This window comes from Chiloscyllium plagiosum, unplaced genomic scaffold (assembly GCF_037043375.1).
Source record: "Chiloscyllium plagiosum isolate Xiang-an unplaced genomic scaffold, Cpla_swu_hap1 HiC_scaffold_5, whole genome shotgun sequence".
In the NCBI taxonomy this organism is placed as follows: domain Eukaryota; kingdom Metazoa; phylum Chordata; class Chondrichthyes; order Orectolobiformes; family Hemiscylliidae; genus Chiloscyllium; species Chiloscyllium plagiosum.
In genome coordinates, this window is record NW_028270143.1 from 99077849 (window position 1) to 99134738 (window position 56890).

At 44.2% G+C, this 56890-nt stretch overlaps 1 protein-coding gene across 1 annotated transcript; it reads left to right on the plus strand.

Moving 5' to 3' along the window:
• The first annotated feature begins 4034 nt into the window (after window positions 1-4034).
• gjd4 (gap junction protein delta 4) lies at window positions 4035-21588 on the plus strand. Its single transcript, XM_043691047.2, has 2 exons — window positions 4035-4165; window positions 15245-21588. Exons 1-2 carry the CDS (start codon window positions 4102-4104, stop codon window positions 16489-16491), a joined length of 1311 nt encoding a protein of 436 aa, XP_043546982.2. The 5' UTR covers window positions 4035-4101; the 3' UTR covers window positions 16492-21588.
• Window positions 21589-56890: the final 35302 nt, after the last annotated feature.

A 56890-nucleotide genomic window follows, 5' to 3' on the forward strand; every position in this document is an offset into this window, starting at 1 on the left:
TATAGAGTCATAGAGTCATAGAGATGTACAGCACGGAAACAGACTCTTCGGTCCAACTTGTCCATGCTGACCAGATATTTAATCTAGATAACCTAATCTAGTCTCACCTGCCAGCACCTGGCCCACATCCCTCTAATATAAAAACAGATTACTGCGGATGCTGGAGTCTGAAACCAAAAGAGAAAATGCTGGAAAATCTTAGCAGGTCTGGCAGCATGTGTAAGGAAAGAAAAGAGCTGACATTTTGAGTCAAACTGACCCTTTGTCAAAGCTGAGCTTTGGTTTCACATCCCTTCCTATTCATATACCCATCCAGATGCCTTTCAAATGATGTAATTGTACCATCACTTCCTCTGGCAGCTCATTCCATACACACACACCACCCTCTGTGTAAAAAATTGCCCCTTAGGTCCCTTTTATATCTTTCCCCTCTCCCCCTAAACATATGCCGTCTCGTGCTGAACTCCCCCACACCAGGGAAAAGACTTTGTCTATTTACTCTATCCATGCCCCTCATGATTTAGTAAACCTCTAAGAGATCACCCCGCAGCCTTTGACGTTCCAGGGAAAACAGCCCCAGCCTATTCAGCCTCTCCCTATAGCTCAAATCCTCCAACCCTGGCAACATCCTTGTAAATCTTTTCTGAATCCTTTCAAGTTTCACAACATCCTTCCGAAAGGAAGGAGACCAGAATTGCACACAATATTCCAAAGGTGGCCTAACCAATGTCCTATACAGCCGCAACATGACCTCCCAACTCTTATACTCAATGCTGTGATCAATAAAAGAAAGCATACTAAATGCCTTCTTCACTGTCCTAACTACCTGCGACTCTACTTTCAAGGAGATGTGAACCTGCACTCCAAAGTCTCTTTGTTCAGCAACACTCCCCAGGACCTTACCATTAAGTGTATAAGTCCTGATAAAATTGCTTTCCCAAAATGCAGCACCTCGCACTTATTTGAATTAAACTCCATCTGCCCATTGGCCCATCTAGTCAAGATCATGTTGTAATCTGAGCTCACCTTCTTCGCTGTCCACTACACCTCCAATTTTGGTGTCATCTGCAAATGTACTAACTATACCTCCTATGTTTAGATCCAAATCATTTATATAAATGATGAAAAGTAGTGGACCGAGCACCGATCCTTGTGGCACTTCACTGGTCACAGGTTTCCAGTCTGAAAAACAACTCTCCTTCACCACCCTCTGTCATCCACCTTTGAGCCAGTTCTGTATCCAAATGACCAGTTCTAGAAAGTGTAAAAATAGATAAGTCCCTGGGCTGGGTGCAATTTATCCTGGGATTCTCTGGGAAGCCAGGGAGGAGATTGTTGAGCTTTTGGCTTTGATCTTTATATTGCCTTTGTCTACAGTAATAGTGTCAGAAGATTGAAGGATACTAAATGTTGTTCCCCTATTCAAGAAGGGGAATAGAGCCAACCTTGGAAATTTTAGACCTGTGAGCCTTACTTCGGTTGTGGGTAAAGTGTTGGAAAGGGTTATAAGTGATAGGATTTAGAATCACCGAGAAAGGAATACTTTGATTAGGGATAGTCAACACGGTTTTGTGAAGGGTAGGTCGTGCCTCACAAACCTTATTGAATTCTTTGAGATGGTGTCCAAACAGGTCGATGAGGATAAAGCAGTTGATGTGGTGTATATGGATTTTAATAAGGCGTTTGCCATGTTAGGCTATTGCACATAGAGACATAGGATTGAGGGTGATTTAGTGGTTTGAATCAGTAATTGGCTAGCTGAAAGAAGACTGAGGGTAATGGTTAATGGGAAATATTCATCCTGGAGTTCAGTTACACGTGGATCTGTTTTGGGTCCACTGTTGTTTGTCATTTATATAAATGACCTGGATGAGGGCATAGAAGGACAGGTTTGTAAATTTGCGGATGACACTAAGGTTGGTAGAGTTGTGGATAGTGACGAAGAATGTTGTCAGTTACAGGGAGACATAGATGAGATGCAGAGCTGGGCTGAGAGGTAGCAAATGGAATTTAATGTGGAAAAGTGTGAGGTGATTCACTTTGGAAGGAGTGACAGGAACGCAGTGTATTGGGCTGATGGTAAGATCCTTGGTAATGTAGATGAGCAGAGAGATCTTGGTGTCCAGGTACATAGATCCTTGAATGTTGCCACCCAGGCTGATAGGGTTGTTAAGAAGGCATACAGTGTGTTAGCTTTTATTGGTAGAGGGATTGAGTTTCGGAACCTGAGATCATGCTGCAGCTGTACAAAACTCTGGTGTAGCCAAATTTGGAGTATTGCATATAGTTCTGGTCACTGCATTATAGGAAGGATGTGGAAGCTTTGGAAAGAGTTCAGAGGGGATTTACTAGGATGTTGCCTGGTCTGGAGGGAAAGTCTTACAAGGAAAGGCTGAGGAACTTGAAACTGTTTTCATTCAAGAGAAGAAGGTTGAGAGATGACTTGAGACATATAAAATAATCAGAGGATTAGGTAGGTTGGACAGTGAGAGCCTTTTTCCTCAGATGGCGATGGCTAGCACGAGGGGACATAGATTTAAATTGAGGAATGATAGATATAGGACAGATGTCAGAGGTAGTTTCTTTACTCAGAGAGTAGTACGGGCATGGAATGCATTGCCTTCAACAGTAATAGACTCACCAATTTTAAGGGCATTTAAATGGTCATTGGTTAGGCATATGGACGAGACTGGAATAGTGTAGGTTCGATGGGCTTCAGATTGGTTTCACAGGTCAGTGCAACATTGAGGGCTTAAGGGCCTGTACTGCACTGTAATATTGGAGCAGGATTACTTCTGGTTCTGATTTGAATGTTTGTCTGTATCCATGAGAAGCAATCGGAATGTTAGAATTCCTGGACCAAAATAAAAGGCCAAAACAAAAGGCCAAAAGGCCAAACAAAATGCATTGATAATGGACTTGTTGACTGATTGCTGCTATCAATCTCCGACAATTAGTCTACAACAGCCACAACCATTAGGTGAGGATAATTTACAGTATCAGAAAGCTTGGGGATTGGTCCACAATCACCTTCTTTTCCTAAGTAAGCTACACTGACCCACAGGCAGAGGTGGGTACTGCAGATGCTGGAGATTAGAGTCAAGATTAGAGTGGCGATGGGAAAGCACAGCAGGTCAGGCAGCATCCGAGGAGCAGGAAAAATTGACGTTTCGGGCAAAAGCCCTTCATCAGGAAACCTGATCAGGAATTCCTGATGAAGGGCTTTTGCCTGAAACGTCGATTTTCCTCCTCCTCAGATGCTGCCTGGCCTGCTGTGCTTTTCCAGCACCATTCTAATCTACACTGACCCATATGTGATGTTTTAAATCCACTGCATTCCAAAATACTGCTTTGTGGAACATATAAGGGTAGCCTCTAGCCTGAAGTATAATTGGCCTTGGTCGCAAAGAAATCGGGTGGTCAGACCTTTTGGGACCACTTCCAGAGACATCACTGTTAGTAGACCCCAGTTGGTAAACAAAGACAAGTTCCATAGCTAATTAAGCCTGCCCTCTTTATTCATAAATTTCACCCTCTACCTTCGATACTTATTTAAATAAATCAAACAAGACTTCACTCCACTGGATTCTGCTCCTTCTGAAACGGTGGGAGCTAAGATCATTCCTGACTATGCGACGGTCAAAGGGAACACCCTAGTGATTCGACCTAACTTCGCAGCTTCTATTATTTTCCCGAAATGGCTTGCACCAAAATATCTGGGATCTGTCAGGATGCTGGAATGCCTTTGGTCGGTAAGAATAGCCCTCAGTGGGAGTGATGCACGGAGACTCTATTGTCTGTGCAGTTGTCACGGGGGGAGAGAGTTGATGAACAGTCACAGCCAGCGAGGTGAGAGCCTCTGAAGTGAACAGCTAACTTTCCGGAGACCCGCATCAGGGACAACAACTGTGTAATCTTTACATTTCATGCTGAGGGAATCATTTCAATAATAACAACTTTTAATTGCTTAATTATTATGCTAATATTCAGAGTCCTACCTTTATTATAATCTACTTTTTCTTTCAGCGTTTTGACATTATTTTGACTGGAAAGATTATTTTGACTGGTCTTCGTCTTGGAGGCGCCTCTGCTTCTTTTGAGATGGGGAGGTTGAACAGTCTGAATTTAGTGACTCTCGCCCTCAACTACAACCTTACAATAATCGGTGAGTGAGATATATGAGTGAATGCTAGAAAATTGATGAAACTGTCTCCTGTCTTACAATCATGTGTTGTGACTGTTGAACGTACAGATAAAACATTCCTGAGACAATCCCTCCAATAATTTCAAATATAGCTTGGTGGTCATCGCACCTTCACGTTTATTATGTTGAAAGTACAACAAAGTGTTCTATGTACGAATAAAGAACAGTCGAAAGTCCGTTTAGCAGTACAATGTATTCAGCTGTTGGAACTAATTATGTAGAAAGTATACAACTCTTAGGCAAGTGCTAGCATTTTATAATAAATATATGCAGTACCTGTACAAACTTTTGAATTTTGTGTCCCTTTTTCTGAATATATTTTACTACTCTCCACCTCCCAAAATTTTCCATGTCTCTGGTTTGGCAATTCCTCTTTAGTGCAAAATTCAAAAGTTTGAGCTGAAAATGTATCCAAAGTTGTGCCATGTTGAAATTAAAATGTACTTGAATATTTTACCAAACTCAAAATAAACAACTTAATCTAAAATGGACATCAATCTGTGTGAACAACTGAAGTCCAGGAAAACACCTATTCCTTCCTGTAGTGTGAACATTTAAGTTTGGACTTATTTAGCCATTATTCATGCAGAGGAAATTTGGAAACCTTTAGCTGGTGCAGCTTTCCAATTTTTGATGTGGTTTCTGCTAATGCCAGAAAAATCCATTCAAAAGGAACAGAAAACCAAGTCTCAGTCAGTACATGCAAAAAAAACCCACCCAAAATGCAATTAAAAGAGCAGAAAGATGAATATTTCTATCTAAACCTGAAGTGTTGATTATAATGTTGAGACAATCCCTCCTCTAACTGAGAATAAAGCATAGTTGGAAGATGGGAAACATTTGAGATTTGAGCTATGACCCGTTTTATTTATGAGATTTCATTGGACAAAAGGTTTAATGGACAATCACCAAAGATCAATGAGACTTTAATCTGAGAGCATAATGAATATTTTTCAGGCTGGAAGAAGATTTGTAATGGGTCGTATTGGGACCCTTTATTTTCCAAATTTATATTAATGGTTTAGAACTTGGAGTCCAGGAGAAAATTTCAAAGTTTGAAGATGGTACAAATCTGAACACACAGCAAACTGTGAGGAGCTCAGAAATTCAAAAGGCCATTGACAAATTGATGGAGTGGGCAGATAAGTGGCAAAAGAAGATCAGTGTGGATACATGTGAGGTTATGCATTTTGATAGAAAATTACGCAAAGACATTTTAAAATACACTTTTGCTCCAAAGGTATTAGTCGAAATGGTGTGCAGGAGCAGAAGGGTGTCAGAATTATGTGCATAAGTCATAAGGCAGGGCAGGTGGAGAGAATGGTTCATAAAGCATTCAGATTCCTCGGCTTTTTTTGGTAGGGACATAGGTACAAGCACAAGGAGGTGATGCTGAACTGTACAAGACAATAGATAGACCTCAGCTGCCATATTGTGAACAGTTCTGGGGGTCATGTTTTGAAGAGATGTGAACTCAATAGACAGAAGGCAAGAGAGTTTTATCAGAATGGATCCGGGGTCAAGAACCTCAGTATGAAGATAGATTGGTGAATCTGTGACTGTTTTCCTTGGAGGGAAAAAGACGAGGAGGAAATTTGATCAAAGTTTTCAAATTATCAGAGGCCTGGACAGAATCAACAAACTGTTCCCACTTGTAAACAGATTAAGAAGGAGAAGGTACAGATTTAAAGTGATTTTCAATCCAAGTAAATGTGATGTGAAAAGAAACTTATTCACGCAACAAGCGATTCGGGTCTGGAATGCATGGTGGAGGCTGGTTCAATCAAAGTATTTAAAGGTGCATTAGTTTATTATTTAAAATAGAAATATTGTGCAGGGTTATAGAGAAAAGATGAGAGAATAATACATAACTGTGATTCTCATTCAGAGAGTTTGTGTCGACATAATGTGCCAAATAGCTTTCTGATTCTATTGTAGTTGTGAAGGTAACTCAAATATGCCCAAAATTCTCTGACATTTTAACCAATTGATTTGTTTCTGATCGGATTGAGTATCTCTGTGTGCAAGTGGAAAAGAAATTCTGGGACCCCCTCTGTCTTTTTATGTTCCTCTTCTCTATCTCCAGCTTTCATACTCACTGGTTGCTTCTGTATATCTGTGTTATCTCACTCCACTCAATCACATGCATATTTAAAGTTGAATAAAGTATGAAGTAGTGTTACTCATGCCTCTGCCACCTACTATCTCAACATAACTTGTGTGTCATGGAACCTAATGGAAATTTATAACCCCTGAGCCAATTATTTTTTACCCTCAGGATGTGAACAGAGAGAGAGTCATTGTCATAGAGTCATAGAGATGTACAGCATGGGACCAGACCCTTCGGTCCAACCCGTCCATGCCGACCAGATATCCCAACCCAATCTAGTCCCACCTGCCAGCACCCGACCCATATCCCTCCAAACCCTTCCTATTCATATACCCATCCAAATGCCCCTTAAATGTTGCAATTGTACTAGCCTCCACCACTTTCTCTGGCAGCTTATTCCATACCTGTACCACCCTCTACATGAAAAAGTTGCCCCTTAGGTCCCTTTTATATCTTTCCCCTCTCACCCTAAACCTATGCCCTCTAGTTTTGGACTCCCCAATCCCAGGGAAAAGACTTTGCCTATTTACCCTATCCATGGCCCTCATAATTTTGTAAACCTCTAGAGAGACACATCGAGAAGCACCAATAGGAAGCAGGATGTGTGATATTAGCGTGTCTGCAGTAAAATTAAAGCATATAGGATTGGGGCTAATGTATTGAGAGGGATAGATAAATGGTTAGCTGACAGGAAATAAAGCATAGGAATAAATGAGTCTTTTTCTGAATGGCAGGCAGTGATTAGTGGGGTATCACATTAGATGAAATAGAGTCACAGGTAGACAGGATGGTGAATAAGGTTTGGTATGCTTGCTTTTATTGTGCAGTGCTTCGAGTATTAGGAGGTCATGTTGTCGCTGTACTGGACATTAGTTTGGCCACTTTTGGGGTATGTATTCAATTCTGTTCTCCCTGCTATAGGAAAGATCTGTGAAACTTGAAAGGGTACACAAAGGTTTACAAGGATTTTGCCAGGTTTGGAGGGTTTGAGCGGTAGGGAGAGTCTGAAAGGCTGGGGCTATTTTTCCTGGAGTGTCAGAGGCTGAGGGGTGACCTTTATAGAAGTTTATGAAATCATGGGGTCATGGATAGAGTGAATAATCAAGGTATTTTCCCCAGGGTAGCGAAGTCCAAAACTAGAGGGCATAGGTTTAAGTGAGAGGGGAAAGATTTAAAAGGGACATAAGGGGTAATTTTTTTCAGAGGGTGGTGTGTGCATTGAATGAGCTGCCAGAGGAAGTGATGGAGTTTGGTTCAATTATAACATTTAAAAGGCACCTGGATGGGTACATGATTAGGAAGGGTTTTGAGGAATGTGGGCCAAATGCTGGCAAATGGGACTAAATTAAATTAGGATAGCTGGCCGGTATGGACGAGTTGGACCAATGGGTCTATTTCTGTGCTGTACATCTCTATGACTCTATGAAGGAACTAAATGTAATATTTCAAAATTTGCAGATGACACAAAGCTGGATGTGAGGGTGAGCTGTGAGGACAATGCAGAGATGTTGCAGTGTGATTTAGATAGGTTGAACGGGTGGACAAATACATAACAGATGCAGATTAATGTGGATAAATGTGAGGTTATGCACAGGTGCAACAAGCAATAAAGAAGGCAAACTGTACGTTGGCCTTTACAGCAAGAGGATTTGAATCCAGAAATAAGGACGGCTTGCTGCAAATATACAAGGCACTGGTGAAGCCACATCTGGAATATTTTGCGCAGTTTTGGTCTCATTATCTGAGGGAGAATGGTTTTGCTATAGGATGAGTGCAATGAAGGTTTACCAAGTTGATTCCTGGGATGGCACAACTGATGTTATGAGGAGAGATTGAGTCAGTTAGGTTGTATTCACTGGAGTTCAAAAATATGAGTGGGGATCTCATACAAACCTAATTCTAATAAGACTAAACACATTAGATGCAGGAAGGATGTACCTGGTGGTCACAACCAGGGGTCATAGTTTAAGGACAAAGAGGAAACAATTTAGGGCTGAGATGAGGAGAAATTTCTTCACCCAGACAGTGGTGAACCTGTGGAATTCACTCACAGAAAGTGGCTGCAGACAAATCATTATGTGTTTTCAAGAAGGAGATAGATAAAGTTCTTTTGTTTAAAGAAATCCAGGGATATGGGTAGATGATGGGATTAGGGTATTGAGCTCAATGATCAGTCATGCTCATATTGAATGGTGGAGCAGGCTTGAGAGTTTGAATAGCCTACTCTTCTTCCTATCTTCTGTGTTACTATCTAACAGATCCCTCCTATCGTAAATTCAGTTAGAACAAAATCTTCCTCCTCAAAATAAATACTTTTTCTGAACAAAATAAAACTGTCCTTACTTCATTTCATATTAGTCTGAGCCTGAACCCAAGCTGTCATTCCATGTCCATGTCCATATACATGTCCATATCCATGACCATATCCATGTCCATATCTATGCCCATGTCTATATCCATGTCCATATCCACATCCATGACCATATCCATGTTCAGTGGACCAGACTGTATCCTTTTACTGATGCCCAAAGCCTCAGTGCAAACATTCACAAAGTCCAAATCTCTAATCCCAATTTGAGATGGTTTTATTGAAGGAGAAGATTACAATAACACTGGGAGTGGTATAAAGATGGGAATGCTGTCATACGTCGGTGCACACTTGGACCATTTAAAGTTTGGACATTTCAGAAATCTCATGAAAACCACAATAATTACATATTTGGCTCTAATTCAGCCATGAAAGTTTGGCTAAATCACCTTTTTCGAAGTTAATGCTGGCCCTTGGAAGCAATATCAATAGCAAAAATAAGATTCTATTTTATAGCTAGCTTGACTTCACACTAAGATAAGATACCCACTCTTATTTAAAAGTAATCCTATTTAGTTGCCAGCTTGTACAGTTGATATAGTCCTGCAAATACCAACCCTAAGCGATCTCTCCTAGAACTGATAATTCCATTTAACCTCCCCAGTCTTTCCCAAAAGCTGCTGTCATCAGCTCAACTTGTGAGAAAGCAAGGTTCACACCCAAAATGTCAAGTTGGAATTGCAATACCATGGAAAGAAGCAAATTACATCTTCTTTCAAGAAAAGACCTTGACAGTGTTGACTGGAACAAAAAGTTGGTGGGAAAAACATTAACTAAATGGGTTACCTTCAAAGAGTAAATGATTTTGGTCCAGTCAAATGGGAATTGTTAAACAAACAAATCTAGTGCTCCCAGGATGACAAAAGAGATAGACATTAAGAAGAGAAAGTCTGCTTCTGACAGGTGTCAGGTAGAAAATGAAACAGAGAATCAAGAAGAATATAGAAATATTTCAGAGGTGAAATTGTAAATAAGAGAAGCAAAGAGAAACAATGATAAAAGACTGGCAACCAACATGAAGGGCTGTGTGGAAGGTTTCTATAGGCATATAAATAGTTGAAGAGTGGTTAAAGGACTGATTATGAATCAAAAAGGGGATTTAAATTTGGAGTCAGGGGACGAGCTTAGATGTTAAATTAATACATTGCATCTGTCCTTACCAAAGAAGGAGATGCTACCTAGGTGACAGAGGAGAGATCTCAGTCACTACAAGGGCTCAAAATTTGATCAGGCAGAAGTGTTGGATAGACCTTTGGTACTTAAAGTTGACAAGGCACCAAGACCAGTTGAGATTAATCCAAGCATTTTGAAGGAAGTGAAGGCATAAAGTATAGGGGCACTGGCCATCATCACTCAGTCTTCCTTGGACTTGCCAGAACACTGAAAAATAGCAAATATTCTGGCCTTGTTTGAGAAGATAGTCCAGGCAATTATAGAACAGTTGGCGAAAGTTCAGTGGTGGGGAAGTTTCGAGCGATTATTTTTCAGATTAGAATTATGAGTCAAATGGAAAAAGGTGTGTTGATTAGGAAACATCAGCTTGGATTTTTAATGGGGAAATCATGTTTAATTAACTTGCTGGAATTTTTTTGAAGGGGAATCAGAAAGGCTTGATGAAGGTAATGCTGCTTATGTCTTATGCATGGACTTTCAGAAGGTATTTGATGTAGTGCCACACAGCAGTGAGGAAAGTTATAGGACATGGAATAAAAGAGTCAGTGATAATGTGAATACAACATTGACTGAGTGATAGGAAACAGACAATAAAGATTGAAGGAGATTTTTCAGGTTGAAGGAAGGTTTGCAGTGGTGTTCCCAAGATGATGGTATTAGGATCCTCTTTTTTATATATATATTTTAATTTTGTTGATTTTGATGTATAGGGAAAAATTTCAAAGTTTGCAGATGATGCAAACCTCAGTTATGAGGATAGAGTGAAGGATTTGGAACCACTCTCCTCAGAGAAATGAAATCAGAAGAGAGTTTTAAAAGTCATGAGTGGGCTGGATAGAGGAGACAGGGAGAAATTGTTCTCAATTGTAAAAGGGACAAGAATGAGAGGCCATAAATTTGTAGTGATTTGTATAAATTGTAAGGGTGATATAAGAAAAAAAACATTTGCACATAGTGAGTAGTTAGAGTGTGGAATGCACTGTTCTGAAAGTGTGGTGGAGGCAGAAGTATTTGAGGCATTCAAAAAGGCATTGAGTGGTTATGTGGATCAAAATAATGTGCAAGGATATGGAGAGAATACAGGAGATTGGCATAATGTAATGATGCTCATTTGTAGGGCCAATGCAGACACAATGGGCTGAATGGCCTTCTTGTGCATCATAAGATTTCTGTGATTCTGTGGTAAAGGAATTGCTGATGGCACATTGAAGTGTTACTTAGAACTGAGAGAGCCCAGATGAGATTCAGTTTGTACCATAGGTAGGAGTTGCAACATAGCTTCTTCTGTGGAAGCCATAGCAAAGTTTGAGGAAATGACAGCAAGCATGGCTGTAATATTGTACTCATAATGGCTGATCTGGGAGTACTGTCTGCAAAATCAGGTGTGAGAAAGCTCTTTTCAAAATTTTGCAACATTCAACAGATAATCCAACATCGGAAATTATGCAAAAACAAGAAGAACACTAATCATGTGCGCTTCTTCACTATTCCCACTTTCTCCCCAAACTATTTGGTCCTTCTAGCCCTCGGAACTATAACTAACTCCTTCTTGAAAGCATTCAATATCTTGACATCATTCTGTAGCATCCAAGGTCCATTTAGCTGCATTGTAGAGACGTAGGGAATGAGCCAGTTCTCCATCCCGTCCAGCAATTGTAGAATGAAGACAGATTTGGGCTTGGGAATGCATTGAAAATTTAGTAGCTACTGTGCCCAATAATCCACATCTACAGGAAACAGGGAATACTTGAAACCTCTGGATGTGCAGAAAGCCTTTGAGCTTGGTACTCACCATGTGATATCAGAACAATCCAGCTTTATTTATAAGAATGCAGTTTAACTGAAGGGTTGCTAGGAGTAGGTATGTATTGTAAAGACTTTCTTGATATCTGGGAGTACTTATGTGTAATAGTCACAAAAATAAGTGGGAGTAGTAGAGTACCACAGTATATAGAAGGAACATTCTTAACAGCTGAATAAACATCTGAAGCACCAAAATAAGGGAACTCACACAAAACCTAAATGTCAAGCTATGGAATAGACAGAGGAACTTTGGCCTCCACAAGCATAGAAACATAGAAGGTAGGAACAGGAGTTGGCCATTCGACCCCTCGAGCCTGCTCCCCCGTTCAGTATGATCATGGCTGATCGTCGAGCTCAAGGCCCTGAACCTGCTCTTCCCCCATGTCTCTTGATCCCTTTCGCTGCAAGAGCCATATCTACCTTTCTCTTGAAAACACTGAATGATTTGTCCTCAGCCACATTCTATGATCGTGGTTTCCACAGGCTCTCCACTCTCAAGCTTGCTTGGTTTACTTTCTCAGATGCACTTTGATAGTTTGTAACCTACTTAAATACATTCCCAAATAGTGTTTGGGAACCTTGATATTACATTCTCTTCACAATGGACAGGGTAGACTCTGGAGCTGGGTGGAGGGCATGCGGTTTATAAGGTGAATGTGTGGAATGTGACCACGACCCACTGTGCACTCACCTTTGCCCTTTCTGTGCTGTCAGAAGACCATTGAGTCAGACAACATGATTGTGTGTGAGGAAACGGTGTTTGAATGAGTTGAACTTTCAGCCCAGACTTTACCCTGCCATGGACAGGGGGAAGGGCACTTGTTAACATACTTATAAAAGGCTTTTTTAAAATAAAAGGTAAGTGACTTTTTCATTATTCCATGTGGATCCAGGGGAGCGGCAGCTTCCTTCCTCTCACCATGAGACTCACCAGATTTACAAGGAACCCCATGGTCTCTCTGAATCTCCCCCAGGTCCCCCAGTTGCAAACTTTCTCACACTGAATTTCAGCGAAACCTCTCCCACAACTGACAGGCACCAACCCAAAGATTTATAGCTTCTGTTGTCTGCTGCTTGTATTGCCTTCTACTCTCCAGCCAGCTTCTTATTTGATCAGCTATAGTGCATAGCAGGAGAATGGAGCTATGAGATGTCTTGGTGTCAGGACCTCTGTGTCTCCAGGCTTGCTGGGTTCTTAGGTTGTTTCTTACCTCACTTCGTTCTGTGCCATCTCCACCTCCCCATAAACATTCTGACCCCTTACCTCACGTGACCCGAATATAAAATGTTGCACTTGCTTTTAAAATATTTGAACATTTGCCGCTGAAAATTGATCAGAGGTTTTTTGGGCCGGATCTTTTTTCAATTCCAAGCCAACTTTCTGACAAAACAGAGAACAAAAATGGCTCATTACCTGCAAGCATTTGGGAAAAGTCTGAGTTTGCAAAAGGCACTATTTAATTGCAAGTTCTTTCTTGTAATAAGCCATAAATCCGAAGCTGTTTTATTTTCCAATGCCGCACCAGATGTGGTTGCCGAGTTTTTGTGTGCCTCCAAATCAAGAATAGTGAGCATTTCACTGAGAACGTATTGAATTTTAACTCATTGAAGGAAGGTATTCAGCCCATTGTGCTTGTGCTAGCTCTTTGAAACAGCTATCCAAATGGCATCTATCAACTTATAACCCACTTAGAGTCATAGAGTCATAGAGATATATAGCATGGAAACAGACCCTTCGGTCCAACTCATCCATACCGACCAGATATCCCAACCCAATCTTGTCCCACCTGCCAGCACCCGGCCCATATCCCTCCAAACCCTTCCTATTCATATACCCTTCCAAATGCCTTTTAAATGTTGCAATTGTACCAGCTTCCACCCATCCTCTGGCAGCTCATTCCATACACATACCACCCCCTGTGTGAAAAAGTTGCCCCTTAGGTCTCTTTTATATCTTGCCCCTCTCACCCTAAACCTATGCCCTCTAGTTCTGGACTCCCCAACCCCAGGGAAAAGACTTTGCCTATTTATCCTATCCATGCCCCTCATAATTTTGTAAACCTCTATAAGGTCACCCCACAGCCTCGGACGCTCCAGGGAAAACAGCCCCAGCCTGTTCAGCCTCTCCCTGTAGCTCAGATCCTCCAACCCTGGCAACATCCTTGTAAATTTTTTTCTGAACCCTTTCAAGTTTCACAACATCTTTCCGATAGGAAGGAGACCAGAATTGCATGCAATATTTCAACAGTGGCCTAACCAATGTCCTGTACAGCCACAACATGACCTTCCAACTCCTGTACTCAATACTCTGACCAATAAAGGAAAGCATACCAAACGCCTTCTTCACTATCCTATCTACCTGCAACTCCACTTTCAAGGAGCTATGAACCTGCACTCCAAGGTCCCTTTGTTCAGCAACACTCCCTAGGACCTTACCATTAAGTGTATAAGTCCTGCTAAGATTTGCTTTCCCAAAATGCAGCACCTCGCACTTATCTGAATTAAACTCCATCTGTCACTTCACAGCCCATTGGCCCATCTGGTCAAGATCCTGTTGTAATCTGAGGTAACCCTCTTCGCTGTTCACTATACCTCCAATTTTGGTGTCATCAGTAAACTTACTAACTGTACCTCTTATGCTCGCATCCAAATCATTTATATAAATGACAAAAAGTATAGGGCCCAGCACCGATCCTTGTGGTACTCCACTGGTCACAGGCCTCCAGTCTGAAAAACAACCCTCACCACCACCCTCTGTCTTCTACCTTTGAGCCAGTTCTGTATCCAAATGGTTAGTTCTCCCTGTATTCCATGAGATCTAACCTTGCTAATCAGTCTCCCATGGGGAACCTTGTCGAACGCCTTACTGAAGTCCATATAGATCACATCTACTGCTCTGCCCTCATCAATCTTCTTTGTTACTTCATCAAAAAACTCAATCAAGTTTGTGAGACATGATTTCCCACACACAAAGCCATGTTGACTATCCCGAATCAGTCCTTGCCTTTCCAAATACATGTACACCCTGTCCCTCAGGATTCCCTCCAACAACTTGCCCACCACCGAGGTCAGGCTCACTGGTCTATAGTTCCCTGGCTTGTCCTTACCACCCTTCTTAAACAGTGGCACCACGTTAGCCAACCTCCAGTCTTCCGGCACCTCACCTATGACTATCGATGATACAAATATCTCTGTAAGAAGCCCAGCAATCACTTCTCTAGCTTCCCAGAGAGTTCTAAGGTACACCTGATTAGGTCCTGGGGATTTATCCTCCTTTAACCGTTTCAAGACATCCAGCACTTCCTCCTCTGTAATCTGGACATTTTGCAAGATGTCACCATCTATTTCCCTACAGTCTATATCTTCCAGATCCTTTTCCACATTAAATACTGATGCAAAATATTCATTGTTTTACAAAGAATAACTTGCCTACATATTATAATCAATGTGGTTTCAAGTCTGTGATCTCGAGATGCTTTTTATTCCTATTGTGATGACTGTTTCCCTAAAATGTTTGTTTTGATTTTAAAATGATGAATATGTGTACGGTACTCTACATGTAATACTTGCTGTGTGCTTCTTTCAGGGAAGATCTGGATAACAGTGATGATAGTATTCAGGCTACTGGTGGTCATTGGTGTTGGCTATCCTCTGTACCAGGATGAACAAACAAAATTCACTTGTGACACCATGCAGCCAGGATGCTCCAATGTATGCTACGATGCTTTCTTTCCTGTATCCCACTGCAGATTTTGGTTTGTACAGGCCATCGTGCTCTGCTTGCCTGTAGCTTTTTTCATCCTACATGTGGCCCACAGAATGCCAATGCAAAATGCAAAAGCGAGTTCCCTCCAGTGCCTGCAGAATCCGGCTGAAACTTCGTCCATCAGAAAAGAGCCTGTGAGAAGTGCTTCCACGACTAGGAAAAGCCAGGAGTTAAATCTCCATTTGATGGACATCCCCGATGAAGCCAAGGCTGTAAATGAAGACCTCAGAATAAGGCAAAGAACTCTTAATTTCTGCGAGGCATATGTGCTTCAGTTACTTTTGAGGACTTTATTGGAGGCAGGATTTGGTGTTGGCCAATATTATTTGTTTGGATTTTTAGTCCCAAATAGGTTTGTCTGCTCCAGTTATCCATGTGCCAACAGAGTGACCTGTTATCCCTCCCGACCCACTGAGAAGACATTGCTGGTTAATTTTATGTTTGGGGCCACTGCACTCTCCTTTCTCCTGAACTTTGTGGATCTGATTTATGTAATTAAGCAGGCTGTCAAGCAAAATAAGAAGAATAAGTTGCAGATGAAACACTTTTATCAAGCAGAGTCCTATCATGACATCCCAAGTGAACCCCGTGAGCTTCCTGAGCACAGTGTAGTCCAAGAGCATGAAATGCATGTGACAGAAAGGCGAGAGAGTGGGGCAAGTGCAGGCAGTGAAGCAAAATCTTGCAAGTCAGGGCAGGAGGAAGGCACTTGTGTGCACTCAGGGGTGCTGTCAGAGGATGTGGCTCTCTCTAACACCAACAGCAACAACACACATCTCACCGTGCTCATGTCCAGCCCTGCTTCTATGAGAGAACCCCCTGACAGGAAGTTGGCCCTCTTTGAGAAGGTGCAGGGGACCTCTCCTCCTGCCTTCAGCAGCTGCGCAGCCCGCCTGCCAGGTCAGCAAGGCTCCAGATTACGGCAGCACACACTACTGAAACCCACCCAAGCTCCACCGAGCAACAGTCAGCTGATAGATGAGTACAGGCTTGTTCATATGCGGGTCACAGACAGCCAGTCGAATTGCAGCATAGGCAGTAGGAGAAAGAAATCTGAGTGGGTTTAGCAGCAGCAAACCAAAAATAAAATCCTGAGCATGCCTCAAAGAGCAACCACCCTTTGCTGAAATACTTTATGCATTTGAAAAAACCTTAAAAGTACTGTGATCAGTAGTGTGCAGTGTCAGATATAAGAATGGGAATGTTTTAACTTATTTGTTACTAAATGTGTATCAGGCTTGGGAGACAGTAGGTGGCACTGTTTCCCTCCATTTTGAGAAGTGTATCGGACTGCAGTAACAGCCTTTTGATAGAAGTGATTGGTTGAATGGTAACCTGCTAAGCACATTCTAATCCAGACATCCTGAATGGTTGTGAAGAGTGGATTTGAATACCAATGTAAAGCCACCATTTTAATTATGATACTCAACATTTTGTATGTCCCATTAGTGAATCTGATAAGTTCAAAGTTTAATATCAAACTCTATCATGCCCAAATAATGGCACTTAGGACCCACAGTTGTGAAGCCTCTCTCTCTCTCAGAGCCTATAGAAAAGTCCAAGATGCATCCAACCAAAGGCTGACAACCTGTTCTATGGACAGTGCTATAAGTGTGACAGATGTATCAGAGGCTCTACTTTGGAAGGGAGTGTGAGCAAAGCCATTCTTCTAGAAAGACACCAAAGGCCTTCCTGTGTGACAGACACCCTATGCTTCCAAAGGGACTCTTTAATGGTTAAATTGATGTCATCAATCTTATTATCCCTTTTAATAGTAAGATGAGGGGAACTGGCCATGTAGTTGTACAAGCCACGAGCTCCACAAAGACTTTTTAAGGAGCGTAAAGGATGGAAGTCCGCATCTATCCTGCGAATACGTCCAGACAGGATTCTGTGATAAATGGTAGAAGAAACAATGCTGGTTAAAATTCAAGTACAATCTTCTTCTATTTCCTATTCCAGACCCAGTTTCTGACCACCATACATCAGCAAATCCCAGCATAGGTTTCCATTTACAGTTACTAAACATTCCTGCCTTGCAGACGATCCTTATGTTCTTGTTTCTGTCTCACATAGTTTTCCCTTCATTGAGTTCAAGAAACTCAGAAGCTGACCTTTCTTGTGAATTTGTGACAATCCTGTCCTAAGTTTGTTGGTCACTTTGTTAGGTATGATTTTCTTTCCCTGTCATGAGTTACAACAGAATCAGTTGCTGGTGACCAACCTTTTCTGTATTGTTTATTTTTCAATTGTGACTTTTCAGTGCTGACTGTGGGAATTATACTATGTGAGGTACTAGACTTTTAACAAGTGATTCACTAGTCACATTGACTGACTGAACTTCATGACTGTGCACTGAGGTCTGTCCCACATCTTGCTGGTCCTCACCTTCTGAGCCATTTTCCTATTGTCTTGTTTGGATCTTTCTGTCTGACCTGCTGGTACTAGTCTTCATGCACATCAGAAATGGTGATCTGATCCAGATATCACAGTAGCCAAAACTCATTGGCTCTCCTCACTTAAGTTGGTACAGCTCCCTAATTTGCAGTCCTAAGGTGTGGCCCTAGTGTGTACAACCAGTTACTTGGAATCATAAGTGAGAGATGGAGAACTGTGGGATGTTGGTCTTCCCTTGCACTTACTTGACGTGAGTGTGTGACTTGGCAGAAGAATCGAGGGAACAAGTTCTCACAAACACTCCCACATTCTCATGGCATGGTGGCTCAGTGGTTAGCACTGCTGCCGCACAGCACCAGGGTCCCAGGTTCGATTCCAGACTCAGGTGACTGTCTGTGTTGAGTTTGCATATTCTCCCTGTGTCTGTGTGGGTTTCCTCCGGGTGCTCTGGTTTCCTCCCACAGTCCAAAGACGTGCAGGTCAGGTGAATTGGCCATGCTAAATTACCCATAGTGTTCAGTGCATTAGTCAGAGGGAAATGGGTGTGTGTGGGTTACTCTTCGGAGGGTCGGTGTGGACTTGTTGGGCCGAAGGGCATGTTTCCACACTGTAGGGAATCTAATCAAAATTCCATACATTTAAATTGCGATGAAATGTTTGGAATAATCTAACAGAAAGAGTAAGCAAGGAAGTAAAAACAGAAATTATGGATATACTCAGTTACTCAGGTATCCATTTTCGGTCTGAACGACAGATTTAACTTGATAACCTTTAGAGTAAAAATTATGAAGGGAAATTCAAAATATAGTGAGACATTAGGCTCATGATCTTTCCTTGCCTTTGATATTTTCTCTCATTCTTGTCACAACTTTAAGTTTTAAAAGGAGATTCTGATAGTGAGGCATCTTCTTTAATTTAGATTATGTAAAGCCTTTTGAGAAATGAATCATTTTTGTTTGGGTACTGCAAAATTAAGATGAAAAAGGCGAATGTTCAATCATAGTTGAATTCTAAAATATTAGATATGACCCTTCTCCATCTGCAATGAAAGCATTATATGTAGCATTATTCATTTCATGAAAGTCCATGATATGATGCTTGGCCCATGGTGCCAGTGAGGGAGGATGTAGAGGGAAAGCCCCATTGGTTTGCTGCTAGGTAGGTGAAATCAAACTGTGCTCCTGTTCCCGATGTTGTGAATTCTACTGGAAAATGCTGATGTGTGGTTGGTCATCAGATGGGGATAAAAGGGATAGAGTAAGGAAATGGGAGTACTCTTAGCTATCATGTGCCCCCGGTCCACTTTATTGCATTACATGAGATACTCAACTGTTGAGTTTCAAACCTGAAGAATAGACACTTAGGCAAGTAGGCTGCTTTTCACATAAGTTAGTTTTTTTTCAGTAGACAATAGAGAAGTGATTTAAAAAGAACAGTTAGAAAAAGAAGTGTATTTATTTGTGAAATATCAAGGAATGCATACTCAAATATTTTATTTGAGTTAATGTAACTGACGTTGCCACAAGTCTGGATCCATTTTATAGGTGCTAAATAAACATACATACAACATCAGAGCAGGATAGTGTAGACTTTTGAAATTTACTTGCTGCATATTGTATTACACAGATTGCCTGCCTGCTTTCTGAAAAGGTGGCTGTTGCAATATTTAAAATTTTGATTTCTAACAGCTCTGTGGGATTTAAGATTGCAAGGCCATGAGAAAGCTAAGAATAGAATGGCATTGGCTCATTGTGCCTACTTTTTGCACAGGATGGCCAATGTAGGCTTCTGTTCCTTATGCTCTAAGTAGAAGGTCAGATATGATGCTGTTGAATTCCAGAGCATGTCCAAAGGGCCTGATGATCTACTCCTGCTCTTATTTCTTAGGTCAGGACTTGGGCAATGTCAGATACCCTTCAGATAGAGATAACTTGCCTACTTTTGCATGGAGCTACATTCGATCTTTTGGCAAAGTCTGTAGAGTTTTGTTATTCACTCTTACTGCACCCTTCTTTCTATCTCCTTTCTGCTGCTGTTCTAGTATTTTTTATTGCCATCCCAAAGGTCTCTTTTAAATTCACCACTGCCCTCTTCAAGCAGTTTTTACATCCTGTCTCTTTGCAAATCTTATATCAGCTTGAGAGTTAACAAAAGAAAAGATTTGAAAAAATGCCACAGAACTCAAGTTAAAACATATTAAAATATTTCCTCTGTTCTTCTTGGTCAGATGCTTAGTGTATTCTTTTTCAGTACCCTAAATAACAATAGTACTGAAGCATTTCAATAGTAATTCACTAGTACAGATGGCTCTGGAGTATCCTGAAATAGATTAGGTTTTGCATAACCAAAATGGCTTTTACAGCACACTCTGTTATCTGGATACGCCTAAGGTAAACTGTATCCTATTTCCAACCAACCCTAGCAACCCATTCTGTCCAAAAATTCCACATTAATACTGTCTAATCTCCAAAAGCAATTGATTAAAAAGTCATGAAAGGCTCATTATAAAATAGAGTCAGAGTTTTCAGGAGTGACATTAAGAAACTGTAATAAACATAGGAAATGGTAGAAGTTCAGAATTCTCTTCCTCAAGCAGGAATTGATACTAAATCAATTGTTCATTTTAAAATCTGGGATTAGTAAATACTTGTTAACCAAAGGAAATAAGAGATATGGGGCAAAGGTGGGGACATGGGGTTAGGTCACAGATAAGTAAAAATCTCAATGACTGGTGAAATATTCTCAAGGGGCTAAATAGCCTTGTCTTGTTCTTGTATTCATAGAATGTCTTATTCACCCCCACACTTCAACTATTTAACTTTGACTTGCTGACCTCCATAGGCAACTCCCTTCTTCCGCAAACCCAGCTACACAGGAACCATCAAACCCCATGGACCATTAGATCATCTTAATTTGCATTGATTCATGTAATTTTCTGTCTCATTTTCAACTTAATGCTTATGTAGTTTTTTTTGAAGAAATTAACAATTTTGATAGAAGCCTGTTTTACATATTCACTGTTCTGCCTACAAAACAGTAACTTTACAAAAGTTATTAACTGACTGCGATGTACTTTGGGACATTTGATAATATGTTGTTTAAAAATAAGCCTTTGTGCATGAGGCTTTTTAATTCTAAACCTGTTTCCTAAAGTTAAGTTGTCACGATCTGAGCTGATGGTGCTCACTAGCATTTCAACATTCTTGATTGTGCGCCTCCTTTATTTTCCTCCCAACACGAATGTAATTTTATGATTCTTAGATGGATCGCTTCTACATCTTAGACCAATCCTTAATGATCTCCTCCCAGCCATCTCCAGTATCTTTCTGACATTTTGGATGTGTGGTATGTAAAAGAGCAAAATTCAAAAGGTAGTCTGGCGAATTAATGCTTATATGTTAGGATATCAAACATCTTGAGATGACTGTAGTGACATCGCTTATACAATGTAGGTGAAGTTCTGTAAAGTTATGATAAGATGGATTGTGTAGACATGAACAAATTCACATTAAAAATAACAACTAATTATTCAAATGATTTGTTGCCTTGTACTATAAAATAAATTGATACTGTTTTCATAGAAGGTTGGCTTAATGCTATAGATAATATGAGTATTCCTCTGAGTGTCCATCAATGGAATTAAATATATGTCCAAACATTTAATCCTTAGTCCAGTATTCTTTCTGTAAGTGTGAACATTTCCCCACATATTTCTCATCAATATGTTAATGTGTTGGGAAGAAAAGTCATATCAGACTCAAAACATTAACCTGTTTCTCGCTCTGCAGATTCTGCCAGACCTCTTCATTTCTCTAGCACTTCCTGTTTTATTTTGGATATCTAGCATTTGCAGTATTTTGTTTTTATATTAATAACTCAGCCATCTTTTTTATTGGTTTCAGGTGATAGTGGATTAGGAGGGGTGAGTCTCAAAAGAGATTAGGTGGAACAAAACATAGATATGTTTTCAATTTCTAAATTGGGCTGATTCCATGATTCCAATGTGTTGGAGAAATGCCAGTTGGGAAATCACAGACCAATTGATAGCCTGTGTATTGGCCTGATATGATCATAGAATCCCTACAGTGTGGAAACAGGCGAATCAAGTCCACTCCGACCCTCCGAAAGAGTAACCCACCCAGACCCATTCTCCTACCCTATTACTGTACAGTTACCCCTCACTAGTGCACCCAGCCTATACATCCTCAAACACTATTGGCAATTTAGCATGGTCAATTCACCTAACCTGCACATCTTTGGATTGTGGGAGGAAACTGGAGCATCCGAAGGAAATCCACGCACGCACGGGGAGAATGTGTCCCCTCAATTAACTTAGTGATCTCAGACTAAACCCCACTCTCTGCAACTGGATCCTCAGCTTCCTGACCCACAGGCCACAATCTGTGAAGATTGGGGACAATATTTCATCCTCACAAACACTCAACACTGGAGCTCCCCAGGGATGCATTCTCAACCCCCTACTGTACTCACTGTATACCTATGACCGCGTCACCAAATACCAGACTAATGCCATTTACATGTTCGCTGATGGCACCACCATTGTCAGTCGAATCTCAGATGGTGACAAAACAGACTACAGATGAGAGGTGGAAGACCTGGAAAAATGGTGCACCGAGAATAACCTAACTCTCAATGCCGGCAAACCAAGGAACTCTTTATTGACTTTCGGTGGGATGTTACTCATGCTCCCCTATACATTCACAGCATTGAGGTGGAACAAGTAGAGAGTGTCAAGATCCTGGGTGTAGTCATCCACAACAAGCTTTCTTGGTCTCTTCATGTGGACGCACTGGTTACAAAGGCCCAACAGCGTCTCTTCTTCCTCAGGCAGCTGAGGAAATTTAGCATGACAGCGAATACTCTTGCCAACTTTTATAGGTGCACCATCGAGAGCATTATGTCTGGATGTATCACTACCTGGTACGGTAACTGTACCATTCAAGATCGGAGACGGTTACAGAAAGTGGTGAACTCGACCCGGACAATCACACAGGCCATCCTCCCATCTATAGAATCCATCTACCAGGCCCGCTGTCAAGGAAAGGCCGCCGGCATTCTTAAGGATCCACCCCACCCCGGCAATATTTTTCTACAACCTCTACCATTGGGGAGAAGGTACAGAAGCCTGAACACACGCATCAGCCAGTTTCGCAACAGTTTCTACCCAACTATTGTTAGAATACTGAATGGACTTACAAACTTTTAACATTCACCTGTACCTGTGTTTTTGTTTTTGCCACTGTTTGGCTATTATTTACTATCTATGCTACTTAACTCTGTGATCTGCCTGTATTGCTCGCAAGACTTTTCACTGTGCCTCGGTACACGTGACAATAAATTCAATTCAATTCAATTCAATGTGCAAACTCCACACAAACAGTCACCTGAAGCTGGAATTGAACTAGGGTCTCTGGCAGCAGTGTTAACCACTGAGACACTGTGCTGCACCTTCACAATGGATGCCTTCCTTAAACTGGATAACAGACACAAGTTAAGGTTCCCTGACCAAGGTTTTCTGTCGTTTCATTTTATTTGTTTATGTAATGTAGGATGCAGGTAAAAATAATGACTGCAGATGCTGGAAACCAGATTCTAGATTAGAGTGGTACTGGAAAAGCACAGCAGTTCAGGCAGCATCCGAGGAGCAAGAAAATCACCCATTCACCTATTGTACTCTATGCTACTTTCTCTCCACCCCCACCCTCCTCTCATTTATCTCTCCACCCTTCAGGCACTCTGCCTCTATTCCTGATGAAGGGCTTTTGCCGGAAACGTTGATTATCCTGCTCCTCGGATGCTGCCTGAACTTCTGTGCTTTTCCAGCTCCACACTAATCCAGTATTGTAGGATACAGTCAAGGCCAACATATATTGCTCATTCCATAAGACATAGGAGTGGAAGTAAGGCCATTCGGGCCATCGAGTCCACTCCGCCATTTAATCATGGCTGATGGGCATTTCAACTCCATTTACCAGCATTCTACCTGTAGCCCTTACTTCCTTGTGACATCAAGAATTTACCAATCTCTGCCTTGAAGCCATTGAGCATCCCGGCCTCCACTGCACTCCGCGGCAATGAATTCTACAGGCCCACCACTCTCTGGCTGAAGAAATGTCTCCGCATTTCTGTTCTGAATTTACCCCCCTCTAATTCTAAGGCTGTGCCCACGGGTCCTAGTCTCCTTGCCTAATGGAAACAATTTCTTAGCGTCCACCCTTTCCAAGCCATGTATTATCTTGTAAGTTTCTATTAGATCTCCCCTTAACCTTCTAAACTCCAATGAATACAATCCCAGGATCCTCAGCCATTCCTCGTATGTTAGACCTGCCATTCCGGGGGTCTTGAGATAAATGACAACATTGCATTCGCTTTCTTAATCACGGATTCAACCTGCATGTTTACCTTTAGAGAATCCTCGACTAGCACTCCCAGATCCCTTTGTACTTTGGCTTTATGAATTTTCTCACCGTTTAGAAAGTAGTCCATGCTTGTATTCTTTTTTCCAAAGTGCAAGACCTCACATTTGCTCACGTTGAATTTCATCAGCCATTTCCTGGACCACTCTCCCAAGCTGTCTAGATCCTTCTGCAGCCTCCCCACTTCCTCAGTACTACCTGCCTGTCCACCTAACTTCGTATCATCAGCAAACTTCACTAGAATGCCCCCAGTCCCTTCATCCAGATCATTAATATATAACGTGAACAGCTGTGGCCCCAACACTGAACTCTGTGGGACACCGATTGTCACCAGCTGCCATTCCGAAAAAGAACCTTTTATCCCAACTCTCTGCCTTCTGTCAGACAGCCAATCCTCAATCTATGCCAGTAGCTCACCTCGAACACCATGGGCCCTCACCTTACTCAGCAGCCTCCCGTGTGGCACCTTATCAAAGGCCTTTTGGAAGTCTAGATAGACCACATCCACTGGGTTTCCCTGGTCTAACCTACTTGGCACCTCTTCAAAGAATTCTAACAGGTTTGGCAGGCACGACCTCCCCTTACTAAATCCATGTTGACTTGTTCTAATCCGACCCTGCTCTTCGAAGAATTTAGAAACCTCATCCTTCACGATGGATTCTAGAATTTTACCAACAACCGAGGTTAGGCTAATTGGCCTATAATTTTCCATCTTTCGTCTTGATCCTTTCTTGAACAAGGGGGTTACAACAGCAATATTCCAATTATCCGGGACTTTCCCTGACTCCAGTGACTTTTGAAAGATCTCAACCAACGCCTCCGCTAGTTCCCCAGCCACCTCCCTCAGACCTCTAGGATGTAGCCCATCGGGGCCAGGAGATTTATCAATTTTAAGACCTTTTAGCTTTTCTAGCACTGTCTCTTTTGTAATGGCAACCATACTCAACTCAGCCCCCTGACTCCCTTTAATTGTTGGGATATTACTCATGTCTTCCACTGTGAAGACTGACGCAAAGTACTTATTAAGTTCTCCAGCCATTTCCTTATCTCCCATCACTAGCCTTTCAGCATCAGTTTGAAGTGGGCCAATGTCTACTTTTGCCTGTCGTTTGTTTCTTATGTATTGAAAGAAACTTTTACTATCATTTCTAATATTACTGGCTAGCCCACCTTCATATTTGATCCTCTCCTTCCTTATTTCTGTCTTTGTTATCCTCTGTTTGTTTTTGTAACTATCTTTGGAAAGTTGGTGGTGAGCTCCCTTTCTGAGGGTAAGCCTATAGTGCTGTAGGAAGGGAGGGCCAAATATTGACCCAGTAACAGTGAAGCAATGGTAATATAGTTCTCAGTCAGGGTGTTATGTGGCTTAGAAGTGAACTTACAGGTGGAGGCATCTCAATGAATCACTGCCCTTGTTCTTCCAGGAGGCAGAGGTCACAGGTTTGGGACGGTCTATTAGAGGAACCTTGGTCTTACTGCATACAGGCAGGGACTGCTTCATCATCTGAACCTTGTGTGATCATCAGAAAACATCAGAAAATTCTCCAACTCTGGCCTGTTGATGGAGGGAAGATCACCGATGAAGCAGCTGAAGGTGGTGAGTCTAAGACACTGCTCTGAGGAACTCTGGAGAATTCCTGGGGCTGAAGTTATTGACCGTGAGCAACAACAACATTTAACTTTGTGTTTGGTATGACTCCAACCAGTGGAGGATTTCCCCAACTTAAATATTTACGTGGGGTCCTTGATGTCACACATTTTGAAGTGTTGCATTGATGGAAACCAATTACTCTTACTTCACCTGTCCAAATATGTCATGTCCACGAAAATGCAGCATTAATCTATTGTGGACATTTACCACCCCATCAGTCTACATTTTGATCATCAGCAGAATGATGGAAGGGACAGCTGACAGTGCATTGACACTGCAAAAACTGCTCACTGACTTTCAGTTTGGACTCTGCCAGAGCCACTTGATTCCTGACCACATTACAGCTTCAATCCATACATGGACGAATGAGCTGACTTTGGAAGGTAATGATAATATTGACTGGCCTTTCCATCACGGCGGTATTTTACCAAGTGGAACTTCAAGGAATCTTAGCAAAACCAGAATCAGTCAGAATCAGAGGGAAGACTGTCCAATTGATGAACTCATAGCTAGAACAAAGGAAGATGATTGTGATTTTTGGAGGTCAATCAAACTAGCTACAGGGCATTGCTCTGCCATCTTCAACTGCTTCAGAATGTTCAGAACCATCTGTGACTCCTCAGATACTGAAGCACTCTGTGTCCAAATGCTCACAAAACCTGGACAGTATTCAGGTTTGGGCTGAGCAGTGGCAAGTAACATTTGCATAACACAGGTACCAAGCAATGACCATCTCCAATATGAGCGAATCCATCCATTGCACATTCACATTCAATGGCATTATCATTGCTGAACAGCTCCCCCCCCCACCACCATCAACATCCTTGGAATTCTCAGTTAACATTGATAAGAAATTAAATTAGACTAACCATAGAAATATAATGGCCACAGAAGCAGCTCAGAGACGACGAATTCTGTGGCAAGTAATTCACTTTAAGGCTCCTTAAGCCTGTCCATTATCTACAAGGAACAAATAAAGGGTGTTGTGAAATATTTTCCACTTTCCTGGATGAGAGGATGCACGAACTCTCAAGAAAGTCAACACCGAGCAGGAATAAGAGTTCACTTATTGTAGCTATTACAGAGTCTTGATTAAGAGAGGGACAAAGCTGGCAGCTTAATGTTCTGGGATTTAGATGAAATAGAGAGGGATGTAAAAGAGGTGGAGGAGTTCCGATACTGATAAGGGAGAATATCACAGCTGTACTGAGGGAGGACACCTTGGAGGCCTCATCCAGTGAAGCCATTCAGGTAGAGCTTGAAATGGGAAGGAGCAATCCCGTTGATGGGGTTCCATTACAGGTGTCCCAACAGCCAGCAGATGATAGAGAAACTGATACGTGGACAGACTATGGAAAACTGTAAAAGCAACAGGGTTGCTGTGATGGATCATTTTAACGTTCCCTATGTTGACAGGAACTCGCTTAGTGCCAGGGGCTTGATGGGGTGAATTTGTTAGATATGTCCAGGATGATTTTTTTGAAACAATATGTAAATAGTCCACTGAGGGAACAGATCATAATACAAAAAACAAAGAACGAAGAACAAAGAAAATTTACAGCCCAGGAACAGGCCCTTCGGCCCTCCAAGCCTGAGCAGATCCAAATCCACTGTCTAAACCTGTCACCCAATTCCTAAGCATCTGTATCCCTCTGCTCAATGCATCTGTCCAAATGCATCTGTCCAAATGCTTCTTAAATGAATCTACTGTGCCTGCCTCTACCATCTCTGCTGACAACAAGTTCCAGGCACCTACCACCTTCTGTGTAAAGTACTTGCCATGTGCATCCCCCTTAAACTTTCCACCTCTCACCTTGAAAGCATGACCTCTCGGTATCGAATCCTTCACTCTGGGAAAAAAGCTTATCTCTATCTATCCTGTCTATACCCTTCATGATTTTGTAGACCTCAATCAGGTCCCCCCTCAATCTCCTTTTTTCTAATAAAACAACCCTAACCTACTCAACCTCTCTTCATTGCTTGCCCCGTCCATACCAGGTACATCTTGTAAAGGTTTAGATTAGATTAGATTAGATTACATTACAGTGTGGAAACAGGCCCTTCGGCCCAACAAGTCCACACCGACCCGCCGAAGCGAAACCCACCCATACCCCTACATTTACCCCTTACCTAACACTACGGGCAATTTAGCATGGCCAATTCACCTGACCCTGCACATCTTTTGTGACTGTGGGAGGAAACCGGAGCACCCGGAGGAAACCCACGCAGACACGGGGAGAACGTGCAAACTCCACACAGTCAGTCGCCTGAGGCGGGAATTGAACCCGGGTCTCAGGCGCTGTGAGGCAGCAGTGCTAACCACTGTGCCACCGTGCTGCCCACTAATTCTCTGCATCCTCTCCAAAGTGTCCACATCCTTTTGGCAATGTGGTGACCAGAACTGTACACAACATTCTAAATGCAGCCAAACCAATGTCTTGTACAATTTGAACATGACCTGCGCTCTTATGTTCAATATCCTGCCCAATGAAGGCAAGCATACCATATGCCTTCTTGACCACTCTATCCACCTGTGCAGCGACCTTCAGGGTACAATTGACCTGAACTCCCAGATCTCTCTGCTCATCAACTTTTCTTAAGGCTCTTCCATTTACTGTATAATTCAGTCTAGAATTAGACTTCCCAAAATGCTTCACCTTACATTTGCCTGGATTGAACTCCACCTGCCACTTCTCCACCCAACTCTCCAGTCTATCTATATTCTCCTGTTTTCTTTGACAGCCATCTATGCTTTCTGCTACTCCACCAATCTTCATGTCGTCTGCAAACTTACTGATCAGACCAGTTCTTTATCCACCTAGCTAGAACACCCTGCACACTATATGACTTCACTTTGTCCATTAGTTTACCATGGGGAACCTTATCAAACGCCTTGCTAAAGTCCATGTATATGAAATCTACAGCTCTTCCTTCATCTATCCACTTGGTCACTTCCTCAAAGAACTCTATTAAGTTAGTAAGGCACAATCTACCCCACACAAAACCATGTTGCCTATCACTGATAAGCACATTCTTTTCCAAATATAAATAGATTTTATCCCTCAGTAACTTCTCTAGCAACTTTCTCACCACTGACATCAGGCTCACTGGTCTGTAGTTAAGAGGAATATCGTTACTACTCTCTTGTACAGGGGGACAACATGAGCAACCCTTCAGTCCTCCGGCACTTCACCTGTGTTTAAAGATGCTACAAATATATCTGTCAGGGTTCCATCTATTTCCTCTCTCGCCTCCCTCAGCAACCTGGGATAGATCCCATCCGGTTCTGGGGATTTGTCCACGTTATTAACCTCTAGCCTACCCAACACATCTTCCCTACTTGTGTCAACATGATCCAAAGTAATCAAACTTCTATCTCTAATCTCAACATTCATCATGTCCCTCTCCTCAGTGAACACTGATGCAAAGTAATCATTCAGAATCTCACCCATTCTCTCAGGTTTGACACACAGCTTTCCTTCATTATCCTTGAGTGGACTAATCCTTCCTCTAGTTACCCGCTTGCTTCTTACATATGAATAAAAGGCTTTGGGATTCTCCTTAATTCTGCTTGCTAAAGCTATTTCATGACCTCTTTTAGCCTGCTTGATTTCTCATCAAAGACTGGTCCTACTCTCCTGATATTCCTCCGGGGCCCGTTCTGCTCTTAGCTGCTTGGACTTTATGTACCCTTCCCTTTTCCTCTTGGCTAGTGGTACAATTCCTCCTGTCATCCACAATTCACAAATCTTGCCTTTCCTATTCTTTGCTTTCAACTGGACATGCCTATTCTGCACTATCTTTGACATATCTTTGAAAGCCTCCCACATATCAAATGTGGACTTCCCTTCAAATAGGCTGTCTATTCCACATTTCCCAGCTCCTACCTAATTTTGGTATAATTGGCCTTGGCCCAGTTTAGTACTCTTAATAGACCTGGTTTTGGGGTATGAACCCTGCCAGGTGATCAGTGCGGGAATAATTTAGAAACAGTGACCATAATTGTGTGTGTTTTAAGTCACTTATGGATAAGGTAAGAGTAGTCCTAGGGTGAAAGTACTAAATTGGGGGAAGGCTAGCTACCAGATAATTAGGCAGGAATTGGGAAATGTAGACTGGGAGTAGCTGTTTGTGAATAAATCCACATCTGGCATGTGAGAATCTGTTAAAGGCCATTTGATTAGTGTTCAGGACCAGCATGTTCCTGTGAAAGTGAAGGAGAAAGGATGGCAAGATTTGGAAACCTTGGATGACAAGAAAAATTGAGAGCCCAGTCAAAAAGAAAAAGGAAGCAATTGTAAGGTTTATGAAACTAAAGAAAGGCACAGCTCTCGAAAAATAGAAAGACAGCAGGAAAGAACTGAAAAAGGGAATTAGGAGGGTGAAAAAAGGCCATGAAATGCCCTTATCAAGCAGGATTAAGGAGAATTCCAAGGTGTTTTATACCATGTAAAAAGCATTACAAAAAGTTATACAATGTTAGCTAGGGAAAGAATTTTTGTGTGGAGCTGGGGGAAGTAGGTGAGATCCTTAACGAACACTTTACCTCAGTATTCACAAAAAAGACGGATATATTAGATGATGAGTCTCAGGAAAGGTATTCTAGGGTATTCAGTCAAAAAAGGAGGCGCTGCTGGGTACTTTGAAAAGCATTAAGGTAGATAAGTGTCCAGTACCTGGATAACTTTTTCAAGCAGAGGATGGTGTGTGTATGGAATGAGCTGCCAGAGAAAATGGTGGAGTACAACTGCAACATTTGAAAGGCATCTTCTTGGGAACATGAATTGGAAGGGTTTAGAGGGAAATGTCTGATCAGCGTGGACCAGTTGGTTTGAAGGATCTGTTGCCATACTATATGATTCTATGACTCCATGACCTGATGGGATCTGTCCCAGCATGCTAAGGGAGGCAGGCGAGGGAATTGCTGCGGTCTTTTAATGAAATACTTGCCTCCTCTTTAGTCCCAGAGGACTGGAGAATAGACAATGTTTTTCCTTTGTTTAAGTAGGGCAACGGGGGCAATCTGGGAAATTACAGGCCAGTGACTCCCATGTCAGTCATAGGGAAATTATTGGAGAAGATTTGTAGGGTGGTAGATGTCTATATGGTCTTTAGCAAAGCCATTGACAAGGTGCCTCATGGCAGGATGATACAAAATGTGAATTCACGTGGTGAGTTGATAAGATGGATACAGAACTGGCTTGGTCATTAGGTCAGAGAGTAGCGGTGAAAGCATGCCTAGTGGTAGTCCACAGAGATCAGTGCTGTGACCCCTGTTGTTTGCATTGTTCATAAATGATTTGGAGGAAAATGTAGGTGGCCCGATTAGTAAGTTTGCAGATGGTGCAAAGATTGGGGGAGCTGCGGATAGTCAGCAGGATTTCCAGCAGATACAAAGGATATAAAGACTTAGGTGGAGAAATGACAGATGGAGTTGAATCTGGACAAATGTGAGGTGATGGATTTTCGAAGATCTAATGTAGGAAGGAAGTATACAGTAAACAGCAGAACCCTGAGTAGTATCAACATACAGAGGGATCTAGACAGAGAGGTCCATAGTCTCCTGAGAGTGGCAACACTTGCAGATAAGGAAGTCAAAAAGGCATATCTTGACCAAAACTTCGCCTTCATCCGTCAGGGCATAGAGTTTAAAAATTGTCAAGTCATGTGACAACTGTCTAAGATTTTAGTTAGGCCACATTTGGAATATTCGAGGAGAAAGTGAGGACTGCAGATGCTGGAGATCAGAGCTGAAAATGTGTTGCTGGAAAAGCGCAGCAGGTCAGGCATCCAAGGAGCAGGAGAATCGACGTTTCGGGCATAAGCCCTTCTTCAGGAATGAGGAAAGTGTGTCCAGCAGGCTAAGATAAAAGGTAGGGAGGAGGGACTTGGGGGAGGGGCATTGGAATTGCGATAGGTGGACGGAGGTCAAGGTGAGGGTGATAGGCCGGAGTGGGGTGAGGGCGGAGAGGTCAGGAAGAAGATTGCAGGTTAGAAAGGCGGTGCTGAGTTCGAGGGATTTGACTGAGGCAAGGTGGGGGGAGAGGAAATGAGGAAACTGGAGAAATCTGAGTTCATCCCTTGTGGTTGGAGGGTTCCCAGGCAGAAGATGAGGCGCTCTTCCTCCAACCGTCGTGTTGCCATGGTCTGGCAATGGAGGAGTCCAAGGACCTGCATGTCCTTGGTGGAGTGGGAGGGGGAGTTAAAGTGTTGGGCTACGGGGTGGTTGGGTTGGTTGGTCCGGGTGTCCCAGAGGTGTTCTCTGAAACGTTCCGCAAGTAGGCGACCTGTCTCCCCAATATAGAGGAGGCCACATCGGGTGCAGCGGATGCAATAGATGATGTGTGTGGAGGTGCAGGTGAATTTGTGGCGGATATGAAAGTGTCCCTTGGGGCCTTGGAGGGAAGTAAGGGGGGAGGTGTGGGCGCAAGTTTTGCATTTCTTGCGGTTGCAGGAGAAGGTGCCGGGAGTGGAGGTTGGGTTGGTGGGGGGTGTGGACCTGACAAGGGAGTCACGGAGGGAGTGGTCTTTTCGGAATGCTGATAGGGGAGGGGAGGGAAATATATCCCTGGTGGTGGGGTCAGTTTGGAGGTGGCGGAAATGACGGCGGATGATACATTGTACATGGAGATTGGTGGGGTGGTAGGTGAGGGCCAGTGGGGTTCTGTCCTGGTGGCGGTTGGAGGGGCGGGGCTCAAGGGCGGAGGAGCGGGAAGTGGAAGAGATGCGGTGGAGGGCATCATCGACTACGTCTGGGGGGGAATTGCGGTCCTTGAAGAAGGAGGCCATCTGGGTTGTACGGTTTTGGAACTGGTCCAAGCTGGTCCGAGCTGGTCCTAGCTGGTCTCACAGCTACCTAGACTCAGACCCCTCCCTCCCCTTCCTAGACCTTTCCATTTCTATCTCGGGTGACCGAATCGACACGGACATCTACTATAAACAGACCGACTCTCACAGCTACCTAGACTACACCTCCTCCCACCCTGCCCCCTGTATAAACACCATCCCATATTCCCAATTCCTTCGTCTCCGCCGCATCTGCTCCCAGGAGGACCAGTTCCAATATCGTACAACCCAGATGGCCTCCTTCTTCAAGGACCGCAATTTCCCCCCAGACGTAGTCGATGATGCCCTCCACCGCATCTCTTCCACTTCCCGCTCCTCCGCCCTTGAGCCCCACCCCTCCAACCGCCACCAGGACAGAACCCCACTGGTCCTCACCTACCACCCCACCAACCTCCATGTACAAAGTATCATCTGCCGTCATTTCCGTCACCGCCAAACGGACCCCACCACCAGGGATATATTTCCCTCCCCTCCCCTATCAGCGTTCCGAAAAGACCACTCCCTCCGTGACTCCCTCGTCAGGTCCACACCCCCCACCAACCCAACCTCCACTCCCAGCACCTTCCCCTGCAACCGCAAGAAATGCAAAACTTGTGCCCACACCTCCCCCCTTACTTCCCTCCAAGGCCCCAAGGGACACTTTCATATCCGCCACAAATTCACCTGAACCTCCACACACATCATCTATTGCATCCGCTGCACCCTATGTGGCTTCCTCTATATTGGGGAGACAGGCCGCCTACTTGCGGAACGTTTCAGAGAACACCTCTGGGACACCCGAACCAACCAACCCAACCACCCTGTAGCCCAACACTTTAACTCCCCCTCCCATTCCACCAAGGACATGCAGGTCCTTGGACTCCTCCATTGCCAGACCATGGCAACACGACGGTTGGAGGAAGAGTGCCTCATCTTCTGCCTGGGAACCCTCCAACCACAAGGGATGAACTCAGATTTCTCCAGTTTCCTCATTTCCCCTCCCCCCACCTTGTCTCAGTCAAATCCCTCGAACTCAGCACCGCCTTCCTAACCTGCAATCTTCTTCCTGACCTCTCTGCCCCCACCCCACTCCGGCCTATCACCCTCACCTTGACCTCCCTCCACCTATCGCAATTCCAACGCCCCTCCCCCAAGTCCCTCCTCCCTACCTTTTATCTTAGCCTGCTGGACACACTTTCCTCATTCCTGAAGAAGGGCTTATGCCCGAAACGTCGATTCTCCTGTTCCTTGGATGCTGCCTGACCTGCTGCGCTTTTCCAGCAACACATTTTCAGCACATTTGGAATATTGTTCTGGTCACCACACTCCCAAAAGACTGTGGAGGATTTAGAAAGGGTACAGAACAGTTTACCAGGATGTTGCCTGGTTTGGAGGGTATTAGCTATGAGGAGGAAATGGACAAACTTGGTTTCTTTTTACTTGAACATTGAAGGATGAGGGGGTGACCTGATAGAAATTTACAAAATTCTGAGATGCCTGGATAGAATGGACAGTCAGAGTCTTTTAACCAGGTTAGAAAAGTCAATTGCCAGGAGACATAATTTTATGGTAAAGGTTTAAAGGAAATGTGAGAGGCAAGACTTTTCACACATTGGGTGATAAGTGCCTGGAATGCTCTGCCACAGGAGGTGGTAGATAAATAACAGTGGTTAAGAGGCATCTTGACAGATAAATGAAAGGGAGGGAATAGATAGGTACAGACTGTGTAGAGGCAAAAGGGTTTTAGGTTAGAAAAGTATCATGTGTTAGCACAGTCATGGTGGGCTGAAGAGCCTGTTGCTGTGCTGTACTGTTCTTTGTTCTTCAGCAAAGAACAAAGATCAGCATGCAGTCCAATTCCTTCAACATTCACTCCTTCCATTAACTGCTCTGTTGTGACTGCAATGTGTACTATCTTCAAAATGCACTATAGCAGCTCTACAAGACTCTTTCAAAAGAAACCTCCACATCCACGAACTCAACAACATGGAAGGTGAAGGGCAGCAAAAGCATGGGAACACCACCACTAGCAAGTTTCCCTCCAAGGCAGGCATCAGCTTGACTTGGACTTACATCAGCATTCCCTTAGTGTTACTGGAACAAAATCTGCACCTGTTTGAGATGGCAGCTCAGCACCACTTTTCCATGGGTGATTAAGGAAGAATTAGCCTTGCTCAAGATGCTCACTTTCCCTTGAAGCAATACTAAAATTTGGAAGGTAGAATAGGCTTGAGCAGTTAAATTGGCCATTCTTTTTCCTTTGCTCCCTTGTTCACCTCATAAAGTCATAGAGTCAAACAACACGGAAATAGACCCTTTGGTCCAGCATTGTGCAAGGCTGGTAATGGGTAATAATGAATCCTCTGGTCCAACAACAAACTTACAAACTTAAAGCAGATGTGAAAAAAAAGCACAAAACAGAATATATAATGCAGCTAATGAAATGAAAAGAGCTCTGTGGAGATTAAGGATGACAATGTCTGCTCGTTAATTATCTTTTCATATTTTTCTTTGTTACTTACTCCTTCTTTCACATCAATCTGAAGAATTTATTTGTTTAGGAGAGGGGATTGAGTGACTTGCTCTCAATTAGCAAAATGCTGTCTAAATTCAAAACCCATGAGATTGTTGTGGATTAAGTCATCCATCTTCTCCCTCTTACGGTGCCTCTGAAGAAATGTTTCACCTCTGCTCAACATAGAGCTACTGAACTGAGGAACTCATAACTCTGCCTGTCTTCAGATGCGAACTTTAACAAATTGGTACACTCCATTGCCAAATAGCTACCTTCTTCAAAACTATCAATGAAGATCTAAAAGGTTTAGATTTAGATTCAGATTTAGGTTTTACAGTCACAAGTACTCAAGTGCAGGATACAAGAGTGTAGTGAAAATCATACATTACAGCTACAAAGTACCTTGGTACAAAATCTTAGTTACTGAAAAATAAAAAAAGTTAAAAAGTTCAGCACTAGTCTTAAAGCCACAGAGTCATAAAGAGGTACAGCATGGAAACAGACTCTTTGGTCCAACCCGTCCATGCCGACCAGATATCCCAACCCAATCTAGTCCCACCTGCCAGCACCCGGCCCATATCCCTCCAAACCCTTCCTATTCAGAAACCCATCTGAATGTCTCTTAAGTATTGCAATTGTACTAGCCTCCACCACTTCCTCTGGCAGCTCATTCCATACATGTACCATCCTCTGTGTGAAAAAGTTGTCTCTTAGGTCTCTTTTATATCTATGCCCTCTAGTTCTGGACTCCCTGACCCCAGGGAAAAGACTTTGTCTATTTACCCTATCCATGCTCCGCATAATTTTGTAAACCTCTATAAGGTCATCCCTCAGCCTCTGACACTCCAGGGAAAACAGCCCCAGCCTGTTCAGCCTCTCCCTATAACTCAAATCCTCCAATCCTGGCAACATCCTTGTAAATCTTTTCTGAATCCTTTCAAGTTTCACAACATCTTTCCGATAGGAAGGAGACCAGAATTGCACGCAATATTCCAACAGTGGCCTAACGAATGTCCTGTACAGCCTCAACATGACCTCCCAACCCCTGTACTCAATACTCTGACCTATTAAAGAAAGCATACCAAAGGCCTTCTTCACTATCCTATCTACCTGCAACTCCACTTTCAAGGAGCTATGAACCTGTACTCCAAGGTCTCTTTGTTCAGCAACACTCTCTAGGACCTTACCATTAAGTGTATAAGTCCTGCTAAGGTTTGCTTTCCCAAAATGCAACCCCCACCCATTTATCTGAATTAAACTCCATCTGCCACTTCTCAGCCCATTGGCCCATCTGGTCAAGATTCTGCTGTAATCTGAGGTAACCCTCTTCGCTGTCCACTACACCTCCAATTTTGGTGTCATCTGCAAACTTACTAACTGTACTTCTTATGTTTGCATCCAAATCATTTATGTAAATGACAAAAAGTAGAGGACCCAGCACTGATCCTTGTGGCACTCCACAAGGCCTCCAGTCTGAAAAACAACCCTCCACCACCACCCTCTGTCTTCTACCTTTGAACCAGTTCTGTATCCAAATGGCTAGTTCTGCCTGTGTTCCATGAGATCTAACCTTGCTAATCAGTCTCCCATGGGGAACCTTGTCGAACGCCTTACTAATGTCCATATAGATTACATCTACCGCTCTGCCCTCATCGATCCTCTTTGTTACTTCTTCAAAAAACTCAATCAAGTTTATGAGACATGATTTCCCATGCACAAAACCATGTTGACTATCCCTAATTAGTCCTTGCCTTTCCAAATACATGTACATCCTGTCTCTCAGGATTCCCTCCAACAACTTGCCCACCACTGAGGTCAGGCTCACTGGTCTATAGTTCCCTGGCTTGTCCTTACCACCCTTCTTAAACAGTGGCATCACGTTAGCCAACCTCCAGTCTTCCGGCACCTCACCTGTGACTATCGCTGATACAAATTTCTCAGTAAGAGGTCCAGCAATCACTTCTCTAGCTTCCCACAGAGTTCTAAGGTACACCTGATCAGGTCCTGGGGATTTATCCACCTTTATGAATTTCAAGACATTCAGCACTTTCTTCTCTGTAATATGGACATTTTGCAAGGTGTCACCATCAATTTCCCTACAGTCTATATCTTCCATATCCTTTTCTACAGTAAATACTGATGCAAAATACTCATTTAGTATCTCCCCCATTTTCTGCGGCTCCACACAAAGGCTGCCTTACTGATCTTTGAGGGGCCCTCTTCTCTCCCTAGTTACCCTTTTGTCCATAATATATTTGTAAAACCCTTTGCATTATCCTTAATTCTATTTGCCAAAGCTATCTCATGTCCCCTTTTTGCCCTCCTGATTTCCCTCTTAAGTATACTCCTACTGCCTTTATACTCTTTGAAGGATTCACTCGATCTATCCTGCCTATACCTTACATATGCTTCCTTCTTTTTCTTAACCAAACCCTCAATATCTTTAGTCATCCTGTATTCCCTATACCTACCAGCCTTCCCTTTCACCCTGACAGGAATATACTTTCTCTGGATTCTCGTTATCTCATTTCTGAAGGGTTCCCATTTTCCAGCCGTCTCTTTACCTGCGAACATCTGCCTCCAATCAGCTTTCAAACGTTCTTGCCTAATACCGTCAAAATTGGCCTTTCTTCAATTTAGAACTTCAACTTTTAGATCTGGTCTATCCTTTTCCATCACTATTTTAAATCTAATAGAATTATGGTCGCTGGCCCCAAAGTGCTCCCCCACTGACACCTCAGTCACCTGCCCTGCCTTATTTCCCAAGAGTAGGTCAAGTTTTGAACCTTCTCTCGTAGGTACATCCACATACTGAATCAGAAAATTTTCTTGTACACATTAACAAATTCCTCTCCATCTAAACCCTTAACACTATGGCAATCCCAGTCTATGTTTGGAAAGTTAAAATCCCCTACCATAACCACCCTATTATTCTTACAGATAGCTGAGATTTCCTTACAAGTTTGTTTGAGGTTGAAACTTTATTGCTGGAACAGCACAGCAGGTCAGGCAGCATCCAGGGAACGGGAGATTCGACGTTTCGGGCACAGGCCCTTCTTCAGGAATGAGCAGAGAGTGTTCAGCAGGAGAAGATAAAAGGTAGGGAGGAGGGACTTGGAGGAGGGGGGTTGGAAATGTGATAGGTGGAAAGAGGTCAAGGTGAGGGTGATAGGTCGGAGTAGGATGGAGGCGGAGAGGTCAAGAAGAAGACTGCAGGTCAGGAAGGCGGTGCCGGGCTGGAGGGATTCGGCTGAGACAAGGTGGGGGGAGGGGGGATGAAGAAACTGGTGAAGTCCAAGTTCATCCCCTGTGGTTGGAGGGTTCCCAGTCGGAAGATAAGATGCTCCTCCTCCGACCGTCGCGTTGTTGTGGTTTGGCGGTGGATGAGTCCAATGACCTGCATATCCTCGGTGGAGTGGGAGGGGGAGTTGAAATGCTGTGCTACAGGGTGGTTGGGTTGGTTCGTCCGGGTGGCCCAGAGGTGCTCTCTGAATCGCTCCGCAAGTAGGCGGCCTGTCTCCCCAATATAGAGGAGGCCACACCGGCTGCAGCGGATGCAGTAGATGATGTGGGTGGAGGTGCAGGTGAATCTGTGGCGGATATGGAAGTTTCCTTTGGGGCCTTGGAGAGAAGTGAGGGGGGAGGTGTGGGCGCAAGTGCTGCACCTCCTGCGGTTGCAAGGGAAGGTGCCGGGAGTGGAGGTTGGGTCGGTGGGGGGTGTGGATCTGACAAGGGAGTCGCGGAGGGAGTGGTCTCTACGGAAAACTGATAGGGGAGGGGAGGGAAATATATCCTTGGTGCTGGGGTCTGTTTGGAGGTGGCGGAAGTGACGGCGGATGATGCGCTGTACATGGAGATTGGTGGTGTGGTAGGTGAGGACCAGTGGGGTTCTGTCCTGGTGGCGGTTGGAGGGGCGGGGCTTAAGGGCGGAGGAGCGGGAAGTGGAGGAGATGCGGTGGAGGGCACCGTCGACCACGTCGGGGGGGAAATTGCGGTCCTTGAAGAAGGAGGCCATCTGTGTTGTACGTATTTTGAACTGGTCCTCCTGGGAGCAGATGCGGCGGAGACGAAGGAATTGGGAGAATGGGATGGCGTTTTTACAGGGGGCAGGATGGGAGGAGGTGTAGTCCAGGTAGCTGTGGGAGTCGGTTGGTTTGTAGTAGATGTCCGTGTTGATTCGGTCGCCTGAGATAGAAACAGAAAGGTCTAGGAAGGGGAGGGAGGAGTCCGAGACTGTCCAGGTGAATTTGAGGTCGGGGTGGAAGGTGTTAGTGTAGTGGATGAACTGTTCAACCTCCTCGTGGGAGCACGAGGTAGCGCTGATACAGTCATCAATGTAGTGAAGGAAAAGATGGGGGGTGGGGCCAGTGTAGTTGCGGAAGATGGATTGTTCCACATACCCTACGAAGAGGCAGGCATAGCTGGGGCCCATGCGGGTGCCCATGGCTACTCCTTTTGTTTGGAGAAAGTGGGAGGATTTGAAAGAAAAGTTGTTCAGGGTGAGGACCAGTTCGGTCAGTCGAAGGAGGGTGTCGGTGGAAGGGTACTGGGTGGTACGGCGGGAAAGGAAGAAGCGGAGTGCTTTGAGTCCTTCGTGATGGGGGATGGAGGTGTACAGGGACTGGATGTCCATGGTGAAGATGAGGCGTTGGGGACCGGGGAAGCGGTATTCCTGGAGGAGGTGGAGGGCGTGGGTGGTGTCACGAACGTAGGTGGGGAGTTCTTGGACTAATGGGGACAGGACTGTGTCGAGGTATGCCGAGATGAGTTCGGTTGGGCAGGAGCAGGCTGAGACGATGGGTTGTCCGGGGCAGTCAAGTTTGTGGATTTTGGGCAGGAGGTAGAAACGGGCGGTGCGGGGTTGTGGGACTATGAGGTTGGAGGCGGTGGATGGGAGGTCCCCTGAGATGATGAGGTTATGGATGGTCTGGGAGATGATGGTTTGGTGGTGGGGGGTGGGGTCATGGTCAAGGGGACGGTAGGAGGAGGTATCTGCGAGCTGGCGTTTGGCCTCAGCGGTGTAAAGGTCAGTGCGCCAAACTACTACCGCGCCCCCCTTGTCTGCCGGTTTGATGGTGAGGTTGGGGTTGGAACGGAGGGAGTGGAGGGCTGCGCGTTCCGAGGGTGGGAGGTTGGAGTGGGTGGGAGGGGTGTGGGAGTTCAGGTAGCGGTTAATATCGCGGCGGCAGTTTGCTATGAAGAGGTCGAGGGCAGGTAGGAGGCCAGCACGGGGTGTCCAGGTGGACGAGGTGTGTTGGAGGTGGGAGAAGGGGTCGTCAGAGGGTGGGCGAGAGTCTGTTTACAAGTTTGTTTCTCAATTTCCCTCTGACTGTTAAGAGATCTATAATACAATCCCAATAAAGTGTTCATCTCTTTCTTATTTCTCAGTTCCACCCAAATAACTTCCCTGGATGTATTTCCAGGATTATCCTTCCTCAGCACAGCTGTAATGCTATCCCTTATCAAAAATGCCACTCCCCCTTCTCTCTTGCCTCCCTTTCTATCCTTCCTGTAGCATTTGTATCCTGGAACATTAAGCTGCCAGTCCTGCCCCTCCCTGAGCCATGTTTCCGTAATTGCTATGATATTCCAGTCCCATGTTCCTAACCATGCCCTGAGTTCATCTGCCTTCCCTGTTAGCCCCTTGCATTGAAATAAATGCAGTTTAATTTATTAGTCCAAACTTGTCCCTGCCTGCCCTGACTGTTTGACTCGCGTCTGTTCTCAACTGCACCAGTCTCAGATTGACCTTGGGTCCCACCCCCACCTTACTAGTTTAAATCCTCCCGAGCAGCTCTAGCAAATTTCCCTGCCAGTATATTAGTTCCCTTCCAATTTAGGTGCACACCGTCCTTCTTGTAGAGGTCACTTCTACCCCGAAAGAGATTCCAATGATCCAAAAATGTGAATCATTCTCCCTTACACCAGCTCCTCAGTCATGCACTCATCTTCTCTATCCTCCTATTCATGCCCTCACTAGCTCGTCGCACTGCGAGTAATCCAGACATTACTACTCTCAAGGGCTTCCTTTTTAAATTTCTGCCTAACTCTCTGTAATCTCCCTTCAGAATCTCAACATTTTCCTTCTTATATCATTGGTTCCAATGTGAACAATGACCTCTTGCTGGCCCCTCTCCCCCGTGAGAACATTCTGCACTCTCTCTGAGACATCCTTGATCCTGGCACCAGGGAAGCAACACACCATTCTGCTTTTTCGCTGCTGGCCACAGAAACGTCAGACCACAGAATCCCCTAACACAATTGATCTCTTGGAACCTGATGTACCCCTCGTTGCATTAGAGCCGGTCTCAATACCAGAAACTTGGATCTCATTACTGCATCTAAATACGAATATGTGCACTATCATGTCATTGTCAGTTTAAGTGGAGGAATGACAGCAAACATGGACAGATTTATCATCCATACCACTACAAAAGTCAAGGCTAACATATGTTCAGATAGAGAGTTATTAAAACAAAGAATACTTTTGCGCTAGTGACTATGAGTAAATGCTGCTAATTTGAAGGGAAATTAGACAAATATTAGAAAAAGGGATGATTTGGAGGTGCCAGTTTCGGACTGGGCTGTAAAAAGTTAAAAATCACACAACACCAAATGATAGTCCAACAGGTTTATTTGGAAGCACTAGGTTTCGGACCGCTGCTCCTTCATCAGGTGGTTGTGGAGTTTAAGATCGTAGGATACAAAATTTATAGCATAAGTTTGCAGTGTAATGTAACTGAAATTATATATTGAAAAAGACCTGGATTGTCTGTTGAGTCTCTCATTTTTTAGAACGGGCATGTTGGTTTCAGTTCTTTCATATGTAAATCCCAGAACTTTCTTAACATTGAATTCTCAAGTGAACTTTAACAATAGGTGCCATGTTGACCCAGTTAATGCATTGAAGGTGTGAGGTGCCCTGCGTGAGGCTGTCTGTGCCCCAATGTTCAGACTGATTTTAACCTAAAAAAGGGATTTACAAAATCTAACATGGATTCATGTAGTTTTTGAGCAGAATAAAATATAATTTTGAAAGTACAAATTCACCCCACAAACTTATATGCGTATGTGTGCATGTGGGTTTGTATGTGTGCAGGGGTGGGGGGAGAGAGGGTATGAGTGTCTGTGAGAGAGTGTGTGTATATGTATGTTTGTGAGTATAAAGGGGTATAAGTCTGTGAGAGTGTACTTGTGTGAGTGTAGGAGTGTGTGTGTGTTTGCAAAGTGTAATGGGATCACCTATAGTGTGACATGAATCCCAGGACCCGGTTGAGGCCATCCCCATAGGTACTGAACTTGGCTATCAGCCTCTGCTCAGCCACTTTGCGTTGTTACCTGTCCTGGAGTCCGCCTGGTCACCTGAAGGTCTAAGGTCAAATCGTGGGCGGCACGGTGGCACAGTGGTTAGCACTGCTGCCTCACAGCACCAGAGACCCGGGTTCAATTTTCACCTCAGGCAACTCTCTGTGTGGAGTTTGCACATTCTCCCTATGTCTGCGTGGGTTTCTTCCGGGTGCTCCGGTTTCCTCCCACAATCCAAAAATGTGCAGGTCAGGTGAATTGGCCACGCTAAATTGTCTGTAGTGTTAGGTGAAAGGGGTAAATCTAGGAGAATGGGTCTGGGTGGGTTACGCTTCGGCGGGTCGGTGTGGACTTGTTGGGCCGAAGGGCCTGTTTCCACACTGTAGGGAATCTAATCTAATCTAATCTAAATCTAAAATGTCCTGGACCACTGAAGTGTTCTCTGACTGGGAGGGAACACTCCTGCCTGTTAATTGTTGTGTGGTGTCCATTCATCCATTGCTGTACCCTCTGTTTGGTTTCACCAATGTACCATGCCTCAGGGCATCCTTGGAGAAAGTGAGGACTGCAGATACTGGAGTGCCAGAGTTGAAAAATGCCCGAAACGTCGATTCTCCTGCTCCTTGGATGCAGCCTGGCCTGCTGTGTTTTTCCAGCACCACATTTTTCAACTCAGGGCATCCTTGCCTGCAATGTATGAGATAGACAACATGACTATCTGCCACGTACATGGTGGGTGGTGTCCCCACATGCAATGGTGGTAACCGTGTCGACATTCTGACACGTCTTACAGCGTCTACTGTGACAAGGTTGTATGGTCACTCACAGATAGACATTCCTGAAGAAGGGTTAATGCCCGAAACGTCGATTCTCCTGTTCCCTAGATGCTGCCTGACCTGCTGCGCTTCTCCAGCAACACATTTCCATCTCTGATCTCCAGCATCTGCAGACCTCATTTTCTCTTCACAGATAGACAGACAGACAGACAGACACACACACACAGACACTCCTATAGACACACACACACAAGCTATCTCTCTCATATGCTCACACATACACTCCCACACTCACATATGCAACCTCTCATAGACCTATACCCCTTTACACTCACACTCATGCACATACACCCACTCTCTCTGAGACACTCAAACCCCCTACACACACACCTACTTGCACATATATGCATATAAGTTTGAGGGGTGAATTTATACTTGCAGAATTACATTTTTATGCTCAAAACCTACATGAATTCATGTTAGATTCTGTAAATCCCAATTTACAGAATTGGGATCAGTCTGAACATTGGGGCACACCTCAGACAGGGCACCTTACACCTTCAATGTATTATCTGTGCTAACATGGTACCTATTGTTAAAGTTCACTTGAGAATGTAACTTTAAGAAAGTTCTGGGATTTACATATGAAACAACTGAAACCAACATGACTTAACAAGCAATCCAGGTCTTTTTCAATATATAATTTCTGTTACATCACCCTGTAAACTTATGCTATAAATTCTGTGTCATACAATCTTATACTGCACAACCACCTGATGAAGGAGCAGCATTCCGAAAACTAATGCTTCCAAATAAACCTGTTGGATTATGACCTGGTGTTGTGTGATTTTTAAGTGTGAGAAAGAAAGAATGTAAAAGGATATCTATAGAATTCCTACAGTGCAAAAACAGGCCATTTGACTCAACAAATCTACACTGATTTAGATTAGATTAAATTCCTTACAGTGTGGAAACAGGCCCTTCAGCCCAACAAGCCCACACTAACCCTCTGGAGAGTAACCCACCCAGTTCCATTTCCCTCTGACGAATGCATCTATCACTATGGACAATTTAGCATGGCCAATTCACCTGCCCGGCATGTCTTTGGACTGTGGGAGGAAACCGGACCATCCGGAGGAAACCCACGCGCACACAGGGAGAATGTGCAAACTCCACACAGCCAGTCGCCCGAGGCTGGAATCAAACCTGGGACCCTGGTGCTGTGAGACAGCAGTGCTAACCACTGAGCCACCGTGATTCTCCAATGAGCATCCCACCCAGATGCACCCCCCAAACCTATCCCTGTAACTCTGTATTTTCTATGGCTAATCCACCTAACCTACACATCCCTGGCTACAATGGGCAATTTAGCATGACCAACTCCACACAGACAGTGACCCGAGGCTGGGATCAAACCGGACCCCTGGATCTGTGAGGCAGCAGTGCTAACCACCGAGCCACCATGCTGCTGACATTGAAGAGTTTGCTCCTTTTTTGACATAATGGTCTGATGTACTTCCCTCCCTGCTGCAATTTGTACAATTCCATAAAAAATAAAAAAAAGCAGATTCCTTGAGAATCTGAAAAGCGAAAAATTACACTAATGCATCGGGTGTGTACTCATTATAACATACATTAGAGTCTGCTTGTCACTGAGGTTACCCAGGCACCTAACATAATTGCAAAGCGTTGCTGCTTTTATTATAGTTAGAAATTCTTAAGTGAAAGCTGTGATCATTGACAGAAGCGGATGAATTACAGATGTGCATGGGTCCCTTGTTGGACGTTGCACCACAAAAATAAATTGGTGTGGGTCTGTAATTCACCAATGACCATCCATTATTTCACTCAACATGTAAAACATACTTCACTGTGCAGCCTTGGAGGGAATTAATTGAGACTACAGCTGTTGAGGACTCACCTTCAATATTAATCAGGGAAACAACGTCATGTAACACATAAGTATTAGATCTATAAATACATAGCCTTCCAATGTGCTGACAGAGTTTCCTCTATATTAATATTGGGTAATATTTCTCAGTTTTGTTGCCATTTTAAATATATCTTTTGGTCTCCATTTCAGGAGGTTGATGTCACTTATATTACAATGTGCCTATGGTTATAATATACAATGTGCCTATGGACCTATAGCAATGTCTCACTGGTACTGCAATATATCTAATGGTGTTTGCAATAATTGTAGATCTCACTGTCCATACAAAGCCTGATTCACGAGTAACACGCATAAGCAGATCCAGCAAAAATGAATAGAGGATTGAAAGTGTGAGGGACAGGAAGCGAAATGCAATAATTTTCACATGCTGTTCCCCTCTTTCCAAAGACAGGTCCTCAGCTCATTGTCTCCTGAACCCTTTCTGTGGCTGCTTTTCTTAAAATCAATGATGGCCTGCCTTCCACATGCAGAGCAAGCCCAAACTCTACCTCAGTCAGAGCAGGAATCAAACCAGCACTATTAGGATTAACCACACACCTCATTGAGATAAGTGACCCCCCGAGGAGCAGAGTAACAAATCAGAAACGGCTCAGGGAGCAGGTACAACTGCGAGATTTGCACATTCAAAAGAAGAGCTATAAAATCACCCTGGATTCGAAAGATAATGATTACAACTATTTACTATCTACTAAAGACAAAAAATTCACTTCAGGCCACCTCAAAATACTTACAGCCAATAAATTACTTTTGAAATGCAGTCAAAGTTGTAGGAAATGTGACAGTCAATTTGCATGCAATAAACTCTGAAAAGCAGCAACGTGATAATGGCCCAGATAATCTGTTTTTTTGTGATGATGTTGGAGGGGTAATCATTTGTCAGAATACTGGGTGGAATTCCACAATGAAATTGTTTACACCCTCCTTGCAGAGCTATCTCTTTCACATTGCTTTCAAGAGGAAACAGCTCTCACAGTGCATCACTGGATTTTTACGCTCATGTTTTTGGAGTGGGACATAAACACACAACCTTTTAACATAGAAATAAGTGTGATACCAACTGAGTGTGCATTAATTGCTTGTCCCATGTCATAATGGAAATGGTCTCCACTAATTTGGCACAGAAATGATGTGCTAACCTTGCAAATGCTATGTCAATTGAGTAGGTATAGGTGCTTACTCTAGTTGTGATTAAGAGCTGTTGATACCAATTGGTGAAAGATAAAGATATATATGTCAACACTGCAAACATCACTTTCCATTTGAGGATTCTTTTGGTTAATATTCCTACATCTGGGTGGAAGTGGGTACTACAGATGCTAGAGATTAGAGTCAAGATTAGAGTGGTGCTGGAAAAGCATAGCAGGTTAGGCAGCCTCTGAGGAGCAAGAAAATCGACATTTCAGACAAAGGCCTTTTGTCCGAAACGTTGATTTTCCTGCTCCTCGGATGCTGCCTGACCTGCTGTGCTTTTTCAGCACCACTCTAATCTTGACTCTATTCCTACATCTGGACTAGAAGGTCCAGGTTCAAATCCCACCTTCCCCAGAAGTGTGTCAAACCATATCTTAACAGGTTGATTGTTTTTATACAGAAGAGTCAGTTCTCATTACTGGTTGTTGGAAATGACAAAGAAGTCATTGCTTTTCTTTATTGTGAGCTGAAAATGTGTTGCTGGAAAAGCGCAGCAGGCCAGGCAGCATACAAGGAACAGGAGAATCGACATTTCGGGCATAAGCCCTTCTTCAGTTTATGCCCGAAACGTCGATTCTCCTGTTCCTTGGATGCTGCTTGACCTGCTGTGCTTTTCCAGCAACACATTTTCAGCTCTGATCTCCAGCATCTGCAGCCCTCACTTTCTCTCAAAGATTTTCTTTATTGTGGCCAAACCACTGTAGAAGATAGACCAGCTCCTTCTTCTTTCTTTTCCTGATGAATGCTTACCAGATTAACTCTCTGCTGGCAATGGCTTAAGTGGGTTCTGGTGCCTGACAGACTAATGCATTTATATTGGAGCTTTGGGACTGATTTTTTGAGAAAAGCAACAAGGTCAATGAAGTATCGTGTCACAAAGGTTGAGGAAGGCCTCACTGGCCAAAGGAGGGAGAGGAAATCCTTCAAATTACTTTATCAGTACCAGTATAATTTATAACCATTCTCATCATCCGGGATCCAAAAAGCAAAAACAAAAAAAAAAGAAATCATTTCTGCAGATGTGACGGGATAGAAAAGGAAGACAGCAAAGGAAGTTAATCCTCAAAGGGCCATTAGCGAAAGGGAGTGAACGAAACCTATGCACTGAATCAAACTGTTGAAAAATAAGAATATTCCATTGTTCTGTGATGTTGACAGAGGGGAGACAGTCTCCTGAGGAACCCTTCACTTTGTTTGTTGATGAAATGATTTTATGGAAACTGTAAAAGTGGCAGTGAAACTGAGGTTTGCAACAGTGTTTTTGTGTTTCTGTACACTATCTTTACAAACCTGGAAAGCTTTAATTTTCACTGAACCTTATGAAATTAAAAATAATCATCTGCGTGTGTAACGTTTGTGAGTATAGCCTGATAATAGGACTTTTTGTATGAAAATCTGTCACTTTGTCCAAGTGGCCAGCCTTTACTTGGGAATCTCGGAAGAGACAAAGAATGCATATCGGCAAACTATCTGACTATGGAGTGTGCCACGTAAAATCCAAACTAATCTTATAGAGTCATAGAGATGTACAGCACGGAAACAGACCCTTCAGTCCAACCCGTCTATGCCGACTAGATATCCCAACCCAACCTAGTCCCACCTGCCAGCACCCGGCCCATATCCCTCCAAACCATTCCTAATCATATACCCATCCAGATGCCTTTTAAATGTTGTAATTGTATTAGCCTCCACCACTTCCTCTGGCAGTTCATTTGATACATGTACCACCTTGTGAAAAAGTTGTCCCTTAGGTCTCTTTTGTATCTTTCCCCTCTCAGCCTAAACCTAAGCCCTCTAATTCTGGACACCCCCACCTCAGGGAAAAGATTTTGTCTATTTATCCTAACCAAGCCACTCATGATTTTATAAACCTCTATAAGGTCACCCAATGCTTCAAGGAAAACAGCCCTAGCCTATTCAACCTCTCCCTATAGCTCAAATCCTATCTCAAACCCACATAAACAATTTTTTTTTGCTTTGGGTTATTGAAAAATAAGATTCCTTTACCCTTTTTTTAAAGTTTGTTCAGTTCAGTGTGATAATTATACAAAATTGCAGGTTTAATAGTTAGAAAAGAAGAAATTCCAATGAGAGACCAGCTTATCAAACTGTTCAGAAAGTTTGACAAACTAAATTATCTTTCACTGCTGTTGTTGTTTAGGATATCATGATCTACATAGCAAGATCCCAAGAATAAAAATCAAATAAGTGACTGATTTTTTGATGGTGTTAATTGGAGGTAAGATGATAGTTAAAACTCCAAGAAAACTATTCACGGTCCCTTTGAATAGAGATATATGACTTTTAATGTTACAATAAACAGGGCTCTGTTTGAATATCTCACCTGGCGGAACAGCATCTCTGATAGTGCAGTACCTTCTTACCCTCATACTGAATGGTCAGCCTAGATTCACGAGTCCAGGCACAATGGGCTGAATGGCTTCCTCCTGCACGATAACATTCTGTGCTCTAAAATGGAGCTTGAGACAATCCTGTTGCTAATCAATAAGAGTTGAATTTTTAAATTATTGGTTATTAAATTATGTTTTTACTTTTCTCTAAAAATCAACAGGCTGCAAATGTCCTTAAGGAATTGAAAGCTGAGGCTGAACCTTATCATTTATATCAACCTGTGGGTTGCGTCAATTCTTTTAGAGGAAATCTCCCTGCTCGGTCCAGTAAGATTTGCCATTGTATCTTACCAAATATGTCCTATTAACCAACTACCCCACCCTATGGCATCTCTCACATCCAATTCTAGCCTAGTTTTACCATGCAACTCACCACGCTGCAGAAATCTGCCCGAAGACTGGCACCCGCACCACCTTTAAAAACCCATTGTGCACTTAGACAAATGCTGTCAACCTGGAGCTGCCCTGCATAGTTCCTGACATTTGCCCCACACATTACAGACAGAGAGGGAAGACTGGTGATGTGGAGATGCTGTTGGAAAGGCTGGTACAAATACAAGACTTCCTTCCACTTCTCCCAGGACCAGCAATAGAGGTCACCAAACCAGATCATATCAACCTGGTTCAAGCTTGTCATCTGGGTTAAAGCAGTCTCAGCCGCCTGGAGGAATGTCCAATACAACAGGAAGAATGGCAATGACTTCCTCCACTCCACAGTCTAAGCGCTACCATCTTCTCTCCAAAGCCTCACCGTTATATATCGCTATTACTGCACCCACCTCCCACCAAGGCTCACGCGCTCCCACTCTCACTATTGCCTGCAACATTTACTGTCACCTGCTCTCACTCACCCAATGCCTGACAGCATTCACCCAGCATTATCCTCTGCTGCACCTACTCACTCATTCAGAACACCTCCCCACCAGTCTTTCTCTCATTCTATGAGCAAAACAGCCCACAATAGACAAGAAAGAGACAGTTGGGTGGTGGGCTGCCGAACCTTTGGTTTCTCACCCCTTGACTTCTGTACTGGGACCTCCTGACCTAAGGCTATCCCTCTTTTCTTGACCAGGCCTTGCTGACAACCATGACAACTTCCTGTCAACTATTTGTGTGAAACAACAAGGCAAGGCAGAAGTAAATCAGTCTGGTATCTCTGGCTGTGGTAGCTAAGCGTACAAAGACAAAGCAACACAGGGATGCTGTGAACATTTAGGTAGGATCAAAATGAGACAATGCTATGACCACAAGTCAACAGCTTGCAGACGTAGTCTGATCCAGTCCAGGAGGAGGAGTCTGACCCTGAGAACACGGTATGGAAAAGTGTGGAACTGGAAAAGCACAGCAGGTCAGACAGCATCCAAGGAGCAGGAGAATCTCGTTTCGGACATAAGCCCTTCACTTTCTCCAGAGAGCACGAGTGTCCTTACAGCAGTACTTAAAAGCAGAAGTGTCCTGTAAATGGATTGGGGATATACCCTGAGGGTTCTTAGAGGCAGACACATGTCAAACACCAATGATCATGGACATAGTGTCCCCTGCCCATAGAGTGAGCCCTGAGATATTGGTGCCCAATGTCTAACATAGAGATCTTTTGGATCAACTGGTGAGTTGAAATCACCAAGTACACTAAATGATAGAAGTAATGCAAAATGTTCCTGACATTGAGATGGATTTGGTGGACTTCTCATCCAATTCTATCACAATTTTTGCCAAAGCCCACATTGCTCAGAGTCATGTAAGATGTATGATTCTGCCTGAATGTCTCTTCCTAACCTACATATAACTCCAATTATTGACTGTTTGCTAATTGTTATTTCATAAGAAAGAGGCCTATTACCATCACCTTAATGAATACTGGTCATGCCAGTTACCCCTGCCATCCTGAAAGTCAATCAAAAACAATAATCACAATAGCAGTGCTGTTTACCTATCCTTCCGTTCTTATACTGATGACATCTCTTACACAGGACATAGAGTCATAGAGTCATAGAGATGTACAGCATGGAAACAGACCCTTCAGTCCAACCCGTCCATGCTGACCAGATATCTAAACCCAATCTAGTCCCACCTGCCAGCACCCCGCCTGTATCCCTCCAAACTCTATCTATTCATATACCCATCCAGATGCCTTTTAAATGTTGCAATTATACCAGCCTTCATCACTTCCTCTGATAGCCCGTTCCATACATGTACCATCCTCTGAGTGAAAAAGTTGTCTCTTAGGTCTCTTTTATATCTTTCCCCTCTCACCCTAAACCTAATGCCCTCTAGTTCTGGACTCCACAACCCCAGCAAAAAGGCTTTGTCTATTTATCCTATCTATACCCATCATGATTTTTACAAACCTCTATAAGGTCACCCCACAGCCTCTGACACTCCAGGAAAAACAGCCCCAATCTGTTCAACCTCTCCCTATAGCTCAAATCCTCCAACCCGAGAGTGGCTGTGTAGAGTTTGCACATTTTTTCTGTGTCTGCATGAGTTTACTTTGGGTGCTCCAGTTTACTCCCACCATGTAAAAATGTGCTGATTAGATGGATGGGCCATGCCAAATTGCCCATAGTGTGCAGGCTGGATGGATGAGCCATGGGAAATGCAGGTTTAGAGAGAGGGTGGTGGCGCTGGGTGGGATGCTCTTCAGAGGGTCAGTGTGGACTCATTGGACCAATAGACCTGATTCCACACTGTTGGGATTCTATGCTTCATTGTGGTTAAATCTATTTTCTGTGTTCTGAAGTTGGCAGTTGTGGAGAGATGGTTAGCTGTGAAAATTCTAACATGCAGGGTAGAGGATGTTCAAATACTTCAAACATTTGTTCTTGCCTAGTTACAAGGATGGAGCTCTTTTGGAAAGGTTTGATAGATCATCCAGATCAGTTTTAGTGAAGAACAGTCCAAGGGTCAGTCAGTTTTAGTCAGGGACAAGGTGAGGTACAGTCAGAGAGACTCTATCCTGTTAACATGCTGCTGTTAACTTTCTGTAGGTATAGCTAACAAAATCCCTTTGGCATATGTCAGCTCAGTGGAACTGAAAGAAAGCTGTCTGCCAGAAAAGATGGCAGTTCACTGAGAACAATCATCAAGGAAATACATTATTCAGTTGGTACTGATCAGGAGCCTAAAATTCAGAGAAACCCAAAAGCAGTGAGAACATAGGGAAGCTGAATTGTTTGTCTACTGAGTAGAGCTGGGGTGCTATCTGATGAATCCAGTGATAGAACTTAGAACAAAGAACATTACAGCGCAGTACAGGCCCTTTGGACCTCAATGTTGCACCGACCTGTGGAACCAATCTGAAGCCCATCTACTCTACACTATTCCATCCTTGTCCCTATGCCTATTCAATGACCATTTAAATGCCCTTAACGTTGGCGAGTCTACTACTGTTACAGGCAATGCGTCCCATGTCCTTACTACTCTCTGAGTAAAGAAACTACCTCTGACATCTGTCCTATATCTATCACTCCTCAATTTAAAGCTATGTTCCCCTGTGCTAGCCGTTGTCATCCGAGGAAAAAGACTCTCACTGTCCAACCTACCTAACCCTCTGATTATCTCATATGTCTCAATTAAGTCACCTCTCAACTTTCTTCACTCGAACAAAAACAGCCTCAAGTCCCTCAGCCTTTTCTCGTAAGACTTTCCCTCAATACCAGGCAACATCCTAGTAAATCTCCTCTGAACCCTTTCCAAAGCTTCCACAACCTTCCTATAATGCAGTGACCAGAACTGTACACAATACTCCAAGTGTGGCCACACCAGAGTTTTGTACAGCTGCAGCATGATCTCATGGTTACAAAACTCAATCCCTCTACCAATAAAAGCTAATACACCGTATGCCTTCTGAACAAACCTATCACCCTGGGTGGCAACTTTCAAGGATCTATGTACCTGGACACCGAGATCTCTCTGCTTATCTACTTTGTTTTAAATTTCAAAAATATACTTTATTCATAAAATAATTTGATGGTCTGTACAGTTGGTCATGCCGTACATATGTAAACATTTGCATACAGAGATCAGAATTTATCATTTGTATATACAGGTCTGTACGTTTATCAATTATATGTCCGTATATTTAGCTGAGGTGTCAGCAGAGCCCAAAAGACTGCATGGGTCCCCTGTTCTTCTTAGGCAGGCAGATGTTACACGGTGGTCTTTCCCCACCGCACCTTGGCAGCACCTGCCCCAAGCTTCAGCACATCCCTCAACACGTAGTCCTGGACCTTGGAATGTGCCAGTCTGCAACACTCAGTCGGGGTCAACTCCTTCAGCTGGAAGATCAACAGGTTTCGTACCGCCCAGAGAGCGTCCTTCACCGAGTTGATGATCCTCTAGACACAGTTGATGTTCGTCTCGGTGTGCGTCCCGGGGAACAGGCCGTAGAGCATGGAGTCCTACATCACAGCGCTGCTCGGGATGAACCTCAACAAACATCACTGCATTCCTCTCCAGACTTCTTCTGAAGGAGGTGTGTGACAGTCTTGTCACCCCCCGGATTCTGGATTAGTGGTGCGGAGGAGCACAGCAGTTCAGGCAGCATCCAAGAAGCAGCGAAATTGACGTTTCGGGCAAAAGCCCTTCATCAGGAATAAAGGCAGAGAGCCTGAAGCGTGGAGAGATAAGCTAGAGGAGGGTGGGGGTGGGGAGAAAGTAACATGGAGTACAATGGGTGAGTGGGGGAGGGGATGAAGGTGATAGGTCAGGGAGGAGAGGGTGGAGTGGATAGGTGGAAAAGGAGATAGGCAGGTAGGACAAGTCATGGGGACAGTGCTGAGCTGGAAGTTTGGAACTAGGGTGAGGTGGGGGAAGGGGAAATGAGGAAACTGTTGAAGTCCACATTGATGCCCTGGGGTTGAAGTGTTCCGAGGCGGAAGATGAGGCGTTCTTCCTCCAGGCGTCTGGTGGTGAGGGAGAGGCGGTGAAGGAGGCCCAGGACCTCCATGTCCTCGGCAGAGTGGGAGGGGGAGTTGAAATGTTGAGCCAGGGGGCGGTTTGGTTGATTGGTGCGGGTGTCCCGGAGATGTTCCCTAAAGCGCTCTGCTAGGAGGCGCCCAGTCGCCCCAATGTACAGGAGACCGCATCGGGAGCAATGGATACAATTAACGATATTAGTGGATGTGCAGGTAAAACTTTGATGGATGTTGAAGGCTCCTTTAGGGCCTTGGATAGAGGTGAGGGAGGAGGTGTGGGCACAGGTTTACAGTTCCTGTGGTGGCAGGGGAAGGTGCCAGGATGGGAGGGTGGGTTGTAGGGAGAGCGTGGACCTGACCAGGTAGTTACAGAGGGAACGGTCTTTGCGGAAGGCGGAAAGGGGTGGGGAGGGAAGTATGTGCCTGGTGGTGGGGTCTTTTTGGAGGTGGCGGAAATATCGGCGGATGATTTGGTTTATGTGAAGGTTGGTAGGGTGGAAGGTGAGCACCAGGGGCGTTCTGTCCTTGTTACGGTTGGAGGGGTGGGGTTTGAGGGCAGAGGTGCGGGATGTGGACGAGATGCTTTGGAGGGCATCTTTAACCGCGTGGGAAGGGAAATTGCGGTCTCTAAAGAAGGAGGCCATCTGGTGTGTTCTGTGGTGGAACTGGTCCTCCTGGGAGCAGATACGGCGGAGGCGGAGGAATTGGCAATACGGAATGGCATTTTTGCAAGAGGTAGGGTGGGAAGAGGTGTAATCCAGGTAGCTGTGGGAGTCAGTGGGTTTGTAAAAAATGTCAGTGTCAAGTCGGTCATCATTAATGGAGATGGAGAGGTCCAGGAAAGGGTGTCAGAGATGGTCCAGGTAAACGTCCCCCCCGTAGCCGCTTTGAGGGCAGCATGCAGTGTGGCTGAGTCCGGGTGTGTATAAAGGATCTCACAGGCAGAGACCTTCTCACCACCAGCCAAGCCATGTCCTCGTGCTTGTTGGAAAGTTCTGGCGATGAGGCATTCTGCCAAATGGCTTTCACAGTCTGCTCAGGGAACCGCTTGATAGGATCCGCCCTCTCCTTTTCCCGAAGGGTCTCAAGGACACTACGTGCTGGCCACTTCCTGATGGACTTGTGGTCAAAGGATTTTTTCTTCATAAACTTCTCCACGAAGGACAGGTGATATGGAACGGTCCAACTACTCGGCGCGTTCCGAGGCAGTGAGGCCAGGCCCATCCTTCGCAACACCGGGGACAGGTAGAACCTCAATATGTAGTGACACTTGGTGTTTGCGTACCGGGGATCCACGCGCAGACTGATGCAACCACACGCAAAGGTGGCCATCAGGGTGAGGGTGGCATTGGGTGTATGTTTTCCCCTGTTGCCCAGATCTTTATACAGCGAGTCCCTTCGGATCCGGTTCATGTTTGATCTCCATATAAATAGGCCAGACCTGTGCCACGTATAACACCAATGACAGTGCCTCACACCTGATGACCAGGTTTTTTCCCGTGATGGAGAGCGACCGTAGCTTCCATCGGCCCAGTTTCTGCCTCACTTTGCTGATACGCTCCTCCCAAGACTTGGCGCACGCCCCAACCCCCCCGAACCAAATACCCAGCACCTTCAGGTGGTCAGTCCTGACGGTGAAGGGGATCGAGGATTGGTCGGCCCAGTTCCCGAAGAGCGTGGCCTCGCTCTTGCCTCGGTTTACCTTGGCCCCCGAGGCCCGTTCGAACTGGTCACATATGCGCATGAGTCTGTGCACGGACAGCGGATCCGAGCAGAAAACGGCGATGTCATCCATGTACAGGGAGGCCTCAACCTGCAGGCCCCTGCTGCCAGGAATAGTCACCCCTCTCAGAATCGCATCCTTCCTGATGGACTCGGCAAATGGTTCTATGTAGCACACAAACAAGGCAGGAGAGAGAGGGCCGCCCTGCCTGACTCCAGATCTGACTGGGAAGCTATCTGATTCCCACCCATTGATTGAGACTGCACTGACAATGTTGGTGTAGAGCAGTCTGATCCAATTGCAGATTCCCTCCCCAAAGCCCATTTTGGAGAGAACATCTCTCATATACGTGTGTGATATCCTGTCAAAGGCTTTCTCCTGGTCCAGGCTGATCAGGCACGTGTCCAACCCTCTGTCCTACACGTAGGTGATCATATCGCTGAGGAGTGCGAGACTCTCAGCGATCTTCCTGCTTGGTACAGCACAGGTTTGGTCAGGGTGAATCACCGACCCCAGAGCAGACCTAACCCGGTTGGCGATAACCTTTGACAGAATTTTGTAATCTGCATTCAACAGTGAGATTGGTCTCCAATTTCTGAGTTCCTCCTTCTCCCCCTTCCGCTTGTAGATGAGGGTGATGATGCCTTTCCTCATGGATTCACTCATGGTACCTGCCCGAAGCATACTGACATACACCTCCAGCAGGTCCTGGCCAATCAATTCCCACAGAGCAGAATAGAGCTCAATTGGTAAGCTGTCGCTTCCAGAAGTTTTATTCTTTTCGAAGGACTCGAGGGCCTTGGTCAGCTCGTCCAGAGATAGCGGCTGGTCCAGCCTCTCCCGTGTTCTGTCGTCTAAGATCTCCGTGATAGAGGACAGGAACGACTGGGAGGCCGCGCTGTCGGTCGGCTTCGCGTCATACAGACTGGCATAGAAGGATTTACTGATCCTCATGACGTCAGCCGGAGATGATGTTATCGAGCCATCTTCTTCCTTCAGGCTGCTGAGCACGGAGCTCTCTTTGTGCACCTTCTGGAAGAAGAAACGTGAGCACGTCTTGTCCTGCTCCACCGAGCGGACCCTGGATCGGAAGATTATCTTGGAGGCCTCCGAGGTAAAGAGCGAGGCTTGCTGGCCCTTCACCTCCTGGAGGTCCTCCGTGACATCGACCCCCATCGTCTGTAGCAGGAGCAGGTTCTGCATACTTTCCTGGAGCTGGGACAGTTTTCCCCGCCTCTCTCTCACCTCCTGAACACCTTTGAGGATGAAGAACCTCTTGATGTTCCCTTTTACTGTTTCCCACCAGTCCGCTGGGGACTCAAAGAGGGGCTTCATGGTTCTCCAACCTGCGTAGTCCCTCTTGAG

What these genes read in the sequence shown, in the direction of transcription:
- gjd4 (XM_043691047.2), top strand. Translation starts at nt 4,102, where the DNA reads ATGGGGAGGTTGAACAGTCTGAATTTAGTGACTCTCGCCCTCAACTAC. An exon ending in CTACAACCTTACAATAATCG is followed by an intron (nt 4,166 to 15,244) that starts GTGAGTGAGATA and finishes TGCTTCTTTCAG; the next exon opens with GGAAGATCTGGATAACAGTG.